Source organism: Zingiber officinale, chromosome 6B (assembly GCF_018446385.1).
Source record: "Zingiber officinale cultivar Zhangliang chromosome 6B, Zo_v1.1, whole genome shotgun sequence".
NCBI lineage: Eukaryota > Viridiplantae > Streptophyta > Magnoliopsida > Zingiberales > Zingiberaceae > Zingiber > Zingiber officinale.
Window position 1 is genome coordinate 4,139,752 of NC_055996.1, and position 72,089 is coordinate 4,211,840.

The following is a 72,089-nucleotide window of genomic DNA, read 5'->3' on the forward strand; positions in this document are numbered from 1 at the left end:
AAAACTTATTTAAAAATCTTTTAAAAAAAACTTATTTGAAAATCTTTTTAAAACTTATTTTAAAAATCTTTAAAAAAACTTATTTAAAAATCTTTAAAAAAACTTATTTGAAAAATCTTTTAAAAACTTATTTTAAAAACTTATAAAAATTTTATTTAAAAATCTTTTAAAAAAAACTTATTTAAAAATATTTTTAAAAAAACTTATTTGAAAATCTTTTAAAAACTTATTTAAAAACCTTTAAAAAAAACTTATTTAAAAATCTTTTTAAAAAAAACTTATTTGAAAATATTTTAAAAACTTATTTTAAAAATCTTTTAAAAACTTATTTTAAAAATCTTTTAAAAACTTATTTGAAAATATTTTAAAAACTTATTTAAAAACCTTTTAAAAATCTTTTAAAAACTTATTTAAAATCCTTTTAAAAACCTTATTTAAATATCTTTTAAAAACTTACTTAAAAACCTGATTAAATCAATAAACCCTCTCACAATCACTCAGTAGGGAGCTAACTTCAATCAAACTATCATTTCATCAAAATGATTCCAATTCAGATACTTTATGTGTAGGAATTAGATCAATGGATATTGGATAGTGGATGCTCCAGACATATGACTGGAGATAGATTGAAGTTCACAAAGCTCAGGTTAAAGAATATAGGCTCAGTTGCATTCGGCAATGATGGTAAACTTAAGGTAATTGGAAGAGATAACATCGAACTCAATTCAGATTTTATTATTCAAAAAACATTATTAGTTGAAAATTTCAACTTTAATTTACTCAGTATCAGCCAATTATGTGATAGTGGTTACTTAGTTAACTTTACCAAATCTGGGTGTACAATTAAAAATGCTTATAATCCTGAAATTATACTTAAGGGGATTAGGAGAAATAATGTATACACAATTAACTTACCGACATCCTCAACAGAGTGTCTTTTGACACAACATGAGAAAACTGAGCTATGGCACAGGAGACTGGGTCACACTCATACAAGACTCATCTCGAAAATGAGTCAAAATGGCCTAGTTAGAGGTCTACCCAAATTAAAATTCATTAATTCAACATGTGATGTCTGTCAACAAGGTAAACAAACCAAGTCAAACCACAAGTTAACCAACCTAAATAGAACAACTTCAATACTTGAGCTCCTTCACCTAGACTTGTTTGATTCGCATGGAGCCAAGTCACTAAGCAAAAACCAATATTGCTTAGTAATAATCGATGACTACTCAAGATTTACTTGGGTAAAATTTCTAAAAACTAAAGATAAAACTCTTGAAATATTTAAAATCTTTTTTAAATTGATAGAAAATGATAAAGACACTCAAATAAAAAGAATCAGAAGCGACCATAGGAGAGAATTTGAAAATCGTAACTTTACTGAATTTTGTGAAATTAATGGGTATAAACATGAATACTCTTGCCCTAGGACCCCCAACAAAATGGTCTAGTAGAACGTAAAAACAGAACACTACAAGAAGCCACTAGGACCATGTTAAACGAATACAAATTATCTAATCAATTCTAGGCTGAAGCTGTTAATACAGCCTGCTATATATAAAATAGAATTTTAATTAACAAATTTTAAAATAAAACACTCTATGAAATATACTATAATAAAATCCCTAATTTAAACTATCTAAAAGTGTTTGGATGTAAAGTGTTCATTTTGAACACTAAAGACTACTTAGGAAAATTTTCATTAAAAATAACCCCAGGAATATTCTTAGGATACTCAACAACCAGTAGAGCATATAGAGTATATAACAAAAATACCCTAAAAGTTAAAGAAATAATAAACGTAATATTTGATGAAGAAAATAATCTACCCAATATAATAAATGAAAATAACAATCCAGAACATGTTAACTCAACAAATACAGAAGATGATAATGAAATTCAATCTAAACCCAATGAATCTGAAGAACCAATTGCAAACTCAAATATAAGACCAACTAGAACCAACACAAATCACCCATCTGACCAAATTTTGGGTGATCCAACTCTAGAAGTTAGAACTAGGTCATCCTACAGAAACCTTAGCCAAATAGCCCTAATCTCCAAAATTAAACCCAAAACTGTAGACGAAGCCCTACCCGATCCAGACTGGATCTTAACAATGCAAGAAGAATTAGCCCAATTTGAAAGAAACCAGGTCTGAGAACTAGTACCTAAACCCATTGATAAAACTATAATTGACACTAAATGGGTTTTTAGAAACAAATTAAATTATCAAGGTGAAATAGTTAGAAACAAAGCTAGGCTAGTAGTCAAAGGGTTCAATCAAGTAGAAGGGTTAGACTATAATGAGACCTATGCCCCTGTAGCTAGACTTGAATCTATTAGGATACTGCAGGCCTATGCAGCACATAAAGGATTCAAGCTCTACCAAATGGATGTAAAATCTGCTTTTCTGAATGGATTTATTAAAGAAGAAGTATATGTTAGCCAACTACCAGGATTTGAAGATTTAAAACATCCTAACCACGTCCTTAAACTAAAAAAAGCCCTATATGGACTAAAACAAGCACCTAGGGCTTGGTATGAACGGTTATCTAACCATCTAATATCAAAAGGATTCAACCAAGGACAGATAGATCCAACCATGTTTGTAAAAACTCTAGAAAATGATATTTTTATTGCTCAGATTTATATAGACGACATAATCTTTGGATCAACCAACTCAAGATTTTTAAAGGAATTTACCAAATTAATGGAAAATAAATTTGAAATGAGTCTGGTAGGTGAACTAACCTTTTTTCTAGGCCTACAAATTAAACAAACAAAAGATGGGATATATATTTTTCAAACTAAATATGCTAAGGAGTTAATTAAAAAATTTAGAATGGAAAATTCGAAGAATATTAATACACCAATGGCCACCAATATTAAAATTGACTCAGATTTAGAAGGAAAATCAGTAGACTTGAAATACTATCGAAGTGCGATAGGAAGTCTACTGTACCTAATTGCAAGTCGACCAGACATTCTTTTTGCAGTAGGTATGTGCGCAAGATATCAATCTTGCGCAAAAGAGTCACACTTAACTCATGTTAAAAGAATACTTAGATATATTAAAGGAACACTAAATGTAGGACTTTAGTACCCCAGGACTTGCACCCTAGATCTAACTGACTATTCTGACTCAAACTATGCCGGGTGCAAACTAGATAGAAAAAATACAAGTGGTAGTTGCCAACTTCTAGGTCAGTGCCTAGTAAGTTGGTCAAGCAGAAAGCAACATTGTGTTGCTCTATCCACCACTGAAGCTGAATACATAGCCCTAGGAGAATGTGCATCTCAATTATTATGGATGATGCATACCCTAAAAGATTACCAACTAGAATATCATAACACTAAAATTTCAATTGATAACATAAGTTCAATTAATCTAACCAAGAACTCAATTCACCACTCAAGAACGAAACACATAGACGTAAAACACCATTTTGTAAGGGATCATGTAGCTAGGGGTGATATTGTACTTAACTATGTTGAGTCCAAATCAAACCTAGCTGACATATTCACAAAACCATTACCTGAACTTGAGTTCAGTGTACTTAGAAAACAAATAGGAATGTGCTTGGTAGAATGGAACTTATTGTTAAATCAATTTTTTGGTTTTCAAATTATAGGGAAAATTATTTTCAAAATCCCAATTTTATTAGACTTTCAAAAGTTGGACTTAGCCTAGGCACTAACCCTAGAAATCATGTTCCCCTAGATCTCAGCCAGAGCATCTAACAAGCACACTAGGCTTACCTTGCTTATGTTTGAAAGAAACTTAGAACGGCGTGAGATGCATAGAGTATAACCTAGACTTCAGAATGCTTAACTCTGTGCATCGCAGTAAGTCTGGGCGTTAAAATATCAAAAATACAGTAATCAAGTTAAGTGATCCTGACTTAGTCAAATCTAACTGGATTATCAACTTAACCTGACTAGCCAAGTGAAAGTCGTTACCTTCTAGGTAAGCAGTTAGTAGCTAATGGTTAGACACTTGACCCAGGAGATTAAATGATTAATTTTAACCTTCAAAATTACTCGTGCTTAGACTTTAGGATTACTCAAGAACGACCTTAGTTAGAATTTTTATGAGTTAAGCTCCTCCCTCTTAGCAGCTAAAAATTAACTAAGTCTTTCAAACTAAATATCTTTCAAAAAAATATTTTTTTAAATTTTTTTCAATCCAAAATCAAGCTAAGTACTGTTCAACTTTAGCTATATTTTCTAAAAACATTTTTCAAAGCTATTTTTCAAAAGGCTAATGAAAAATTTTAGCTAAGTAACTTCGATAGCCGTTTTCAAATATTTTTACAAATGCCCTCAAACTTAACCAATTTTTGAGAAAAATTCTATAAAGTCTTTCGAATCTAACTAACTTTTCTCAAAAAGCTTTTCTTTTCAAAAGTTAGGTTTTGCTTTTCAAACTATCTTAAAAAGGATCATCTCTAAATCCTTAACATTTACTTAGTTAAATATTTTACAAAAATAATTTCTTAGTTAACTTAGCTAAATGTTTTACAAAAATAATTTCTTAGTTAAGTACTTCTAAATTTAACTAAGTATTTTTTAAAAAATAATTTGATTAGCTAAGTCATTTCTCAATAGTTGAAATAATTCATAACTTAGCTTAGGTACTATGATTTTCTTTATATTTTGATATATGACAAAGGGGGAGAGTAGCATAAAACTAATTAGCATAAAATTCAAAAGGAAAGCTCTAATTAAGGGGGAGCCTTAATCTAATTAAGGGGGAGCCTTACACTTTAGAGTAGCATAAAATTAATTAGCATAAAATTCAAAAAGAAAGCTCTAATTAAGGGGGAGCCTTAATCTAATTAAGGGGGAGCCTTACACTTTAAAGTTTTAGCTTAAGCTTAAGCTTTGTTTAAAATTGTTTACTTATGCTTGCTTACACTAAAAATTTTAAAAATTGTTACTTATGCATATGTTTACTTATACCTGCTTTTACTTAACTTTGAATTTGAGTTGTCATAATCAAAAAGGGGGAGATTGTTGGTGCGGGAAGCATCCGACGATTGAACCCGTGTTTTGATAATGGCAAAGGGTTCAAAGTTAAGTTGATTGTGATCTAACAGTTTGAATGAGATTGCAGGAAAGTCCTAAGTGTACTTAGGCAAAAGTCCTAGTTGCGATTAGGCAGGTGAAAAACCTAGGGGTGGTAACCCTAGGTCATAGGGGGCGGTAACCCTATGCGGAAAGTTTTGGCGGGTCGAGGACCTCAAGGAAAAAGTCCTAGGGGGTGGTAACCCTAGGTGGAAAGTCCTGGTGTCGCGAACCAGGTGGAAGATTAGATGGATCAGGAATCGAGCGCCCAGCAGAAAGTCCGAAAGCATCGAGCGCCAAGCAAAAGCCCAGTCGATCTGGAGGATCGTGTCGGCATCAGGTAAATCTCCTGAGTAGAGTAGGTGAGGGCGCGTTCCCCGGAAGAGGGAACAGTAGGCGTCGGTTCGACCTAGGGTTTCCGGTCAGAAATCTGAAGTCAGAACCGGATAGTTCGATGACTGTCAAACTTAAGCTTCTTATATATATTCTTTGTTGTTCCAACTCTGTTTTACAGGAAACTAATAGTTTTGTGTAGGGGTAGAACTGACCGGGATCGGTCGATCGAACCTTGGGATCGGTCAACCGAACCCCCAAGCCAGCAGATCAGATTTCCAGAGATTGAACCAGGCTCGACCAGAGGATCGGTCGACCGAACCTTGGGTTCGGTCGACCGAACCAAGGATCAGCGACGACTGGATCAGGCCAGGTTGATCAGGTCAGAGAAGTGGATCGATCGACCGAACGGCGGGATCAGTCGACCGAACCCAGGATGAGACTTGACTAGATCGAAGCGAAGCGAGCAGATCGGGCGGATCGGATAAGAGAATATCGCTTGATCGGTCGACCGAACGCAGGGATCGGTTGACCGATCCGCCTCAGGTCAAGCCTGATCCCGAAACTTGGGGATTTGGATCAGCTTCACAGAGCCTATAAAAAGGAGCCTTGGGAAGCAGCTGATACATCAACTCAAACAGAAGAACTTGTGATCTTGTACGCTACTCCTAGACACTTCAACTAGACTCTGCTACTTCGACAATCGACGGCCACTTCGTTCATCTTTGTAATTTGTCAGTATACTCTTTTGAAGTTCAATACTTGTACTTATTTGCTTGTAAAAGATTGGCGATATTATAGTTGTTGCCCACCGAAAGCGATCAACGATCGCGGACCTTGGAGTAGGAGTCGCCCTAGGCTCCGAACCAAGTAAATCTTAGAGTCTTTTGTGTGTTTGTTCTTTTATCTATTTCCGCTGCTCTAACTCGAACAATTTCCAAATACGAAACGTGACAAATAGCCATGAGCGCTATTCACCCCCGCCCCTCTAGTGCTTTCGATCCAACAACTTTGATAACGAGGGGTGAAGTAGTAGTGGAATAGACGGGGAGACCAGGAGATTTCACATACTTCGCACAAGATGACAAATCCACACATAAGCCTTATGGAGTTGGGAGTTAGTTGGCTTAGAGGTGATGGTTGGTCCTAGGAAGATCGTACCGGTTCCACTGTATAAAAATTTTATACAAGTGTCGAACCTTTCCTAAACAACCTATTGTGCTCTTTAGAAGTTAAATTAGGAATCGCAAATGGAACTTAACATTATTGATTCCAAATTAACTTATTTGTTCTTCATGGTTTAGATTTGGATCGCAAGCAGAACTTAACACTATTGATCCAAAACCACCTATGTTATAAATTCAATTAAATATTAATTTCTAAAATTGGCTTCCAGGTTAAACATGGCAAGGCACTAGGCCTTCTTGGATATGGGAGCATCCACCACTTCCTAGACAAAGCCTTTTAAGGAAAGCTAATATTTAATTTTCTTATATAACTCTAGGTTTAACCAAAAAGAACAATCGAATCACAAATTCGAAAAATAAAAAAAAACACAAACTCGAATTACAATTCGAAAAACTAGAATCTAATGCCTCTTGTGTTTGGAATTCATACAAAGAAAAATAACTAGCATGATGCGGAAAACAATTACTAGTTATACCTTTTCTTCGTATGCTAATAACCTCGAGATCTTCTGCCATATTCCTCGCCTCGCCTTGGACGTCGTGTGGGCAACAATCCTCCAAGATGAACACCACCCAAAGAGCTTCTCCTCCTTCTCTAAGTTTCGGCCACCACCACCACCAAGGAGCAAAAGAGAGCAAAGGGAAAAGAGAGGGAGAGAGGGTCGGCTACAATGAGGAGCTCCAGCAAGAGAATAAGAATTGATGTGTCATGAGGCCTCCCCTCCCCTTCTTTTATATTACTTGCCCAAGGCAAATAAGGAAAGACTTTTTATAAAAATTAAAATCTTCCTCTTGTTTTTCCTTTTCCCTTTTTATTTTTCCTTTTCTTTCCTCTTGATTGATTCAATCATCAATCAATGATGGGTTTTAATATATTGGTTGGCCCCTTGCTTGGGCACCATGCAAGGGTGGCTGACCCCCTTAAAAGGAAGGAAATAACTTTGTAAAAATTTTATAAGCAAAGAAGGAAACCTCTTATAAAATTTTACAAGCTCTCTTTTTAATTTCCTAATGTGGATATTAAAAAAAGAAAGTTTTAAAAATTAAAACCATGTTTTAAAATTTAAAACTTCTCTTCTAAAATTTCCTTTTTTAACATGGTTACAAAAAAAAGGAAAGTTTTAAATTTAAAACTCTCTTTAAAAAACCATGAGGATGGTTAAATAAGGAAAGTTTTAAAACTTTTAAAACTCTCTTTTAAACCATGTGGCCTAATTCAAATAAGGAAAGTTTTATAAATTTAAAATCCTTCTTTTAAACTTGTAGTTTTCTACAAAGAGAAGATTTTAAAAATTCAAAACACCCCTCCTATTTGAATTTATTATGCCTGACCCCTACTTGCTTGGTCACCAAGCAAAAGGGCCGGCCCTCTTAAGGAGATGGTGTCCAGCCCTTGGCTTGGTCACCAAGCCTTGGACCGGCCCCCTTCTTGGACACCAAGATGGGCTTTTATTTGAATGGACTTGAGGCTTTAATGAGGCTACGACAGGGACCTAGAGGAGAAATTGGTTTTGGCCTCCCGACGAGTTTGAGTATCCCGTGTTCACCCCGAACACACAACTCAAGTTCATCAATAATAACTCATTCCACTAAAGAGTTATTATTGCACTACCACACCAATCCCAAATTAAATTATGGGCTCCTTCTTATCACGAGTGTGTTAGTCTCCCTGTGTTTAAGATATCGAATGTCCATTAATTTAATGAGTTACTGACAACTCATTTAATTAACATCTATCTCCGAGAGTAGTACCACTCAACTTTATTGTCATGTCAGACTAAGTCCACCTGCAGGATTTAACATGACAATCCTTATGAGCTCCTCTTAGGGACATTCTCAACCTAGATTACTAGGACACAGTTTCTTCTATAATCAACAGCACATACTATAAGTAATATCATTTCCAACTTATCGGGCCTATTGATTTATCAAGCTAAATCTCACCCATTGATAAGTTAAAGAAATAAATACTAAATATATGTACTTGTTATTATATTAGGATTAAGAGCACACACTTCCATAATAACTTAAGGTGTTATTCTTTTATTAAGTCAGTATAAAAAGAACTTACCTTAAATGGTCCTACTCAATACACTCAGAGTGTACTAGTGTAATTTATTAGTCAAGATAAACTAATACTTAATTATACTACGACTATTCCAATGGTTTGTTCCTTTCCATCTTAGTCGTGAGCAACTATTTATAATTTATAAAGTACTGATAACATGATCTTCTGTGTGTGACACCACACACATGTTATCTACAATATAAATTAATTGAACAAATACACTTAACAAATAAATGTAGACATTTGACCCATGTGATTCTTTTATTTCAAAATAAATATTTACAAAAGCTAGGCTTTTAGTATACACTCTAACAATCTCCCACTTATACTAAAAGACTAAGCTGTCATATCTGCTGCCATACATCTGATTCTCATCCCCTCCACATACTGATCAAAAGCTTTCACCGGAAGGGCCTTAGTGAAAGGATCTGCCAGGTTATCTGCTGATGCTATTTTGGCAACGACAACTTCTCCTCGCTTGATGATGTCTCGAATCAAGTGGTACTTGCGCTTTATATGTTTACTTGCCTTATGGGCTCATGGTTTCTTTGAGTTTGCAACTGCACCGCTATTATCACAATAAATTGTGATGATTTTGGGCAAACCATGAATCACATCTAAGTGCATTAGGAAGTTCCTGAGCCATACAACTTCTTTGGCTGCCTCAGAGGTTGCCACATACTCAGCTTCCATGGTTGAGTCTGAAACACATTTCTGCTTAACACTCCTCCATCCAATGGCTCCACCTCCGAGAGTAAACACATACCCTGATGTAGACTTACTATTATCCCTATCTGATTGGAAGTCTGAATCCGTGTAACCCACCGGGAGTAAATCATCTGCTTGGTAAACTAGCATATAATCTCTAGTCCTTCTCAGGTACTTCAATATATGCTTTACCGTAGTCCAATGTCCTTGTCCAGGGTTACTTTGATATCTGCTAACCATGCCCACGGTAAAACAGATATCAGGTCTCGTACACAGCATTGCATACATTAGGCTTCCCACAGCCGAAGCATAAGGAACTGCTTTCATGTCCTCTATCTCCTTTGATGTCTTCGGAGACATCTCTTTAGATAAAGCTACTCCATGCCTAAAAGGTAAGAAAACTTTCTTGGAGTTCTGCATGCTAAAATGAGCAAGGATTGTATCTATATATGAAGCTTGAGATAGGCACAACATCCTTTTCTTGCGATCCCTTATAACTTTGATCCCAAGAATGTGTGCACATTCTCCTAAGTCCTTCATATCAAATTGTTTGGACAACCATACCCTTACGTCCGATAACACTTTGACATTGTTGCCAATTAACAAAATGTCATCTACATATAATACAAGAAATACCACCACGTTTCCGTTACACTTATTGTATACACAAGACTCATTCGGACACTGAATATATCCATATAACTAGATTACTTCATTAAACTGGATGTTCCAAGTTCTTGAAGCTTGCTTCAGTCCATAAATGGATCGATTCAGCTTGCACACTAGATGCTCTTTGCCCTTTTCAATGAACCCCTCTAGTTGCTTCATATGGATGTTTTCTTCAAGACTTCCGTTAAGGAAAGATGTCTTGATATCCATTTGCCAAATCTCATAATCCATATGAGCAGCAATGGATAAGAGTATCTGGATAGACTTAAGCATGGCTACCGGTGAAAAAGTTTCCTCATAATCGATTCTCTCTTTCTGAGTGTACCCTTTCGCAACAAGCCTTGCTTTGAAGGTTTCTACCTTCCCGTCTGCCCCTCTTTTCCTTTTGTAGATCCACTTGCACCCAACGGCTTGTACACTATCTGGTGGTTCTATAAGCTCCCAAACCTTATTAGAATACATGGATTTTCAGAGTTCATCGCCTTTTGCCAAGATACTGCATCATTATCTTGGAGTGCTTCGTCATATATCCGGGGATCAGGTTCATGTTTACCTGGGATCAAGTATGAAGACTCTCCCAAAAACATGAATCTCTCAGGTTGCCTCACAACCCTCCCACTACAACGAGGCACTGTCTGTGGTTATGTATCATGTGTGACATGTGTTGTAGTTTCTTGTAGTACTTCATCTTGTACTGTTGGTACTAAAGTAGACGTGTCCTCTCTAAGTTCTTCTAGAACAATTTTGCTACTGGGCTTGTGATCCATTATATAGTCTTCTTCTAAAAACTGGCATTGGTGCTAACAATGACCTTCTGGTCTTTAGGACTATAAAATAAATCATCTTTTGTTCCTCTAGGATAACCCACAAACACGCGAACTTCTGTACAAGATTCTAACTTATCAGCATCTGGTTTCAGCACATGTGTTGGACTACCCCAAATCTAAATATGTCTTAGACTGGGCTTTCACCCATTCCACAATTCTATGGGAGTAGAGGATACTGATTTAGAAGGTACCAAGTTCAGAATGTGCATTGCCGTTTCTAAAGCATATCCCCAAAACGAATTTGGCAATTCTGAATAACTCATCATCGATCTAACCATCTCCATAAGAGTCCTATGCCTTCATTCTGCCACACCATTTTGTTGGGGTGTACCAGATGTGAATAATTGGGATTGAATCTCAGCTTCTGATAAGTAATTTCTAAAGTCTCCTAAGAGGTATTCGCCACCACGATTAGACCGTAGTGTCTTGATACTTTTACCAAGATGTTTCTCCACATCAGCCTTGTACTCTTTGAACTTATCAAAGCATTCAGACTTACGGCGCATCAGGTAAATGTATTCGTATCTTAAATAATCGTCTATAAAAGAGACAAAATATTCAAAACCACCTCTTGCCTGGATAGACATAGGACCACACAAATCAGAATAAACCAGTTCTAACACATCTTTGGCTCTATACCCCTTGGCCTTAAAAGGTCTCTTGGTCATTTTACCTTCCAAGCAAGATTCACAGGCTGGAAAATTTTCCAACTCTAATGAACCCAAGAGTCCATTGGCTATAAGCCTTTGAATCCTACTTAAGTTAATATGACCAAGCCTTAGATGCCAAAGATATGTTTGGTTTATTTCTGAAGATTCTTTTCTCTTATTAGAGTTAGAAGATGTGTTATTAATTTCCATTTGTTGCCTTGAGGGAGAAATTGGATTTAAAGTATATAAATTGCCAACCAATGCACCAGAACAGATAATAACCCTATTTCTCTTTATAACCACATTGTTATTGAAAGAAACAGAATATCCATCCAAATACAGTTTAGAAACTGAAATTAAATTCTTTCTAAAACTGGGTATATAAAGATAATTTCTTAAAATTAAACTTCTATTCCTATCAAAAGATAAGTAGACGTCTCCCACTGCAACAACCGCCACCTTAGTAGCATTTCCCATGTAGACGATTATCTCTCCTTCAAATAGTCGTCGGGTTTCCTGGAACTCTTGCAAAGAATTGCAGACATGATCAGTGGCTCCCGTATCTACACACCAGGTACTGGTAGATAACACCGCTAAACATGTTTCAACTACTAGAGTATGAGATATACCTTTATTGTTCTCTTTCCTATGAGGACAGTCCACCTTCCAATGTCCTGACTGCTTGCAGATGAAACACTTGCCCTTCGGCTTCATCATTCCAGCTTTTTGTCCTGTACCCTGAGGTTTATTCACCTTCTTTGCTGAGACATCTTGTTTCTTCTTCTTCTTGCCTTTCAACTTAGAAGTAGAACCATTTTCAGCATAGTGAATCTGAGAATTCTGATGAAATAACCCTTCTGCTGCCTGAAGTTCTGTCAGCAGCTCCTCCAATGAATACATCCTCTTATTCATATTATAGTTCAGGCGAAAATGCTCAAAACTTCTGGGTAGCGTTTGGAGAATGATATCGACCTGGGTTTCCCCATCGATTTCAGCTCCAAGTACTTGTATCTCGTTTAAGTAAGCCATCATTTTGAGGATATGATCCCTTACGGGTGTCTCTGACATGGTGGCAGTCATTAATTTTCTCTTTGCCTCTTGCCTAGCAGCCCGACTCTGGTGTCCGAAGAGTTCCTTGAGATTGTTCATAATATCATAAGCAGTTGGTAAATCTTGATGCTGATGTTGCAGCACATTTGACATTGAAGCCAAAATATAACACCGCGCCATCTCATCTGTTTTTACTCATTTCCCATGATACTCAATCTCCTCTTGGGTAGATTCACCATTAGGCGCATTAGGGCAAACCTCTGACAGTACAAACTTATAGCCCTCAGCAGTAAGAACAATGTCCAGGTTTCTTTTCCAATCTATATAGTTATGACCAGTAAGTTTGTTCTCTTTCAGTATAATGGCCAGTGGGTTGAAAGTCATCCTAAGAATCACAAAATAAACTTTGTTCAAGACTCTAAATTTAGAATAATATTGATTCCTCAAACAATACTATTTTAAATTAACCAACGCCTCAAATCACCGTGAATTTTGCATGCCACGATAGTGTGGACGTATACAAAATCAAACATTTGTAAGAGGAGGTTTTACCCATTAATTTTATTCTTGTCAACCTAACTTTATGACAAATAAAATTAATAGTTGGTTTTCCTTCGGTCACACAAATAATAGCAGTGACTCCGATGGGGAGGATACTATTAGATGTGCCTAAGTGTACACCATTACTTGATACTTAGTCCATTAAATAAGATTGTGTCCCTTCCGATGGGGAAGATCACACACTCTTAGTTAATTTCTTATAACCATCCGAATGGAAGTTTGATCTAGTGATCCACAAACAAACTCATCTGATATGGAGGAAGGCACTCAGAGCCAACGCGCAAGTTTGTTTGCATCACTTATAAACCAGTAATGGAGACCGTGGAATTTACTAAAAATTCCTCTCCCACTTAGTTATTTAGGGTAAGGAATTTTAACCTATGCTAGCATATATCACATGCACACACACACACATCACAGTAAATAAAAATAATAAATTTGGAAATTAATTTTCCAACTATTTTGGCCTTTTCCATCACTGTCCTCTGTGTGCTCCAACCCTAGCTGCTGCCATCTTTAGCCACCGCCATCGGATCCAGTTGTCACATCTATCTTGCTTCTTTTTTCGCTGCGCCTCTGGTACTCCAAAAGTACCACGCCTCGCAAGCATACGATCCGCGACAAAAATAGAATTTTACATATATCGATCCTATATTCCACGAAGGAATGTACATGTAATCTAGATCGAAAATAAAATTCTAAAATCCTAGGGCTAATACAGCTCCTACTGTATTAGTTATATACAATCATGCATACACAATAAAATGCCCTTGACATGTCCAAGGATCCAATCACACACAATATCTATATGCCATAATAGTTGGAGCTTGTAACCACAAAGTTAGCACATCCTATTATTATCCTACCTAAATTTTGTATGACATGTGCATAATTAATCTGAAAACCAAAACACACAGAGGCAAACCCTAGCTCTGATATCAATTGATGGTAGGTCCTAAGAAGATCGTACCGGTTCCACTATACAAAACTTTTGTACAAGTGTCGAACCTTTCCTAAACAACCTATTGTATTCTTTAGAAGTTAAATTAGGAATCGCAAATGGAACATAACATTATTGATTCCAAATTTAACTTATCTATTCTTAATGGTTTAGATTTGGATTGCAAGTAGAACATAACACTATTGATCCAAAACCACCTATGTTATAAATTTAATTAAATATTAATTTCTAAAATTGGCTTCCAGGTTAAACATGATGAGGCACTAGGCCTTCTTGGATATGGGAGCAACCACCACTTCCTAGACAAAGCTTTTTAAGGAAAGTTAATATTTAATTTCCTTATATAACTCTAGGTTTTACCAAAAAGAACAATCGAATCACAAATTCGAAAAATAAAAAAATAACACAAACTCGAATTACAATTCGAAAAACTAGAATCTAATACCTCTTGTGTTTGGAATTCATACAAAGAAAAATAACTAGCATGATGCGGAAAACAATTACTAGTTATACCTTTTCTTCGTAAGCTAATAACCTCGAGATCTTCTGTCGTATTCCTCGCCTCGCCTTGGACGTCGTGTGGGCGACGATCCTCCAAGATGAACACCACCCAAAGAGCTTCTCCTCCTTCTCTAAGTTTCGGCCACCACCACCACCAAGGAGCAAAAGAGAGCAAAGGGAAAAGAGAGGGAGAAAGGGTCGGTCACAATGAGGAGCTCCACCAAGAGAATAAGAATTGATGTGTCATGAGGCCTCCCCTCCCCTTCTTTTATATTACTTGCCCAAGGCAAATAAGGAAAGACTTTTTATAAAAATTAAAATCTTCCTCTTGTTTTTCCATTTTCCTTTTTATTTTTCCTTTTCTTTCCTCTTGATTGATTCAATCATCAATCAATGATGGGTTTTAATATATTGGTCGGCCCCTTGCTTGGGCACTAAGCAAGGGTGGCTGACCCCCTTAAAAGGAAGGAAATAACTTTGTAAAAATTTTATAAGCAAAGAAGGAAACCTCTTATAAAATTTTACAAGCTCTCTTTTTAATTTCCTAATGTGGATGTTAAAAAAGAAAAATTTTAAAAATTAAAACCATGTTTTAAAATTTAAAACTTCTCTTCTAAAATTTCCTTTTTTAACATGGTTACAAAAAACAGGAAAGTTTTAAATTTAAAACTCTCTTTAAAAAACCATGAGGATGGTTAAATAAGGAAAGTTTTAAAACTTTTAAAACTCTCTTTTAAACCATGTGCCTAATTCAAATAAGGAAAGTTTTATAAATTTAAAATCCTTCTTTTAAACTTGTAGTTTTCTACAAAGAGAAGATTTTAAAAATTCAAAACACCCCTTCTATTTGAATTTATTATTCCCGACCCCTACTTGCTTGGTCACCAAGCAAAAGGGTCGGCCCTCTTAAGGAGATGGTGGCCAACCCTTGGCTTGGTCACCAAGCCTTGGACCGGCCCCCTTCTTGGACACCAAGATGGGTTTTTATTTGGATGGACTTGAGGCTTTAATGAGGCTACGACAAGGACCTAGAGGAGAAATTGGTTTTAGCTTTCCGACGAGCTTGAGTATCCCGTGTTCGCCACGAACACACAACTCAAGTTCATCAATAATAACTCATTCCACTAGAGAGTTATATTGCACTACCGCACCAATCCCAAATTACATTATGCGCTCCTTCTTATCATGAGTGTGTTAATCTCCCTGTGTTTAAGATATCGAATGTCCATTAATTTAATGAGTTACTGACAACTCATTTAATTAACATCTATCTCCGAGAGTAGTACCACTCAACTTTATTGTCATGTTGGACTAAGTCCACTTGCAGGGTTTAACATGACAATCCTTATGAGCTCCTCTTGGAGACATTCTCAACCTACATTACTAGGACATAGTTTCCTTCTATAATCAACAATACACACTCTAAGTAATATAATTTTCCAACTTATCGGGTCTATTGATTTATCAAGTTAAATCTCACCCATTGATAAGTTAAAGAAATAAATACTAAATATATGTGCTTGTTATTATATTAGGATTAAAAGCACACACTTCCATAATAACTTAAGGTGTTATTCTTTTATTAAGTCAGTATAAAAAGAACTTACCTTAAATGGTCCTACTCAATACACTCAGAGTGTACTAATATAATTTATTAGTCAAGATAAACTAATACTTAATTACACTACGACTATTCCAACGGTTTGTTCCTTTCCATCTTAGTCGTGAGTAACTGTTTATAATTTATAAAGAACTGATAACATGATCTTCTGTATGTGACACCACACACCATGTTATCTACAATATAAATTAATTGAACAACTACACTTAACAAATAAATATAGACATTTAACCAATGTGATTCTTTTATTTCAAAATAAATGTTTACAAAAGCTAGGCTTTTAGTATACACTCTAACAAGAGGTATTCGGAAATATCGGCTCACCCCGGCGAAGAGGGGGTGAACAGGGAAGCAAAGCCCGGCGGTAAGCTACTCTGTGTAGAAGGTGACGTATCCTGCTGGAGGAGAAGAGGCCCGGTGAAGCGAGGTCGGGATGATGACATGCATGGTCTCGGGAATTTCGTAGTAGTTACGAAGATAATCCAAATCTAAACCGGTGAAAGTGGAAACTCCGGGGGCATAAGTCAGCGTGGGAAAAGCCATTGGGAAGATTCAGGCAAGCAGAAGGGAGAGCCGGAGCACAACATCGAACAGAGGCAAGAGGAGAACGTGGGTTGCCAGAAGTTCAGAGAAGTGAAGGAGAAGATGTATTTATAGCCGCTAGGCAGAAGGGCATTATGGTCAGCTATCATCCAACGGCCCACAATAAAAGTGGCTCAGGGCATTTAGACAAGGAGGGTCGTCGGATCGTCATCAAAAACGGAGCCAATAGGGTATGTCAGGAAAAGTTATGGCGGGAAAAGTGAGGATCATCATAAGGCATGGTAGCCTCGGGAAAGAGCGTAACTATGGGGTGAATCCTTTGAGATCTGTTCAAATGCTCTCGTCGTTTCTCATTAAGATGCGAGAATCAGGTCAGGATAGCAAGCCAGGCCAGGGTAGGACGCCAAGGGCCAGGCCAGGATAAGAGGTTCGACCAGGACAATAGTACGCCAGACCGGGATAGCAAGACCGGTTGGGACAGTAAGCCAGGTCGAGGACACTGATGTAGATGTTAGCGGAATCACAGTGACGCCCTGGTCGGGAAACACGTAAGACTTGGGAGAGTTGTAAGGTAGAAAGCGCTTAAGGCGGAGGTGATCGCTTGATAAATTTTTGAGAAATCTGCTAAGTTGGCCAGGATGAAAAGAAGCGAGAGATAAAGGAAATATAACAGCAAATATAAATTACATATAAAAATGTTTGGCCTCAGGATCCATCAGCAGAGGGAGGTACAGCAGAAAGAAAGAGATCATCATCATCTTTGAAGGAAGGAAAGGCTTCCACTGGCAGCTCATTCATAAGGCGAGCCCTGTCCAAGAAATTGTCCGGGGGGCGGAACAAAGAAGGCCCTGCTTGAACAACTGGCGCACAGCACCCACGCCTCCGTAACATAACATGGTGTCCATCAGCTAGCCGATTTTCTTCATAAAGAATGGAAATTAGACGTAGGTGAGCTTGTATGCTCTAAGGCGACCAGCCTCGCCCGCCCGGTAGTCCACCAGCTCAACCTTTATCTTATCTGCATCCCCCCGCACCAGAGCCAGCTCCCATCTATCTTGGGAGGCGGCCTCCTGGGCTTTAAGGAGATCTGCTTGAAGAGACTTAATGGTGGCCTGCCCCTCCTCCCACTGACTCTGAAGGGTTTTCTCCCGGTCGGCACTGGTGGTCAGCTGGGCTTGGACATTTTCTAGATCTTTCTAAAGGGCTTCATGAGCCCCCTGCAGCGTCTCCAGTTTTTCATAGAGGGTGGCCAGTTCTGATTCTTTCTCCTCCAGGCTAGCCATGATCTTAAGGCGATGCTTTCCCTCTGACCGCAATTTAGACCCGCTTGTCTGCAGGGCAACTTCCAGAGTTTTTACCTTTTCAAAGGCGTCATGAGCCATGCTCTGAGCAGACTGAGTGGACTCCCCGACCGCATGAAGACAGGAATTCAGAGGATCGTTGGAGGCCTGAGGGTTGAGTGGGTTGCGATGGGGCTGTGGCAGTTCTAACTCCCGCTGCTCTAACTCCCAAACACGAGCCTTCAGTGACTCATTTTCCCGCAGCAGATCAGTGGCAACTTGGGCCAAGCTCAAGCCCATGGAGTAGGCCTGTATGGGATAAGAAGAGAGATTAGAATTAATTTCAGATAGCCAGACCAGGAAAATAAAGACTTACAGATAGTATGTTCTGAGAAGCCAGGTCTACTGCTTCCTGCGCAGAGCCTCCCCAAAATCGATCATTGGTCGACTGCCAGGAGGTGGCCAAGGTCCCGTGCAGTTGGACCATGCCGCGGATAGGAGGAGAATCACTAACATCTACTGGATCCATTCCAGACAGGGAGGGCAGGTACCAAGAAACTGAGAAACTGTGTTTACTCCTGGACCGCTCCCTGGTATGAGCAAAGGATGAGGTAGTGGCGAGAGCCGAAGGGCTCTCAGAACTCCCGGACTGGCCTCCAGCAGGAGGGTCGAACTACTCGGGGGCTAACATCCAGATGAGAGTGGGTGCTGGGACCTTAGCAATAGGGGTAGACTCCCGGGCGGGGGTTTTAGCCTTCACCTTGGGAGCTTTTGAGGAAGTCCGCCCGGGAGGAGGAAGTGGAGGAGAGGATTGGAGCGCGGGCGTGACTCTTTTCCTTTTGTGTTGAAGGCACAAGCGTTTGTCTGGAGGAGGGGATGGAGCTTGCTCCTCCTCAATCGGTTCTATGGGGTCAGGCCAGCTACTGGAAGGGCGGCTTCTAGAAGAAGTGGAGTGGACGTTTTCGCAGGCTCCTCCATTGACTCAGAAGGAGCAGTCGACGAAGTGGCAGGAGCAGTCGAGGAAGTGGCAAGACCTTTCTTAATTTCCTCGCTCAAGACCTTCAAAACCCTGCTGGACAGTTTGGTCGAGTCGACCAAGTAAGCCCGAAACATAGCAGCCTCTGTAAAGCAAGAAGAAGATACCTCAGTTAGCGAAGACTAGCAAAAGAAGAGGAAAAGTCTTACCAAAAGGAGCTCCTATGTCCGAGAAAATCAGGCTAAGCCCAAAAAAGTGCAGAAAGCCTTCCCGCAATATCATGGATAAAAGAAGGCGCACTCCATGCAGCTTTTCTGAGGCTACGCTGCAAATAGGTTGGTGTTTATGCTCAGGCAGCTCGGAAGGGGGAGGGAGATTGGAACGCCATTGGGTCGGCCCCATCATTGGCCCGGGCAACCTAATAAAGAAAAAATGGAATTTCCAACCCTTGTTGGAAGAAGGCATATCAGAAAAGAATTTATAGCCTACCTTAGATTACACCATGAACACACCGGGCTCAGAGTGTTTGAAAGAATAGAAGTGATGAAAAAGTTGGATGGTTAAAGGGATTTGATAGACACGGCAGAGGATGATCGTTCTGCAAACCACACGGAAGGCGTTAAGGGCGAACTGAGAAAGTGGAATACCAAAATACTGACTCAGTGTGGAAAAGAACGGGTGGATGGAAAAATGGAGACCCCCAAGAGCTGGTCCTTAAAAAAGGTTGCAAATCCTTCGGGGGGAGAAGAAATTCATTGGGTCTGGGAGGTCGGAGTTGATAATCATCAGTCAGTTGCAAGCTAGCCTGGATCAGAGACAGGTCGCTACTATCTAGATCCGAAATGTAATAAGAATACCAAGGCATCTCCTTACCGTCCACCATGATAAACTGGAGAGGAAGAAGAAGAAAAGAAGCACCCACACAAGAAGCAAAAGCAAAGAGGAAGACCTGAAACGCGAGAGCAAGAGGAAGGGAAAAAGTTGAAGGCAGTTGAAACGATGAGAAGGTGATGGCGGACAGCCTTTAGGGTTTATAAATCAAAAGTCCTAGGAAGCATCAAAAAAAGGAGGCAGGTATTTTAATGGGTAAGGCGCACGATCTCCGTCAGATCAGAAAAGGTAAAAGATATCGGGAGTTGTGCACACAAGAGGGGTATCATGTGCAGTATGAGATAAATGCAAGGGGGCACGTGTCATCCCCCTATGAAGAGTATTAATGATAGACGTGACAAGAAAATCATGAAAAGGGATATGCGTACGGAAGCGCCTTTAGAAGACCACACCTTGCAGACTGAGAAGGCCATGTAGTTGCCTTGGGAAATGAAGAAAAGGACGGTGGGAAACACTGATTCAAATTCTGCACTGCCATTCCTCATCTTTGCCTTGAGCCCAAGTGAGCTTTAATTATTTTTTATCTCTTCAATCTTATACAATGCATTTCATGATTACAGAGGGGCTTCGAGATACGCCGAGCAACTCATCCTCGGTCGGGAGGCCAATTCAGGCTCCCCAGGATCCCTACCCAATCGGGATTTCTAAAGAATTTCCGATCGGTGTCTTAAACTCTCGCCCAGTGCGAGTTATAAGTGAGCATGCTCTCATGCCCAACAACCTTCCCGGTAGGTGTCCTAGACTCTCATCCTAGTGCGAGTTATAAGTGAGTATGTTCTCACGCCCAACGACCTTCCCAGTCGGTGACCCAGACTCTCACCCCAGTGCGAATTATAAGTGAGCATGCTCTCACGTCCAACGACCTTCCCAGTCGTTGTCCCAGGCTCTCGCCCCAGTGCGAGTTATAAGTGAGCATGCTCACATGCCCAACGACCTTCCCGGTCTGTGTCCCAAACTCTCGCCCTAGTGCAAGTTATAAGTGAGCATGCTCTCATGCCCAACGACCTTCCTGGTCAGTGTCCTAGACTCTCGCCCCAATACGAGTTATAAGTGAGCATGCTCTCACGCCCAATGACCTTCCTGGTCGGTGTCCCAGACTCTCACCCCAGTGTGAGTTATAAGTGAGCATGTTCTCACGCCCAACGACCTTCCTAGTCGGTGTCCCAGACTCTCGCCCCAGTACGAGTTATAAGTGAGCATGCTCTCATGCCCAACGATCTTCCCGGTCGGTGTCCCAGACTCTCGCCCTAGTGTGAGTTATAAGTGAGCACGCTCTCACGCCCAACAACTTTCCTAATTGGTGTCCCAGACTCTCGCCCCAGTGCGAGTTATAAGTGAGCATGCTCTCACGCCCAACGACCTTCTCGGTCGATGTCCCAGACTCTCACCCCAGTGTGAGTTATAAGTGAGCATGCTCTCATGCCTAACGACCTTCCCGGTCGGTGTCCCAGACTCTCGCCCCAGTGCGAGTTATAAGTGAGCATGCTCTCACGCCCAACGACCTTCCTGGTCGGTGTCCCAGACTCTCGCCCCAGTGTGAGTTATAAGTGAGCATGCTCTCACGCCCAACGACCTTCCTGGTCGGTGTCCCAGACTCTCGCCCCAGTGCGAGTTATAAGTGAGCATGCTCTCACACCCAACGACCTTCCCGGTCGGTGTCCAAGACTCTCGCCCAGTGCAAGTTATAAGTGAGCATGCTCTCACGCCCAACGACCTTCGGTCGGCACTCACCGCTCCACTCGTAGCTATGAGCGACACTCATCACACGCGCTTCACTAGCCGGTCTGCTCGGCACTCATCATTCGTGTTTCGCTCACCGCTGTCACTCGGTCAACATGCTCTCGACCTTCCCAGTCGGTGTCCCAGACTCTCGCCCCAGTGCGAGTTATAAGTGAGCATGCTCTCACACCCAACGACCTTCCCAGTCGGTGTCACAGACTCTCGCCCCAGTGCGAGTTATAAGTGAGCATGCTCTCACGCCCAACGACCTTCCCGGTTGGTGTCCCAGACTCTCGCCCAATGCGAGTTATAAGTGAGCATGCTCTCACGCCCAACGACCTTCCCAGTCGGTGTCTCAGACTCTCACCCCAGTGTGAGTTATAAGTGAGTATGCTCTCACGCCCAACGACCTTCCCAGTTGGTGTCCCAGACTCTCGCCCCAGTGCGAGTTATAAGTGAGCATGCTCTCACGCCCAACGATCTTCCCGGTCGGTGTCCTAGACTCTCGCCCCAATGCGAGTTATAAGTGAGCCTGCTCTCACAACCCACCACTTCTCAACTCCCGTGATTCGCAAAATTATCGGTAAGTCATCATTTTAAAAGCATTTGTTAATTATGCGTTAGAAGAGCATATGCAGAAAAACAAGGGCACGCCGAGAAGCAAGGAAACATAGACAAGGGACGAAAAAGCTTACGCCACACAGCAAAAGTTCATCAGAATGTTCATTACACGCTCAGTTCTTTGGCATTACTTGGTAAAGGATCCGATGAGGTAAGCTCACATACACCAGAGTTGCCCCTATCCGGAAGGGGGTCTGGTCTTGGCCAACTCAGCCTTCATAAGATTAATCAATGTCTGTTGATGAGCTATGGTCTCGTCTTTGATACGGGCCTCTTCTTGGAGGAGAGATAGGGCATCTTCGTGTTTGTTTTTCAGATAAATCTGTAAATGAGCCTGGCTCTCCAAGTCTGAGTAGGCTTTTTGCTTCAGCGCCATTTCAGCCCTGATCCAGGATTTCACCGATAACCAAAGAGCTTCAATGTCTAGGTGCAGCGAAATTTGAAGGTCCCGGTCTTGTGTCATCGCAGCCAGCTCTGCCTCCTTTTGAGTTAGTCGTTGAGTAAGCTGATCTAGCTGAAGTTGAAGAGATTGTCGATCGGCCCCATCAGGAGAATACGAACTTATAATGTCGGCAGAAGATGGATATGACTGGGGAATACCAATCGGGTGCTTTTTAAAGGAAATGGATAATGAGAAGTAATGATGCAGGAGTTAATGGAAGGTAGTTCCCCAGACTAGTGGAGCCATTAAGTAGGTTGAGTATCCGAGGAGTGGAAGCATGGAAAAATGATCAGCATTCAATATGGGGTGGATGAGGAACAAGGAACAAGGATTGGGTCTAGTCAGTCGGACTTGGGCCTCCTTCGACTAGACTTGAAGGGAAGACTTGTGATACGACGTATAGGGGTGGGCCCAGAGAAGCTGGCCAGGTGGAAGTCAAGGGAACGTGGTGGTCAGAAGTCAAGGGGATGTGACGGTCAGAAGTCAAGGGAACATGACGGTCAGAAGTCAAGGGGACATGACGGTCAGAGGTTAAGGGGACGTGGCGGTTAAAAGTCAAAAGGTGTGGCAGTCAAAAGTCAAGAGACGTGGCAGTCCAAAGTGAGGAGGGCGTGGCAGTTAGAAGTTAGAAGAAGGGGTATACCGTCGAAGGTCGTTCGTCAAAGGACGCCAGGTCAGGATATGCTGGTCAGGAAACACAGGTCAAGATGTACCAGATACGACATAGGATGAACAAGGTACGACATACAAGGTAAGGTACACGCGAGTTAGTACAGGTTAGTAAGACCCGCGGGTCGGGATATACAGGTTAGGAAATACAGGGCAGGACGTACAAGGTTCGACATACAGGGTAAGGTACGCATGGGTCAGTACAGGTTGATAAGATCCGTCTGATCAGGATATACAAAACAGGATATACCGGTCGAGGCGTAGTTTCGGACAAGACTTACAGGTAAGGCATGCAGGTCAAGATTTACAGGACAGGGAAATATTGGTCAAAACGTACAGGGTATAGGGCAAGACTTGCAGACCAAGACTTCAAGATCAACTTGTACAGATTAAGATGTATGTACCAGGAGACTCGGATCAGTGATAACGGGGCAGGATATACGGGTCGGGACATACCAAGGTACACCATTCAGGGTAAGATAAGCGCAGAGGCGTGTAGGTTGGTAAGATATAGTCAGGTCAGGAAATACGAATTAAAACATACAAAAGCTGGGTACGCAAGGCGGGACACACAAGGTAAAGGACTACTCATATCTAGATCGTGACTCACAGGACTGGATTTATTGAGCAGGGGTTACGGATGGGGGATTGTGGATCAAGGAATACAGGTAAGTAGTTACGGATGCACAGGTCAAGAGTTACAAGGCTATGTATGCAGGTAAGGATACAAAGGTCAGGAGTCACAGGGCGGAACAATCAGGTCAGGATTTACAGAGCTGGACAACCAGGTCAAGAGTCATAGGGCTGGATGCACAGGTCAAGAGTTATAAGGCTATGTACGCAGGTACGGATACACAGGTCAAGATTTATAGGGCGGGATAAACACAAACAGGTCAGGATTTTAGGGTTGGACAAACAGGTGAGTTATTACGGACGTACAGGTTAGAACTTACAGGGTTGGATAAACATAGCAGGATATATAGGCGAAGTCTCAAACTACCGGCCATCAGAAGCTTTTCCCTCTACCCCCGATCAGCGTGGTACTACACGACAACCAAGCTAAAGGATCGTAACAACCTGTAAGGGAATCACTGGTGCATGTCAGGGAATATTCCAACGGTTTATAGCTCAATGGTCGGGGAACCTTCCTTAAGCCTATCATAGGACAACACGTGTCATTCCACGCCAGACAAACTCTAATGCCCGACATTCTCTGACACCTGTCAGATTCCAGAAGTACGCAGTGTCATATAAAAAGGGATGTCCTCTTCCTTACGCAGGTATGCTCACTCACCTTTTTGCATCAGTCTTTTACTTTTGTCCTTTCACTTTTACTATTCTTCTGGGAAAAAAGTACCTGACTTAAGCGTCGGAGAGTCTGCTCCGGGGACTTTTCCTTGGTTTCTGGCCTCTAACGTTAGGTGGGCTCGTCTGAGTGTGCACAGCGCCTTCATTTTGTCATCCCAATCATCATCCCTCGTCATCTGCTTGTGGGAACCTTTCTGCAAGTTGTCGGGTCATTCAGGCATCTCAACGACTTTCCGTTGACACCAAGGACAGTGCAGCCGACCTCCGTCTGACTCAGCTTCCAGACGGGATCAATCAAAAATACCTAAAATACCATAAATCGGTCTCCCTAGATTAAAAAAAAAATTCATCATTGAGTTTAGAGTTTCAAGTAGTAGCCCAAGAGGAAAATCATCTAGCTCCAAATTCGTAAAATCTACTAATAGTTGTTGGACTTTGAAAATCCTCTTTGATCCGCTGATGAGCACGACATCGTGCATGTTGTTCTTGTCCATCTTCACATCCCTCAAGCACTTGTCGTATTCTCTCACAACTACAGCATAATCTTTGACGATGATGAGAATTCTAGGTTTTTCTCGGCTAGGTCTTCGATGTTTGAAGTGGTGTCCCTCTCTAGGGAGAAGGTTTCTCTTAGGAACTTGGCGAAGTCAACCATGGAGTAGCTGTTGAGGGTGAGTACAGGGTCAATTCTGAGCTCCTTGTGTGGGCGGAGGTTGACTACGACCTTGCTGAAGGAGTGCACCTCCTTGTCCCTCTCATAATTGGTCACCGAAAACTTGGAGAGCCTCTGGAAACTAGGAGGTATCAATAGACTAGCGCACCATCATCCTCGGAAGACAGGTTCACCCAATGAAGAGGGACAATGAGGATGATCATCTCTTCAATGACTTCGACGGTCTTCACACCATCATCCTCATAAATTAAACACACCAAATATTTTGATTTCATCATCATCTCTCTCATCATCGTCGACTTCATCCACCTCCTCGTCATGAACTTCAAGTGCATTTGGATGGAATAAATAATTATCATAAGAAGCATTCCGAGATGGAGCTTTCTTTACTATGTTATGGTCAAGGATGCCTTCGATGCAGTACAAGAGCAATCCTGCTCAGAAAATACAAGAATACTCTCAATTTCATAGGTATTCAAAAATTCCTGAGTTCTCTTTACTAGATATGAAATTCAGTCATCAGAGAAAGCACTCCTTGATTTTAGAATGTTGCACCCACATCCTCCCATAGATTGTGGAGGATATGGATCTCACTCTCATATTTTGATTTGGAGACATCCTCCAAGTTGATAGATGCATTAGCATCCAAATCTAACTTATGCTGAGAATATTCAACACAAGGATGTCCATACAAGCTTAGGAGGGAGTGGTTTCTTCATAGATGCTCAATTATCTACCTTGTCAGCCTTCGATGAACTTCCATCACCAAAACCATATGTATCTCGGCAACCACCATAACTCCACAGAGGAACAAACATCTTCTTTCTAGCTCTCCAATTATCCACCTCGTCAGCTCTCAATTGCTGGTCCAAATCCTTATCCCTAGGGGTGCATTTGGTTCGGGGTTATTCTTGATAACCTTGGTTATTCATCCAAGGTTATCAATAAAAACCTTGTTTGGTTTAGGTGTTCGATGATTCCCGAGTAATGTTCCATGTCCGACACGTCAGCAAAAGGGTCATGCAGTCCGGAATCGGAAAACCTCAGAAAACTAAGGTTTTTCTTGATTCCGGAGTTAACGAATTTTTTTTATCAAAAATACCCTCCGATAAACAAAAACATGAAAAAAAAGAGAAAAAATGTAAAAAAATATTAAAAAATATAAAAAAAATATAAAAAAATGTTTAAAAATTTTAAAAAATTAAAAAATTTTAAAAATAAAAAATTTAAATTTTAAAAAATTAAAAAAAAATTTAAAAATTATAAAAATAAAAAAGAAAAAATTTATAAAAATTTAAAAATTTTAAAATAAAATAAATAAATAAAAATTAAAATTTTAAAAATGTAAAAAAAATCAAAAATATAAATATAAATAATATAAAAACATTAAAAAATAAATAATATAAATAATATAAAAAACATTAAAAAATAAAAAAAACACATAAAAAGTAAAAAAAATATACAAGAAAAAGAAAAGTAAAAAAAACATAAATAATAAATAATAATAATAATAATAATATTATGTATAGTTGATTTTGTAACTGAGGGTAATACGGTAAAATATTAAACTAAGGTATTCATTAAAACCTTCAAACAAACAAGTTTTTGTTGCATTACCTAAGTTGAACCAAACAACATTTGGTTATGTTTTATTCCCTATAACCTTGGTTATGCGATTATCTAGTAATCACATAACCAAGGTTATACATGATAACTTAAACCAAACGCACCCTAGGAGGTACCCCTCTGTTCCTCGTCAATGGCGAAACCTAATCGTTCTTGGAATGAAATTTGATTATACTCAAAAGGAAAAAGTGATCTTTCATCTTTTCCTAATCTTTAATATTGATTTTGTCTTATCTGTCTTGTGAGTTCTGCAAGTGTTCTCATCACACTGATTCTCGACCCTTGAGTTTGATAGCAATCAGCTCCACAACATTCTCTTTTGTGGCATACAAGAAAATTAGGATAGATCAGCTTGAAATCCGAGGTCTCCATGTCGATCCTTTCGACTACATACCTCATGATCTTCAAGATTTCACGTTGTCGCTGCTACATAGTAGTTTAATCTGCAACTTACCTATGTAAATACTTAATCTCCTTCTGGGTGCTATGACTACAGTCGAAGGCTTCCTAAGTCGAAACTTGCCTTGCACGACTACGATGATCTTCCATTGGATCTGATGCTTGGCTTCCTCAATCGAAATCTGTCAGCTTTGATACAAACTGACGCTAGACAGGATAGCGATTGTCCTATGGGCTGATGAGAAAGGGAAGCTTGAGGAGAAGGTAAGAAAAAAATTTTCCATATCTTTCATAAAAAAATTATTTAATATTCAAGGATTATTTCTCAAACAATTAAATAGATGTCTATATAAATTCTAATCCTAATATCTAAAAAAAGGAAATTCATACCTCAATTTCTATCTTATAAAAAAAATGAAAGAAATCCTAACAGAAAATAAAAAAGACTCCTAATATTAAAATTTTTAAACGGACTCAAAATTTAAAAATAAAAAATGATAGAAATTATAAAAAAAATACTAAATAAAAATTATCAAAAATAAAAATAAAAATCTTCAAATTCTCTACCTCAACAATTTCAATATCAGAAAAATCACCTCTCCAAGTAAAAAACATTAGACATTCCATCTTCTAAAAACTGACACCTTTGATGTTACTTGACGTACAATAATCTTTATATATTTATTATGGATCTGTACCCCTTAAGATCGATAAACCCTTAGGATTTTATTAACCAAAGAGATACGACTTTGGGCTATGATTAGCTCGGCTTGAATCAAGAATCCCCAGGGATTCAAAAAAATTTTGGTATACCTTTGTTCCAACACATTTTTCGCAAGCAATACACTTATCAAATTCAAAGTGAATTCGACCGCGAAAACGTTATGACGTAATTGATTTTTCATAAGGATATTGAATAGTTACAAGTAAACCATTTGTGTGAAATAAGGTAATTATGAAACTTTGACCAATGTATTTTATAAAAAAGGTAGATCCGCTACCTTAGTGACCCCCTAATGTCGGCCTTACATATATAAAGGGAGGTTCATGCAGGTATACAGGTCACAGGCGCATGGTGGGGTAAATCCTAGGTCGTCAGTTCCTGAGAATCGATCCTTGGCTATTATGCCAGAGATGTCATACGCCCATCGTCTGCACTACGCCCTAGGGGCGACCAATGTACTCTATAACCCATATTGTATGTTGATCATAATTCATGAATCCAATCACCATTGGAAACATATTAAGTAAAAATTAACAATGTAGACTTTTGAACCTCTCGGAGGCGTTCAGATTTTGTTTTTTGGCTGCTTGAACGTGACTGATAATAATAGTGAAAAAAAAACAATCAAAATTTCTAAAGACGATTCTGTATATTCACGGTCAAAAATGAAATCGTCATCTGGTGGTCTTTCAGGGTAGCTCCTCATCTGAAGTAAGATAAATCATGGAAGTTTTCATTTAGCATCAACCGCACATGTAAGGAATAGTTGAGGTTGAGACAACCAACAAGGTATTCCATGTCCATTAAAAATTGATCTCATATATATTAACAGTAATATTTTTGTATGAACCAACCATTTCAATCCGTGAAGGTAAAGACGATTCTTTATATGACTGGCTAGGGGTTGGCCGTGTGCGGCCGACATTGGAGAGAGTCGTAATGACACATCTTCTTCCTTTCATGCACGGGTTGACTTTGTATGAACAATACAAAAAAAAAAATTACGACCGACCTCAGTTCTTCCATACATGCTTTGCCGGTAGCAACAACGTTGACTATTTCCTCAACCACCCCTCAAATTTTAAATCCATTAGAACAAGAGCGCACGGTTTCTTTACAAAATGAAATTTGACTTGAGAACAAACAATTGGTTCTCTGACGTTAATTGCACCATTAAACAACGCACGCGTTGACCTTCAATCAGAGAAAACATGTAGCTAGCATGGTCCAAGCCTCTCGAAATCACTTTGTTTGTCGCCCTACGACCTTTTCATAAAAAACTATTTCATTCATCGCAACTGCATAAACTTATTCAATTCCCTTTCCGAATTCAAGGCTCTAATTAATCTTGATGAAGAAGGACAAACAAAAAAAAAATGAAAAGAGAGATATAGTAAGTACTGTAATATATCAAAAATCTATATCGCGTATTTATTAATCAATTAATTTTCCTTAATCATCATCATCTTCTCCGTGAAATTTCTCATTCGCCTCAGGGCAACTTCCAGTGTTCTCTGGCTCATATTAGCAAAGCATACCCTAAACCATCCTGCTTCCGAGCAGTGACATGAGGAGCCTGGAGTGATGTTGAGTTTCACCTCTTGCAGTATCAACTTCCACAGCTCTAGCTCTCCTTCTCTCGTGGTCTCTTTCAGCAACGGAGCCAGATTCATCCAACAAAAGAGCCCAGCATTCCCTCGCAAGCACTCAATGCCAGCATCCTTTAGCCCTTCGACAATGTAATCATGCCTCTCCTTAAGCCTCTTCCTGTTCGTTTCCAGGTAATTCTCAACGAAGACTCTATCGGAGAGCATGGAAGCCAGCATCTTCTGGGTCTGAGACGAGACCAGAGTGAAGCTGGACATCTTCCTGGCAGTTGTCACCACTCGATCATTGTAGGAATAAATGGCTCCGACCCTAAACCCTGGAAGGCCAAGATCCTTGGAGAGGCTGTACACTACGTGCACCCTCTCACAGTCCTTGTATCCGCGCTCTTCCACGATCTCTGCCATGCTAACAAATTCATCAGGGGAAAAAACAGAGCCAGAGTAGATCTCATCTGATATCAAATGTATGTCGTTGCGCGCCGCGAAGACGAGTATTTCCTCCAGAACAGGCCTGGAAATCGTCGTGCCTAACGGGTTCGATGGATTTGTGATGAGCACTCCTCTGACTCTGAATCCCATGGCCACTGCTTCAGCAAATGCTGCTTCTAAGTTTTGAGTAGTAATTTGGAATCCATTTGAGCTGTTGCAATGGACCGGAATGATATTAGCACCAGTTCTCCATCTTAGGTCCCTGTCAAACCTGAACATGCCGAAATCAATTCAAATTTAGGCATCAAAGTAATTAGAAAGATTGTCATTGATACTGGTTTTAAACTCTTAATTAATTACCCGGGATAATAAGGTGCGGGGATCAGTACACAGTCTCCGGGATCAGCTAAGATAAAGGTTAGTAGTTCATTTGCAGCAGTCGCGCCGGCGGTGAGGACGATGCGTTCAGGATCAAACTTTGCCCTTTCTCCTCTTATTTTCTCCATGAAAGTTGCCATTGCCTGTAGAAAGAGTTTGTTGTTGTTGTTGTTGTTTCAATTAAACTACAATTGACTAGCAGTTACCTGTCTAAAAGCTCTCAGTCCATGGTAATCTTGAAACAAAGCGTTTTCTCTGAAGCCAGAAATGCCACATCCCCAGCCAGTTGCCTCTGGATGCTGTTCTAAATACTCCTCCAATAGATCAAATGATACCTGCTGAGAAACCAAGACAGCAATTAGAAACCCATCCACATGTTCATGTCGACTAATTGCATAGCCTTTTTATGATAGATTTCTAGTGTATGGAAGAGGACGGACTTGGTTTTCTGCCAAACCCATCTGGATGACCCCTGAAGGGTTCTCTGCAGCATCGTAAGGCTCCTCATCATAAGCTTTCCAGCCAGCAAAGTAGGGGGAGTCTTCTCCATGGGTGTTCGAAGTTGCAAGCTCAGAGAGTGGCATGCAAGACTTAGCCATTGTTGTTAGTTTCAAGAAACAAGCAACAAACCATGTAAATGAGAAGTGAAAAGGCTTCCATAACCATTCTTATTTATAATTTCAGGATTACAAAATGCGTATCTTATAATTCTCTTTCCAAATACGTATGATACTCTTGCTATGCTGAACATATTTAAATCTGTCTTTCTCAATAACTTTGACGTAAACTTACTCGTTCTGGGAGAGAAAAATATGCCAGTGCATTCGTGAGCATGAGAGACAAGTTTACAAATTTTTAAAGTTGAAATGGTTATTCAAATGTTTTGACCAAACTCTTCCACAGCCAAAAGTCGTCGTATCGTTTTTGAGACTCTCAAAATATACGATGTATTTAGATATTTCTTTAGTTAAAATGGATCGACGAGTTGTTGCCAAAAGTATACTTAAAAATGATTAGTCGCTCCATCTTAGACCTCAAACTAACAAAAACTCTTGTTGTACGACATAGTTTATATCTGTTTAGGAATAAGCATGCTTGAGCCATCAAAAGTATATAAACACTAGAATTAAGCATGCTTGAGCCATTAATTCATGAATCAGGCTGTTTAGGAAGGAAAACAAAACAGTATGCGTTTTTTTTTAAAGGAAAAACTCAAACTAGAGGCGTAATTTGTAAATATTTGCATATATAAAATTGTGGCTAAAGTGCTGAACTACACCCAACTTCCCTTAAAGATGTCTTATTTCAGCAAATTAAGCTCACTTTAATGTTGTCATGTGGTGTGAATCTACAGATTGCGGCCTTAAACTGCACAAATAAATATAATTAAAGACTAATTAACCTGCAGCTGCAATGCTCGAGCAGGGAAAGAATTAAGCTCTCACTGCAATCAATCGTCGGTGAGCATCATCACTTTATTATAAGCTTCGATATAGTAAGTCGATTGTTATGCAGCAAAAAGTAAACAATAATTTAAAGGGACTGCATGTTCCTCGCCAATCACTAGTTTATGCAGCTAGCTGTTGGAGGTATCTGAAAGTTTACTCATTTCTTTATCAAGACCGTATCGATTATTAGGTTTGCCATGTCTGAGTGTTTTGCATCTGCTCCACTAGATCATTGTTTAAGAGTGTTGTTTTGACATTGAGCTGTTCTAATTCAAAATCTTATATACCCTCGATAGATAGCGCAGATAGCACGTACAACTCAAATAGAATAATATTTCATAATATTACTAAAATAATAATCAAGTCTTATCCTATTAGATAAAGTTGATTATATGGATCATTTTATGCTACTGAACTCTATCTCTTATGATACGGAGATGGTTTGAGGGGTATAGGAGGAAATAGTGTGAGGAGGAAGGACAATTTTGTCAAATCACTGTTTAGGAATTTAGAGGAAAGGGAGGACACGATTCGAAAAGGGGCCTGGGCTCGTGCGTTTTCTCTCCGCCGCCAACAGGAGGAAGAAGAGAGCTTTCTTCCTCCCTCTAACGCTCAGCGCCGACGACGATGTCGGCCCTCGGCTACTCCCCTCTTCTTCTCCCTCTGGTCATCCCTTCTCCTCACCCACGCAACCCTCGTCTCGAATGCCGCCACTGTTTTCTCCAGCGATGTCGCAGCCCCTTTTCCCTCCTCCCTTTCCGACGCCTATGACGTCTGATGTCGGCAGCTCCATGCTCTCACGCACGAGGCCTCGCTGGCAGGGTTGGGTTTCTTCTCCGCCGCCTAATGTGCCAAGGCTGCCGGACTTGAGTCGCCGGACTCACCCAGCACGCGTGGGCCTTCTTCCTCCCCACGCAACCACCAGTAGCGCTGACCCCTCCTGCTCACGTCCTTGACAGCCTGCTTTGTTTCCAGCATGCCGACTTCTACCTCCTTCGCCGCCACCCTCGAACGTCGGCCAAAGCCCTCTCTCCCTCTCCTCTCTCCTTCTTCCCCTCGTGCTCACCTCCTCGTCGACGCTGACCCACCTTTCTTCCTCTTCCTCCTCGCAATGTCGGCGACAGCCCCTCTTTCCTCCTTCTCCTCTCGACGCCAACGACGACAACATCCTCCCCTTCCCTCACCGGAGCCGCCATCGGCCGCCACTCCTACTCCTCTCTATCTCCTCCTCGCGACCTCACCGCCGGGCGGACCGTCCGCTATTCCTCCTCCTTCATCTCTCTCAACGGCACCACTGACAGGAGATGCTCGGGAGGGAGGTCGATGCTGACGAAGCCATCGGCACTACAGCCCCCCACCACATCCCTCTCTCTCTGTCTCGCAGCCCTAGCCGCCTGAGCTCACCAGCCGACACCGGCAGCCTCCCTCTCCTCCTCCCCGCGTGTCACCGCTGCCGGACCGGCTACTGCCCCTCTCCTCTTCCACACGCTCCGCTCTTCGCCGGCGTTCGCCACTGCTCCTCCTTCTCCTCACGACATTCTCCTCATGACGACTGCCTCTCCGCATGATCCGACGCTGGTGACAAAGGCTACTGCCGAGCCACCATTGTATCCAGCAGCCACGCTCCGCTCCCTCTCCCTCCTTACCAGCGTCCGTCGCTCCGTCGACCATGGCAATGCAAAATCTGCTCCTAGCCGCAGTCGTCCCCCCCACCGTCGCGCCTTCGATCCTCACAGTCATACATTGCCTATGTTGATTTAGTATTCGATCCATGTTGATGTATGTTTTCAGCGCTGATCAGACCCTCGGCCCATCATTGTTCTGGCTCTGTGTCATGGTTGCGTTCCGACCCTCGAGTGGTTATGTTTTGATCTTTGCATCGTCTGACCTATGTGTTTTATCCCGGCCTGCGTGTCGATAGTTTATCCTGGCCTGCGTGCAGATATATTATGCCGGTCTGCGTGCCGCTAGTACCTCCCGGTCTGCGTGCCGGTGTTTTATCCCGACCTGCAGCTCGTCTTCCGATTCCGTGCCGTGTCCAGCTCCGCGTCGTCAGATCCAGCTCTTCATTCGGCTCAGAGTCCTCTACTCTTCAGGGTCACGACAACTCGAGTAGCGTCCCATCCGAGGACGCCCCCTTGGGCCAGGGTACGTTTTCTGTATTCACCCCTTATTTATTTTATTATTATATTATTTGCTTGTTACTCATATATTCGTTGGATCCATCTCGAGCATCGGGGTACCGGGGACCGGGTCAACCCGGTCTCAGGCTGCAGGTAGCGTTCACCAGAGGACTTCTAAAGACTTGGTCAACACAGAAGCCATCTCAGCACACCCCCCCTCCCGGAGGTCGTGATTCGGTCAACATTTTCGCCACCTCACCCGACGGTCTGTCTGACTCAGCTTCCGGACAGGATCATCCTACTATATCATCATCTATACTTAAATAAATTTTATCTTATTTTATTGTTACTAACAAAGTCTTTTTTAGTCATCCTTTTCCTCGTTTGATATGCATGTTTGTCATAATTTCACATTGCCTAACTGGAGTATTTATTGGGCGTCTAAGTACATGTCCATATCATCTTAAACGTGTCTCTTGAAGTTTTCCCTTAATAGATGCAACTCCAACTTTCTCTCTATTAATGCTCTCATTTCTTATTCTATTCATTCTCGTATGTCCACACATCCACCTTAACATCCTTATTTCTGCAACTCCCATCTTCTGCTCATGTACTCAAGTCATAGCCCAACATTCAACTTCATATAACATAGCAAGTCTAACTGTAATTTTGTAAAACTTTCCTTAAGTTTTAGAGGTATGTTACGTCACATAAAACATCTGACGCTCTATTCTATTTCAATCATCCTACCTATATTCTATGTAAGACATTTCTCTCAATCCCTCCATCGTTTTACAAAAATGATCCTAAATATTTAAACATTTCGGTTCCGAGCAACTTGTCATCTCCTATCCTAACAATTATCTCATTACGTCTAATATTACTAAACTTAAATTCTATATATTCTGTTTTTATTCTACTAAGCCTAAAATATTTTCCTTCTAGTGTTTCTTACCAAGATTTTAGTTTAACATTTACTATTTCACATATTTCATCTACCAAAATAATATCATCTACAAACAACATACATCATGATACTGTATCTTAAATGTGCACAGTGAGTTCGTACATAATTAGTGTAGAAAGATAAAAACTTAAGGTTGATCATTGATGTAATCCTATCTGATACGATGATGAAAAGGGGGCTCCTCCAAAAATGGGTCAAATCATGGAAGAACGACTGAGGTGGAAGTCAAAGTCAAAAAGATATGGTCCATACATCAGGCGAAGACGGCCAAACGGAGCTGCAAGGCTAGGCGAACAGCATACCTTGTCCAAGCGGACATGCAAGGATGGACAGTACGCCTAGTCTATAAAAACCTGCAGCGAAGAGATAGAGACAACAGCAAAATCCCTGGACCATCGGTCCGGTCAACCGGATGGCCCGTCTAATCGGATGAAAACCAGCCCTCCGATAATCAGGACATCCAAGTGAAGGGAGATTGCTCTGTTCAGCACGGCCAAACGAGAGCAGCCAATCCGAGTTGGGTCTGGTTGGCCAATAGTGGGGCCCACCTGCATATTCCCTCGAACTCTTTTGAATGCTTGTGCCACTGACAACAGAGTATGTCGAGCAGGCGAATCATACTTTAGAAGCTTCCAACCTATCACATTAAGGATCTGCATGCTCACTTAAGAAAATGTGTCAGAGACACTTTTTGACTTATCTTTTCCTAGGATGTTTTGGGAAAACGTGTGCATGCTTTGAGATATGTGCACAGACATTATGGTGACACTATAAAAGAGGGTTCCCATCTACAGGCGTAGGTATATGCACAACTTCGTTATTTCACATGCTCTTTGCTACAGCATTCTCACTATTCTCTACTACACCAGAAACTGACTTGAACGTTGGAGGGCTAACATCAGGAACCCCTTCCTAGCTCGGTACTAACGTCTTTTGTGTTATAGGGTTACGAGGAGTCTTCGCCCCGTTAACCTTCCAGCCACATCCTCACCATGTCATCTTCTCCACTTTCAGACAGGAACACTATCTTTATTAGAAATACTTCAGTTACTCCGTATGAAGTCTTTACTCTGGTCATTATATTCTCGTACATATCCTTAATTAGTTAATATATGTTACGCTAACACCTCTCTTTTCTAAAATTCTCTATATAATTTCTCTTGGGACTCTCCCATAAGTTTTTTCTAAGTCAATAAATAACATGTGTAGATCTTGTTTTTACTATCGATATTTTTCAATTAGTTGTTTAAAAAGATGTATAGCTTCTATTATCAACCTTCCAGACATAAATCTAAATTGATTTTTAATCATCGTGGTCTCCTTCCTTAATCTCTTTTTTATTATTTTTTCCTAAAATTTTATGGTATAACTAATTAGTTTATTACCCTATAGTTTGCATAATTTTGTATGTCCCCCTTGTTCTTATATAAGGGAACTAAAGTAATTACCCTTCATTGATCAGACATTTTTTTAATTTTTAATATTATGCTAAATAATTTTATAAGTTATTCAATACCTTATTTTTGTTGGATCATATAGATGCTAGAGAGGGGGGAGGGGTGAATAGCGTTCATCAAAAATCGCGAGTTAAAACGAGTTACGCAACGGAATAAAGAAAACAATGACAATGCTAACAAAGCTAAGTTTTACTTGGTTCGGAGCCTATGACGACTCCTACTCCAAGGCCCGCGATCGTCGAACGCTTTCGTTGGGCAATCACTATCAGCTCGAATAATGTGTTACAAGTATTGAGTACAAGAACTGAAATAATTATCATCGATAAATAGAAAGGAATTTAAAATCTTTCATTCTTCGAACTTCGGAGCAGCCTTTCCTTGTCATCGGAGCCTTTTCAGAGCAGCATGCAAGAATAAAGTTTATAGTAGATGATCTTTTGAAGCTGCTAGTCGAAGACCTTTGTATAGACTCATTCCAAGCGCCTAGAACCCCTTTGGGCGCCTGGACCACTATAGATGTGGTGATCTCTCGTCAAAACTTGACCCCTCCGGGCGCCTGAACCTTTGTTGTGGGTTCGGCCAGTCGTCGCGCTCCAACTCAACTTCTGGATAACTTTTATGGTTCGGGTTCTTGGACCAACTCCAGGCGCTGGACCACTCAGGTGCCTAGCCAAGCACCCAGCCGGGCGAGCTAGTCTGGGTGCCCGGACTCCCCTTTTTTGCACTTCTCCTTCTTACAAAAAAGAATTAGTCAAGGCAAATAAAAATACGTTTATCCTATAAAATAAAGTTAGCACAACATAATAAGATATAATTAGTAATTAGATCATATCTCCTCGAGACCAAGATCTAGTGAAGGTCTCAGCTTAGATTTCCCAAATAGACCTAAGCTGGACCGACGCCTATAGTTCCCTCAACCGAGAACGCGTTCACACTGGATCTCTCCTCCAGTTACTTACCTCTTACTTACCAACTATCGTTGCTTGACTTGCCTTTGACCTACCAGGTCTTCCAACCAGTAGTCCTGCAGACCCAACTGGTCTTCGACCGTTGTCAGATCCCATGGGCCCAACCGAACTTCTCGCCAGATATCGGGTCTCGCATAAAGGATCGAAGAATGAGATAAAGGGGGGGTGAATATCACATGTTAAAAACTTTTCTTTTGCTTGTAAAATAAATCAGAATAAGCAATGGAAATCAAAACAAAAGTAATACAGATAACAAAAGTTGGTTGCTTGGTTCGGAGCCTAAGTCGACTCCTACTCCAAGACCCGTGATCCTTGACTGCACCATTGGACAAACTATTATGCTTCTTCTTTCCAAAATCTTCAGAAAGAAGTAATGCGTACAAATGCAAGTAGAAGACAGTAACAACCTACTGTCTTCTTTTCAATTTAAGTACAAAGCAAACTTAAATAAATATAATGACAAAAGTGAAAGATGAAGCTCGGTCAGCACTTGAACGATGTAGTAGCTTGCTTGAAGACGAGTAGCAGAGTAGTAGCACGAGTAGCTTTGCACAGAGATGAACTGGTGAATTGATTCGTTGCCTCAGCCTCGGACCTCAAGCTCCTTTTTATAAGAATGAACTGGTGAATTGATTCGTTGCCTCAGCCTCGGACCTCAAGCTCCTTTTTATAAGAATGTTAATGATCGGTCGACTGAACCTGCTCCCTTCTTTCTTCGCTGAGATCCGATCTTCGGGCATTGATGACATTTAATGGTTTGGTCGATCGAATAGTGAATTTCCCTGTTCGTCGAGATTCACACTTAATGCTTTATTAATGTAGCGATCGTTCGGTCAACCGATCTCCATGTTCAATCGACCTATCAGTCTAACTTCCTTATTTGCTTTGGGTCGAGTCTGCTATCTGCCATGTCATCATTGTTCGATCGACCGATCTGCTGATTCGGTCGACCGATCAGGCTTTGACTGAACTTTGCCATGTTTTGCTCTAGTCTGATTTTTTATCTGAATCAACTTGGTTCGGTCAACTGATCCCTGGGTTTGGTTGATCGATCAGGCCAAACCTGTAAAATAGAGTTAACCAAAATATATTCCTTCGTACAATAATATAGTAAGATGCATGAGTAGTAACTGACAATAACACTATCTTGATCTCAACTTGGAAACCTTTCCGGTTTCTTTAGTTGGATCAGTGACCTAAAGTTGTTCCCTTCTGGAACATGACCTCACTGTCGCTCCTCCAGTTGTTTATCTCAACCTACCTGCCAAACCTTGGTCCTCCAGACCTGTTTGGACTTTGCCGCTTAGCATTGGATCATCCACCCAGGACTTTTCCTCAATCTTCGATCCTCCAAACCTATCAAGCTTCCTTTCTAAGTGTTGAATCCTCTCGACCCACTTGGTCTTTTTGCCTGGCTTCCACGATCTACTAAAATTCTCCAGATTGAGTAAATAGCCTACACACTCAGTCAACTTGTTAGATCACAATAAGACCTAACTTGAATCTTTGACAATATCAAAACTCAAGTTCGATTCTGGTGCACCCTGCACCAACATCGCAGACATATCTGAACTTTGAACCAGTTATTGGGTCCCACAAATCTAGTTAGATTTCAGTCTAGTGTCAGGTCCTTCAGACCAGTCAACTCCTGCACACTTGGTAGAAATGTTAGAAAAACAATACATCTAACTTTAATCTATTTATCATATATTAAAACTTGATTATCAGTGCAACTTGCACCAATAGTTTTCCTAGGCACTTCCATACCTCTATTAAAATATCATCTGGTCCAATGATTTTTCTATTATGGATCTCATTTAAAGCTTGTTTTACTTTTGAAGTTTAAATTCTATGATAAAAATTTAAATTTCTATACTCATTTGACCAACTTAAATTACCTAAATCAAGTTGGGCACCTAAACATTCATTAAAAAGTTGATGAAAATATCTCTTCCATCACTCTTTTATTTTTCTATCATTTACGAGTACCCTATTACATTCATCTTTAATATATTTTATTTGGATAAGATCTCTTATCTTTCTTTCTCTCACTTTAGCTATTCTATAAATATCGCTTTCCCTTTCTTTTTTATCTAATTTTTATATAATTGTTCAAAAGTTTCATTCTTTGTTTTATTCACTACTTTCTTTACCTTTTTCTTGGTTATCATATATTTTTTTTTTAGTTTTTCTCGCTATTATAAATATATAGTTCCTTACAAGCTGTTCATTTTTTTCTTGTACTTTCTCATTCCACCACCAAGATTCCTTACTTAGTAAGTCAAGTGCATGACCCTTTGACTTACTAAGTACACTCTCAGTTACTATTTTTATTTTTAATTTTATCTTATTGTTAGTATCTCGTGGTCGTTTTGATGTGGTCAACTAAGTTCAATTAGGTCGTGTTGTATTTTATCCTTGTGTCTAAGTGTGCAGGAGCTTAGGAACACAAGAAGTCGAGTGGAAGACGCAGCTAGCGAAAAGGATGACACGGGAGAGAGCCAACGGGCTGGTGCATCCGAGGGACGAGATGCTGTGGAAGAGTACATCGGAGGACGAGAAGGACGTATACGACGTTCGAGGGACGAGAAGTCAGGGAGGAAGCATGCTCGAGGAGAAGGCCGAAAGATGGGTCCGGTGAACCCAATTCCGGATGGACGAAATCACCCATGCGATCAGAGTAGCAGAAAAGCCAACGGGGAGCTGCAGAGCTGCTAGAGTCACCCTCAATGTGGTTGGAGGTGCCTCTGTGCTTTTCTATGAGAAGACGCCTTCAACCACCTATGGAAGATGCCTTCAACCCTTTGAAGATGCCTTAGACTGGACAAGATGTAACCGTTAGTGAAGATAAAACCTTATCTTCGTTTGCCTCGCTGGAGACACCTTCCACCTTGTTGGAGGCACCTTCCAGCCTCAGATAAGAGTTTCCTGGGGTTATAAAAAGACCCTTGAACCTAGAAAATATTTAACAACTCAAGTATTCATTTTCTAGCTTATTCCTGAACATTCAAAGAGTGTAAGAGTCTTCTTCGCCTTCAACGAAGTAGATTTTAGTGTTTTCTTTTGCCTTAGATTAACAACCATTTAGGTTGTAACCAAGTAACTCTTTTGCCTCTTTCTTTTTAAAGTTGTTCATTTAATTTATTGTTATAACTATGCTACTAATTAGAGTTGGAAGTCGAGAAAGGTTTATAATTATTATACAGGAAATTCACCCCCCCCCCCTCTTGCTACCCTCCAAGGGACCAACACTTATCCCATGTCATATTAGAGTCACCGTATATTTCACCTAATGCTTGTACTTCTACTTTCTCCTTAAATATATTTTGTTTCTTATCTTTTAACTTCCACCACTTAATTTTAAGAGTCGTATATATTTTCTTTCTATTGATATTATGTTTAAGGTGTATATCCAATACTATTAACCTATACTGGGTAGTTAAGCTTTCTCCAGGGATGATCTTGCAATCTTTACAAATCTTTCTATCCTTCTTCCTAACCATAAAAAGTCAATTTGTGATTTATTATTCCCACTTTTGAATGTGACTAAGTGTTTTTCTCTTTTCTTAAAAATATATTAGCTAATATAATGTTATATGTTATCGTAAAATCTAATATAGTTTTCCCTTTTTCATTTCTCGTTCCAAACCCATAACCCCATGTACCCTCTCATATTCCTTATTTTTCACTTCAACATGTCCATTTAGATTACTTCATATTAAAATTATTTTATTTGGTTGAATGTTTTGTAATGATTCATCTAAGTCATCCCAAAACCTTTATTTAGTTGTTTCATCTAATCCTACCTGTAGTGTATATACGCTAATTATCTTTGTAGTTTCTTTCATCACTGATCCTATCTGAAATCTTAGTCAGATGAAGGTCGAATGAGCTATTACTGGGGTTGACAGAGAGACGACTAGGACACCCTTATCGCACGTGCCCAAGAGAATGGACCCTCACACGACACTGACGAACAACGGTCATTGAGGTGGCAATACTTCGATACTTGAAGCTCTGTGCATACTCAGACAAGCACACGGAACGTTAGAGACCATACACAAGGGGAAAAGCCCCCAGCGCAAGCCCTCCGATGCTCAAGTCAGGTACTTTCCCCCCAGAAGAACAGTGTACGAAGGATAAAGAAAAGTAGAGGACAAGTGCAAATGTGCGAGAGAGCGTACCTGCTCAAGGGAGAGGACCTCCATTTTTATATGACAGTGCGTACCTCTGGAGCTTGACCGATGTCAGAGAATGTCAAATGTCAGGATCTGTCTGGTGATGGAGGACGTGTGGCACCCTCTCATGGACTGGAAGAAGGTTCCATTCGCGGATGACTGTAGACCATTGGAATATTCCCTAGCATACAGTAGTTATTCTCTGATAGACGGTTACGATTCTCTGACTTTGTTGTCGCATAGCGCCTTCTGTCCCACCTGGGTATGACTAGGGGCAGCTCGGGATGATCGGGAGTTGGCCTACAGAGAGAATCAGGCCTGGATATAACCGAGCTGTGAAAACCTGACCAGTCGAAGCAGGTCAGACATCACCTCGATTGCACATCCTGATTCAGATCTAGGATCCTGATCTATAAGCACTCGATCGGGCCTCATGCGGCTGATGACACCAGGTGATCCTACCTCTTATTTTCCTAATTGCTGACTGTCATATCCTCCTAACTGTTGACTGTTACGCCCCCCTTGACTTCTGACTCTCAGGTCCCCTTGACTTCTGACTGCCTCGCGCCTTGACTTCTGACTGCCTAGCCTTATCGGCCCCCACCCTAATGCATTGTATCAATCACTATTATCTTAAGGGCTATAATTCTATCCCCTTTTCTAGCTACTCCTATAACTTCATCATTTAACGAATTATTTACAACAATACTCACTCCATTTCTTGCTTTACTCTTTCCTATGTACTAAAACTTAAAACCCGAGTTTTCTATCATCTTTTCCTTCTCGTCTACTACCTCCATTGATTTACCAGTGAGGGTTCCTATGTATTGGAATCTCAATGTTGTTTTGGTGTGATCAACAAGTTAAGTTAGGTCCAGTGTGTTTTTAACCTTGTGTCTAAGTGTGCAGGAGATTAGGAGCACAGGTAGTCGAGCGGAAGATGCAGCTAGCGAGAAGGATGACACGCGGTGCGTCCGAGGGACGATGCGCTACAGAAGAGTACACCGGCGGACGAGAAGGAGGCGTGTGATGGTTCTGAGGGATGAGAAGCCGGAGCGGAAGACTGCTTGGGGAGCAAGAGACCCAGCTAGCGAGAAGATTTGCACGGGGTGCGACTGAGGGATGAAGACTGCGGATGAGTACGCTGGCGGACGAGAAGGAAGCACGCGACGATTTCGAGGGACGAGAAGCCGGAGCGGAAGTCTGCTCGAGAAGACGGGAAGTTGGGTTCAGGTGAGCCCTATTCCGGATGTCAGAGATCACCCAAACGAACGGAACTGGAGTGGAAGACCCAGACCGAGGCGAGCAGACCCGGAGCAGAGGGCCCAGACCGAAAAAGTTAACTCCTGTTAACTTTGGGCTTCCAGGCGCCCGGAACAGTCCGAGCGCCCGGAACCCTTCCGGGCGCTCGGATCGAAATTATATCTAGATCTCAGTCAAACCGAGATCTATATGTTGGGGATAAAGTTTTATCCCCCCCAAGGGCGCCCGGAACACTTCGGGGTGCCCCGTCCAAAGCTATAAATACAGCCTTGGTCCAGAAGCTTTACAATCAACTCAAGCAATTCATTTCCAACACTTGTACGCTTCATTTCTTGATTAGCTTCGTTGTTTTTGCGCTTCACTGCTGTAAGAGGCTTCTCCGCCTGAAGGAGAGTATTTAGTGCTACACTTTCCTTGGATTAACAACCTCCCCGGTTGTAACCAAGTAAAAATTCTCTTGCCTCTTCTTTCTGTTCTGTTTAGTTAATTTATTTTGCAAGTGTTAGTTTAAGAAAAGTCGAGAAGGGTTGTGTTTTTTACTTTTGCAGGCTATTCAACCCCCCTTCTAGCCAATAAGTGGTATCAGAGCCAAAGCGTTTCAAGAAGACTAACCGCCGAACGAAGTAACGAAATAATGGTCCGACCAAGCATCTACCTGTCGAAGTTCGAAGGGGAATTCGCTAGCTGGAAAAAGCGAATGCAGGTATTTTTTTAAAACTGATTTTGATTTATTGTTAATTGTGGAATTCAATTTTACAGCACCGGAAGGTAAGAAGAAATACCACTGGACGAAAAAGGAGCAGGTCGACTACGTGGCAAACGGCAAAGCAGAGTACCATCTACTAACCATTTTTCCACCACAAGAAGTCAACCGGATCGGCAACTACGACTCCGCGAAGGAACTTTGGAAGAAGTTCCTTGAGCTGCACGAAGGAATGACCGAAGCCAGCTCGTAAAACGAGATTTACTCCGCAACCAGCTCACCAGCCTGCGACTTGGGGAAGACGAGACAGTTGCGCATCAACACTCAAGAATTAAAGAAATCATCACCGGACTCTTGAATCTCGGAGAAAAGTTAAGCAACCGAGATTCGCTAAGGTACGCCCTCAATTCATTTCCTAGAAATACAAAATGGGCATCACTAGTAGATATATTTTAAGTTTCTAATGATTTAGAAAAAATTACATTAGAAGAATTTTTTTTCCACATTTGAAGTGCATGAATCAAGATGTGCAGGTACGAAGGAGCCCAAGCACAACATCGTCCTCAAAGTATCGAGAGACGAACCTGAGTCAGAGTCCTCTCTTGACGACGAGGAAATGGTAATGATGATAAGGCGATTTAAGAAGTTATGTAACTCTAGAAAGAGTAACCATCTGCGGGGTAGAAAGAAAAGGATGATCCGCTGCTACCACTGCAACGAAGAAGGGCACGTCAAGGACAACTGCCCCAAGCTGAGGAATAAGGACACGGATAAAGGTAAGAAGCCTGTTCAAAAACGCAAGGTATTAAAAGCGACGTGGGATGATACGTCGTCCGAATCGGAAGTCGAAGCCTTCTCCAGACTTGCACAATGGCAAGTCATGAAAACGACGACTGCGAGTCAAGTTCTTCCGAAATGAGCATCGAGAGCATTGATGAAGGGGGAGCCACGTCGGAAGATATCAGCAGTTCAGGGGGAGAAACGGACAACTAGATCGACAAGGTAAGTCAGATACGATCTCTTCCTCCTGATAAACTATTTAAGTTTATTAAATTATTAACTAAGGATTGCTGTAAATTAGAAAAAGAAATTAAGAATTTAAAAATAATATTAACTAAATCTTGTCCAATAAAAGAATTCGACATAATTAAATTAGAAAATGAAAAATTAAAAGTAGAAATGATAATTTAAAAGTGCAAGCAAATAACTTGAAAAACCATGCATGCTCATCTAATACCAATGTTAGAAAATTTAACAATTTAAATTAGTATTTTAGATATCATAAGGGACAAATTATGAACATTTCAAAAAGATATATTCCTAAGAAATTTTTAGTTAATCTAGTAGGCTGGAACCTTTATTGGGTTCCAAAGTCATGTTTAAATTGAACTTTTAATCGGATTTAGCGCTTTCAGTGAGGAAATTAAACAAGCAGTTTCTTTATGAGGCTTTGTCTAAGGAAGTGGTTGTTGCTCCAATAACCAAGAAGTCCTAATACCTCGCCACGACCTAGACGTCAAAATATTGAAATAAAATATTTAATTAACTTTCTGATAAAGCATTAAGGTTGAAATTTAATAATGCTTTAAAAAGTCTTTTTAACATTTTTTTTAAGTTTGTCAAACATTTTTTTAAAAAAAAAATTAAATTATTTTTGCATAAGTTAAAATTTCTTCTGAAATTAGAAATTTCTGCTTAATTTTTTTTACTTAGGAAAATTTGCAAAAATGTTGTTGCAAAGTTGCCTAAGTCAGAATTTTTTTAAAAACTCTCTTACTTAAAGTCTCACTTAGAAAATTTTCTTACTTAGAGTTTTCTTAGAAAAATTTGCTTACCTAAAATTTACTTAGAAATTTTTTTACTTAGAGACTCTTTATGTGAAAATTATTACAAAATTTTTCAAAGTTTTCAAAAATTTTAACCCTTAAATTTTTTCCGGAACCCCAAATTTTATGTGATCAAATGGGGGGAGGAAAAGTATAAGTCTAGGGGGAGGTAGATCAAAATTTAAATTTTCTATATTTTTTCACTTTATTTGCAAAATTAGTTAGTTTACTTTTTATGCCTATTTACCCTAACTTAACTTGGGTTGCTCACATCAAAAAGGGAGAGATTGTTGGAACCCCAAGTTTGTTTTAGTGTGATCAACACAGTTAAGTTAGGTCCTGTGTATTTTTGACCTTGTGTCTAAGTGTGCAGGAGCCTAGGAGCACAGGTAGTCGAGCGGAAGACGCAGCTAGCGAGAAGGACGGCACGCGGTGCGTCCGAGGGACGAGGTGCTGCGGAAAAGTACACCGGCGGATGAGAAGAAAGCGTGCGATAGTTTCGAGGGACGAGAAGCCGAGGCGGAAGACTGCTCGGGGAGCAAGAGATGCAGCTAGCGAGAAGGTCGGCACGGGGTGCGACTGAGGGACGAAGACGGCGAATGAGTACGCTGGCGGATGAGAAGGAAGCACGCGACGATTCCGAGGGACGAGAAGCCGGAGCGGAAGCCTACTCGAGAAGATTGGAAGTTGAGTTCGGGTGAGCTCTATTCCGGATGGTAGAGATCACCCAAGCGAATGGAACCAGAGTGGAAGACCCGGACCAAGGCGAGCGGACCCGGACCGAAAAAGTCAACTCCTGTTGACTTTGGGCTTCCAGGCGCCCGGAACCCTTCCGGGCGCCCGGACCGAAATTATATCCAGATCTCAGTCGAACCAAGATCTGTGCATTGGGAATAAAGTTTTATCCCCCAGGGCGCCCGGAACACTTCGGGGCACCCCGACCAAGGCTATAAATACAGACTTGGTCCAGAAGCTTTACAATCAACTCAAACAATTCATTTCCAACACTTGTACACTTCATTTCTAGATTAACTTAATTGTTTTTGCGTTTCACTACTGTAAGAGTCTTCTTCGCTTAAAGGAGCATTTATTGTTATGCTTTCCTTGGATTAACTACCTCCCTGGTTGTAACCAAGTAAAAATTCTCTTGTCTCTTCTTTCTGTTCTGTTTAGTTAATTTATTTTGCAAGTGTTAGTTTAAGAAAAGTCGAGAAGGGCTGTGTTTTTACTTTTGCAGGCTATTCAACCCCCCTTCTAGCCGGCTGCCACGATCCAACACTATGTTCCATGTTCCAAATCTTAGAGTATTAGTTTTACTATCATATTTATTCTTATCCAACCTATGGTGTGAGAACTCTTGTCTATTTAACACTACACCCAAGTTCTCATGGAGATGTAGTGGTCCTTGCCGATACATTAAAGTCGGATCCTACAACATGAACTTTTATATATTTAGCATTATGCCTGAGTTTTAAAGATGTAATAATTCTTACTGAGCGACGTTACAGTCAGACCCTGCAACGCGTTCCTTCCGACAAATAACCTAACATTAACATAATAATTTAATAGATCTATTTATCGAATATTTATCATTATTTTAATGTTAATTGCCAACCTAATATAACCCTCTTTTTTTTTTATTAAGGTTTCAGATCAGTCATGACTGATTTAACAGCAGAATTAAATATAGAATAATGTTTCTCAATAAAAAGAGAAAATACAGCTAACACTTTGTTCAGAGACTTCATCTCTTTTTTTTTTCAGAGCAATTAATCATTAATTCTCTGAAACATCACTTGAAACAGCCTAAACAATAGGTAAAAAGGTTCTGCTACTTTTAACATCCATAATAGCAATTAAAACATAAGCAAACAACTTTGTATAGGTAGCATAACTATATCTAGTTTGTTGGTGCACTCATTTCTTTATTCCTTGAAATGAAATATGGTTAAAATTTCATGCACTCTAAATTTTAAGTTCTAATGAACTTATAAAATTTCACAACTCTTAAAAAGAGAGAGGAGTGAAGAGCTCAGGCAAAAACATTTTATAGATCAACTCTGAATTCCTTTTATAGATCTTCTTTTAAAGGGGTGAAAAGTCACCTCAAGAATGAAAAACCATTTTTAAATTTTTTTTAAAAAAATCTAATAACTTAACTAATTTAAATTAATCAAATTCATTGGCTACATAGTATCTTGCTTTTCATGAGACAATTTAATTAATTAATTAACTTTTAATAACTAGTTGAAAATAATTTATTCTTTTCATTCTTTTTTAGTTAAATCTAGAAAATTGAGTTTGATTTCTCAATTAAATTTTCTTAACATTTGTGTATTCGCAAATGATTCGGTACTATTTAGATTTCCACAAATAATGACACCAAGTTGTCATGTTAATTTAGCATTTTAATCTAACTACATGCTTTTAATTTAAGATCAATTCCATGATTTTGGAGTTACATTTCTTTTATGATCATCAAAGAATCTTATAAAAAAAATAATGATTATAGTGAGGAGAGAGGACCAAACCTTTTGAGTTAAATTAATAATAATTTAGCACTAAGAAAAATGTAATGTCTATTTTATTTACAAAACATCAAAAATTTATGCATATATATTATTTATATTGCAAGGGGCAAGTTAATTAGGCGGGTTGAGGCTAAATGGATAGTTAGGCTAAGTAGTAAAATACTTATTGTCTTCTAGGCGGTAAACAAATCGAACCGAGCTCAAGTCTAGACTCAATTTGATTTATGCTAGTTCAACTCAAGCTCGAATTTGTTTAAGCATGTAGAGTTAAGCTCTGAGTTTGAGTTGATATTTAATTATGGGCTCCAACTCAAGTTAGAAATTTTTTTTATTATTATTTTTATAAATAAATTAATATATTATCTATTATAAAAATTTGTATTATTAGTGACTCGTTTGGTTTAACGAGTCACCGAGCTAATAATACTTAGACTCGAACTTCGTTCAATTTTTAATCAAGCTGGCTCAAACTCAGTTAATTTTAAAATCGAGTTGAGTTTTGATGGAGTTATTCAACATATTATAGCAGTTATGAAATTTAATTGTTATCGTTATAATATGAATCTTAAAATGATAAATAAATAAAACAGTTATAAAATTATAACTATATAATATGAATATTTTTTAATCCATCTTATGGTCAGTTTAATGGGAGAGCGGAAATATTTTTTAATCCGTCTTATGGTTAGTTTAATGGGAGAGCGGAAATTAAAACTAAGGAAAAAATTTTGTAATGGAAAAGTTTTCGTCGTTTACTTCATTAAATTTTTCAGATGGAAGAGAAACACAATCTATTAACGGATAATTTTGTAGTCAAAATCGATCACCTTAAAATCAGACGAAAAACAACGGATGAAAAAAAAATAACGTATGTACCCATTTTCATTCATAAAATTATATCATATACCAAAAAAATGATGTATGTACTCTTTTTAACTCATAAAATTATGTCATATACGTAAATAAATGATGCATGTACCTTTTTATTTATAAAATTACATTGCATGTATCCACCTTCCTTTGTTAAGATAAATAAACATGAAAGGAAGAATCTTTTTATCCTTTTTCTTCTCTTTCTCTAAGATAATTTTCTCTAAGAAAATTCATTCCCAACATTTGGTTGATGGGAATGGAATCAAGATTTTGAAATGAAATCCAAAAACTTGGGTATGGATGAAACTCACCCCCTCCCTTGGGGTTTGATGGAATAGAAATATGAATTAAGTTTTGGACAAAAATATTTTTAGTATATTTGTTCAAATTTTCTTTCATTTCACTCTCTCTCCTTGTTCTCTCTCACCATATTTTCTCTCTCCTCATTCTATCATCACACTTTCTCTCTCAACATACTTTCTTTTCTCATTCTCTCTCATCACATATTTTCTATCATTTTCTCTCTATATTTTCTCCCATCACATACTCTCTTTCCTTATTTTCTCTCTCTTCATTCTTTTCCATTACACTTTCTCTCCCATTACACACTTTCTTCTCATTTTTTTCATCATAATTTCTCTCTCCTCCATCTCTCTTACCATTCTCTCCTCATTTTTTTTTTTTTTTTTTGCCCCCAGGGGCTGGATCAGTTGGTAGGTTGGCGGGACGTTGCTCCAATTGGTCGAAGGTTCGAGTGTCACCAGTTGCAATGAGGGATAATATCCCCGTCTGCTGGTCTAAATGCCTCGAACCCCCGTCAACCTCCAACCCAGCATTCACCCTGATTTACCTCCTCCTGCACACCTGTGGGGCCGGGCGCAGGGGGCCGCTGGGGTGGGCGGTTCCCACCTTTGCTCCAATTCTCTCCTCATTTTTGCCCCCACGGGCTGGATCAGCTGGTAAGTTGCCTGGTTGTTTGCTCAAATGGCCAAAGGTTGAGGGTCGCCAGTTGCACACGGGAATAATATTCCTGGTCTGCTGGTCAAAAACTCCTAAGACCCCAGTCAACTTTCCAGCCCAGCACTCACCGTGATTTACTCCCTCTGAAATCCTGGGGGGGGCAGGCTCAGGGGGCCGCTAGGGTGGCGGTTCCACCTTTTGCTCAAATTCTCTCCTCATTTTCTCTCATCACACTTTCTCTCTTCATTCTCTCTAATCATAATTTTTCTCTCAGCACACTTTCTCTCTCCTTAATCTCATTTTCTTTTATCACACTTTCTCTTTCTTCATTTTTCTCATCACTCTTTCTCTCTTAACTCACTTTCTCTCTCATCATACTTTCTCTTTCCTCAATCTTTCATTTTCTCTTATCATACTTTCTTTCTTTTAATTTTTTTCCCATCAATTTTTTTCTCTCATCATACTTTTTCTTTTCTCAATCTTTCTTATCATGCACTATCTTCTTAATTTTTTCTCATCATACTTTCCCTCTTTTCATTTTTTTTCCATCATAATTTCTCTCTCATCACACATTCTCTCTCATCATTTTCTCTAATCATATGTTTCTCTCACATTCAACTTTCCCTCTCATCTAATTTTTTTTTTATTTTCCTCTAAGGGTAAAAAAGGAAATTTAGGTTCATTCCTATTGAAAATATTCAACTAATCAAATATTATTTTTAAGAATGATACCTAAATTCATACCTATTCCTATTTATAATACTATGATACCTATTTTCATTCCGACTTCGGGAAAAGAACAAAACATCACCTTAATGTAAAAGGTTATTTAGACTTTTATCCTATTTCTTTTCTACTGGTTCCCAACTCAACTGGAGTGTGCCTGTACATATAGTAAAAAAGATTTGGCTAATAAATGGCATTGATAGATCAGACCCCCAAACAAGTTCAGCAATCCTCCTTCCATTGTGGTGAATGGAACACAAACCAAAGCACAGATTCACATTGACGAGCCCAAGGAAGGTCTAGCCCTTAGGTTGGGCTACTTCCTTCCCTAACTGTAACCGTAATCTACGTACTCATCTCTATCATCGAACTGTGTGCCATTTTTGCCCATATCTCAAACTTCTTCTTCCTCCTTAATTCTCATCTTAATTAACTCCCTGTATGAAATTAACCTTTACCTATAGCAACAGATCGTAGGGTCATAACCTTGTCAAATTCGATGTCTTCTCATGACTTATTATTCTCGCTGCTCTTTCCTGATAAGAATCAGTTCTTTGAACAGTTGACAGCCCAAAAGTATCAGAGAATTGATTCCCTGTTCATGGAAACACTACACGGAATAGTCTCGGGAACAGGTTGTTATCGAGATATCGATTCATTCATTCATTCATTCGTGCCGATCGATTTCCATGTGAGTTTGTTTTCTCACACATCGGTGGTTGGCAAGGCAAATTGATTTGATTGGTGATGGAAATCTCTTCTCCAATCGAAACGCTAGCTTCATTGGAGATCTCGATTATTCTTATCTCAAATTCTTAGATACAGAGAATTAGTTCTGTGTTATCATGTGGTAAAAGAATCAATAATAATAATAATATAAGTTCCACTTCGTGCTTCATGTAGAAGCTGCTACAGCACCTACAACTGATGGAGTAGACTGGCGGCCAAGCACAAAGCTACCCTGTCTCATTTGTCGCCATTGATGGCAGAGTGAGGGGGCGTACAAGCTCACACCTACTACTGGTTCACTGAAGCCCTGCCGTTTGCCGTGCAGCAGCAGAAGCACTGTTAATTTTGACTAAAGGACACAACCACTCTACCGGTCCCTTTGCCCTTGAGCAAGCAAAATTGGTGAATATACAGGAACAAGGAAAATCGAATATCTTTTGCGCATTGCATGAAAATTTGCAAATTTGCAGGGGAATCCTCTGGAGTCACACCTGAGCCAAGCTGCGTTATATATTCCATACTATCAAATCAAAATGCAGGGAAGGGAAAGAGAGAGAGGGGGAGGGAGGGAGAGAGAGTTTGGGTGGTTGGCTACTGCGCAGTTGGAATATGTTCTTCATCGACGACTCTGAATTCTCTGATCTCTGAAGTCTGAACATGTCCTATCTTTCTCTACGCACACAGAGCTCTTGTCCTTTGCGTTCGAGATGTCTACATAAGTTGTGTGTGTCTTTCACAATTTTGTTCGAGCATTAATTATGAATTCAGTGTTCCTTCTCTTTCTTTTTTGCTTCTTTTGTTGCGGGTGAAGTTCAAACCATTTCATCGTGTTGTGTGTTTGGAGCAAGCATCGCTTTGTTTTTGTTCTGCTAAAGGTTCACAGCTCTCTTTGAATGTTCTCACCGAGAATCTTGAAAGAGTTCTTTCTCAGGGGAAGAAGAAGTTCCGATTTTAGTTTCTGCAGCGCTCAAAATCGCTTTTATCGGCACTGGTTTTGTTTGACAGATTGCAGAACTGAGTAATCGAGTCCTCTGCATCGGAATTCTCCACCCAGTTCGAGAAAAACAAAGGAGAAGCGACTTGGTAAAAATCCCAACTTTTCCTCAGAGACAATGCAGGGTTCGCCGGCGCCGGCACCATATCCGGCGGCGAAGCCACCGTTTTCCGAGCAAGAGCAGAACCTGCGGTGCCCCCGGTGCGACTCCACCGACACCAAGTTCTGCTACTACAACAATTACAACCTCTCGCAGCCGCGCCATTTCTGCAAGAGCTGCCGGCGCTACTGGACCAAAGGCGGCGCCCTCCGCAACGTCCCCGTCGGCGGCGGCACTCGCAAGAGCTCCAAGCGCTCCGGCTTCTCCTCCTCTTCCTCGGCCGCTTCCAACCCGAAACGCTCCAATCCGCCCAAATCCTCTTCTGAGCTCTGCGGCGTGCCTAAGGCGGAGCTCATCTCGACGATCTATCCGCCGCTCGACCCCGACCGCCACTTGCTCGACATGCCCGGAAGCTTCAGCTCGCTGCTGGCGTCGGAGGGGGCCTTCGACGGCTTCCTGGGCAGCTTGTCTCCGCTGGGCCCCGCAGTGTTGCCGATCTCGAGTGACGCCATCTCTTCCTCGATCGAGTTTCACGGGATAGAATTGCCCAACTTGTTTTCCGGAAATAGCAACAATGACGACGCGGAAACGCCGGCGGCGGAGGTCTTCGATAGATTGGACGGCGATTCGGGATGCTGGGCGTCAGGATGGACTGATCTCGCCATTAACAATCCTGGTTCTAGCTTGAACTGAAGAAAACCACCTTGAATCCGGAAACAAAAATGAAAAAGATCATTTTTTTTTTTTTCTTCTTATTTTGTTTCACTGCTACAACAGTGTTTTGGTGCAGCTGTATGGTACAATTCCTAAGAGAACGATCGATATATGGTAGGATTTGTGGTTACAGATGCAGATAAATGCATAATTTTGGGCAGTGGAGATGAAGAGATGCATTTTTGTTTTTGTTTTTGTTTTAAAAAAAAAAAACTCGAATCTATTGTGGTTTTCTAGTCGATCTCTCACGACAGAATTATAAGTTTTTTTTTTCTTTTGATTGAACGGATTTACTGTTATTCAACTCAGTTGTTAATCGTTTTGTCAGGAAAAAAGAAGGCAGTTTGCGAAATTTGTGGTGCGTTTGCGTATCGAAATGAATTAAAGAACAACTTTTATGGGTTTGTAATCATGATCAAGTCTTTTTCATGTTTCCTGCCATCAACTTCTGAGGTGCGCGCCAGCTTACCTGCCAGCAGCTCTTCATTGTGTGTCCCTTGACTTCGAAGCATGATCCCCACTCCATTTCACCATTCCGTAAACAACAATCCTGTGGTGGTCTGCCTACTGGGCATCATGAAGCAGCACCATATCTGGCTGTTCCCGGGCCAACATCATGAGCAGAGGCTTCGGATTGCTCCCGTGATCCTTGAACTTGAAGGTCACTTATGATGAACTGACAGAAGTAACTTCATTTGACTTTTTTTTTTTTGTTTCTGTTTCATTATTAATCTTTCAAGTAAACAAGGAAGATTTACAGGTTAGGAACTGAATTAATGAAACAAAAGCTCATCCTATAAAATTCTTGCCCTTATTTGTTTCCGTATAGAATCTAGAATTTTCATACAAGACTGATGATGCAGGTTTGAGTAAGCCTTCACCTGGCCAAAGACCATGCATCGACTCTGAGTTGACAGTTCAAACTTCAAGTGAGATGCGAGTCTTGATTGGCTTCAGCTTCACTCCCATGCTCTCGGGTGAGAGCAGCTCAGGCGAGATGTGTGAGGGACTGAGAGGGCTGCGAGGACTGCAATTTAGTTGGCTCGGCTTGTGCAAACCATAGCCTGCAAGGAAGTGCTCCATGGTTATCAGCATTGCAAGAGGCTGCTCTTCAGTCACAAGTGATCCACATGCCTGAACCTGGAAACCAATTTTCAAGAAATTTTCAAACAAGATAAAAAAGGGAATCATGAATCATTGTTGTTAATCCAAACTAAGCACCTCGACTAATGCAATGTATTTCCCATCCATTTTGGCGGCCATGTAGAGGGCATCTGAATGAAAAGGAGAATGCTCACCAACGAAGATGAGTGTCCTACACTGAAGCTTTTTTAGTGCATCTGTTAAGTCACACCGGCTGCTATCATAAGAGAGGTGTTAGGAATCACCCATTTTGCTTTCTTAACAAGAGAAAGATAGTAAAACTAACATACTCATTCATCGACTGAAGAAATCGCCAAATGTTGGAACTTTGCCTGCCATCCAGCACCTGCATAATTCATCAAGAAAACAAATCTGTCTCAAGAGAGATTTGCATAAGACACAAAAATTTTCCAAGGATCCAGAGCATGAAAGAATACTAACACATCTACAGGCTTGGACAATTTCTGATTCAGGAGCCTGCCAACTTCCACAAATTTCCTGTGAAAAATTAGAAGAATATATAATATAAAACAGATTATATTGACGACACAAGTTAGAAAGGAACCAGAAACGCTCCCAGAATACCTTGCTGAAGTATCGTTGAATCAGCCATTCCTTGATTAGGCCACACATTCCATAAAAGTACAGAATATTTGACATCACCTAAAAAAGTGTCAACTTGCTTGCTACAGTTCGAACCCCACTCCACAAGAAAACATCAATTGAAAGAAATGATACCTAACCTTGTTAGACAACCATTCTTTCCATGAGGGTGTTTTGCATAAAGGTGAAACAAGTATCAAACCACAAACACGTTCCCTGTATTTTGACTTAACGAGCACATAAAAATCTCTATATAATACAGAAACAAAATAGAATAATATACGAAACAGCATTGGCTGCATGGTCACTTACTGAAAAAAGAGTAAGGACATAGGCTCCTGCAGTGACCCCCAAACACATGACAGAGTATAACCTGCAAAGAGAAAGCCAATGAGGATTTTCAAGAAAGATGTCAAGATAATGGATAGCGTGCCCATTTAGAAAGAGAGAAGTAAAGAAATAAGTACCCAAAGAAATCAAGCACATCGGCAATCTGGTCAGCTAACTGATCACCTGAGAGTAATGGATCACAAGAAGAAATAGCAACCGCACCTAACTGCAGAATTCTTAAGGAAAATGACTCTAACTGTTATGTCAATTTTACTTTGAAGCCTCAACTGTATAAACTAGTTGTTTTCACAAAGAGGAAATTTGACTGCTAGCTGTAATATTATCGAATAGTGACCTCATGTCCTGGAGGATTGACATGATATATGCAGAAATTATGAAGCAGCAAAGAAACACCTTCAGGGCAAAAGAATAATCCTTGAAAGCAAGCCATATCTGAACAAATGAGTAAAAGGGGACCATTAGCAACTAAAAGAATCAATCTCCAATAAGAAAGGTTCTCACAATTTTACCTAGCTGTTGACAATCTTAGTTATGTACATAAAAACATGTGTCAGTGAACTTTGGAGCAAAGGAAATCTAAGTTGTCCGAATCAATTTAGCAGACAGATAGAAGTATAGAACTATTGTTTGATGAACATACATAAATAGAGTTTGATTAATAGGATCATTCAGTTGTTTCAAAAATAAAAAATAAAAAAAAACATTTCTGCAGCAATATAAAGATCAACAACAATCATCACAAAATTGCAGGGATATAATCCTGAAAATTCACAAAGTATAATAGAGACGGATAAAGACTTTCAGAAATGGATAAATTTGCCTGGATCCAACTTACAGTCCAAGGCAACATCTGGGTAAGTAACAAGCGCAGGCTTTTCCAGGTCTCCATAAACACAAACTGACAGGGGACCATGACGAGTTAGCACATGATGTTCCTGGGAATAAGTTCAATGGATATTTTTATCTTAATTAAGGAAAAAACCTTAAATTCAGGTAGACACTCAAATATATATATATATATATATATATATATATATATATATGAAAAATACAAAAACACTAGATGAATCATCACTATGTCAGTATGTTTACTTCACCAAACCTAGCCAACTGGAAAAAAAGAAATTAGCGAGCACACAATTCCATTTTTGTTGTCAAGTCCAGACAAGCATTGCGTAGTGGAAACTATTTTAATAGTGAAACCAGAGACTAGGTATACATAGAGGAATAAATTGTAGATAAATGATTCTTTTGGAAATTTTATAGGTTCACAAAAGATAAATTCATATACCAATATAATTAAAGCTTATAGATTTATAGACCAAGAATGTTAGGATCTCTGGGCCTTTTAACAGTTCAGGTGCAAACCTCAACTCCTCATAGAGGAGTCATAAGCTCAGTTGTCAGAGAAGGTATTCACATGTACTAGGTTGTTTGTTTAAAAGCCTTAAAAACCAACAACATATAAGCAAGATTCAATATTCTAGTTTCCTATGATCTAAATTACCCACTTTAACCTTCCTAGAAGAAAAATCAACGTCTAAAATATGAACAAAATAACAGTATTTCTTTTCTATGTCACTATACGAGAAAGTAATTGACAAATGTTGATAAGGCAAAAAGAGAATAGCAACATTACTCAAAAGAATTATGAAGGATTCTGCTCCCTTCCTTTTCAGCAAAAACCATAAAGCTATTAATATCATTGAAACACAACTTTGATGAACGAACAATTAATTAATCTCAGATACTTAAAAATGTTACAACCTGCATTCTGTAGTAAGACACATGAAGCTATTCATGAAACTCAAATACAACTTCATTGAATAACAAAGCTACTGATATAACTTAAACTGAAAAACGACAGTGCTAACAACAAGACACAAAAGAAGGAAAGTCAACGTAAACAACAAATTACGTGCCATACATCACTAAACTACTCAAAATATCATTTTTTTAAGTTGTGGGAAAAAGATGAGACAGGGTCGACAGGCTACCATCAGTATATGAAATTAGACTGCCCTCGAGAAAATATATCTGAAATTAGATGGACAGGAACCAACACTCAATTTATACCACAACCGCCGACACACTATAGTCCAAGTTGAGACACTCAAATGCGCATCACGAAATCACCATGAAGATCATTTAAAAGCAACCGCATCACCGTTGCACTCACGCATTACAATAAATAAATAAATAAACCTCGAAGGAAGAAGATTAACAAACTAAACAAGAGCATTGGCGCACTCAAACGCCGAACACAAGATCCAAGATTTCGCCGAAAGCGAAGTCAAGGAAGAGAGGAAATAGAAGAGGAAGAACTCGTTGGACACAGGGCACGCTAACCTTTCCGCCGAAGGAGATCCTCTCCACATCCACCGAGACCGAGTCGCTGGATTCTCCCATCGTTTGGGCTCCCCCAAGGAGCCGAGGAAGAAAGGAAGGAAGCCTCTATTCACGGCCCCCTTTTCTCCGCTTATATATCTGTCGGGCGGATTCGATTTTCTCAGCTTCTAATCGCCATTAGAGCACCGACGCTTGCTATGGCTGCGGTGAGAATAACTGATCGGTGACTGCACTCCACTCGAAGGATAAAATTGTAGAAGAAAACTATAAAATGACAAACACACCCCTCCGTGGACAGAGTTTTATTTTGTAAAGAGGTACAAATGAGTCGTTTGACTTATTCACGTTCGTGCAAGTTTATTAAAATTATTAATCTTTATAATTTATATTATATACTATACAAATATCACTATTATTTTTCTACTGTATTGCTAATTTTAAAATTCTATCCAATCTTGCACAACAACAATAAAATGCAAGAATACATTAGGTACAAATAATATTTAAACGATATAAATTCTATAAAAAAAATCAATTCTACATTAAGTTTTAAGTTTTATCTTTTCTATTTCTTCAATATTTTGTAATGTTTTCTTAGTTTTATTTTGAGCTCCTCAAATGTCGACCAATTAAATATTAAGAGAGTTGCCTTGGAGACCATCGTCAAAATATTAATCATACTGTTAATTTGTGTATAAAGTTTTGATCTAAGAGATAAGTGTCAGTAATACAATCTAAGAGTTTTAATAAAAACATCATCAAATCAAATGATGTAAAGAAACACAGATTTAATTATGTGCTAGAATTTAAAGAACTCGTATTGGTTATTGCAGATTTGGTAGAAGTTATATTGATTATGTTATATTTCATAGAATTTATATTAGTTGTGTATATTTAACAAAAATTACAAAGTCATATATTAGTATATATATTCAGTAAAATTCTATATAATTGTCAAATCAGCATTTTAAGAGAAAGTGCATGAAATAACAACAAATGCTAGATTACAGCATAAAGTTTAAATTTTGTGCTAGATTAGAAAATTATTAGGCAAATGGAAGAGAGTTTGGGTAAATGCTTAGCTGCTTACCATGAACACTTCAGTAAGAAAGTTCTCCACGCATGGTTGAAGAAAAATGCAGGTGGAAAAAGACTTTGATTGTCAATTTGAAGTAGGTAATTAAAGAACGAGTACAGTTAATACGGGCACTTAATTCCCTGTATATGGTGCAAAATGAAATACCGATATTTATTGGAGTTAGCTCTTTGCCTACTTTTGCCTGCGTCGCGTACTCGCGTTCAAGATAAATGGGGTCAAGCCTTTAATTGAAGGCGTGATTTATGGCAGGGAGACATGAATGTGGCATGGAAGAGGCGAGCTGGTCCGTGGCTTAATTTAATTTGACGTCCAGTTTCAACTTTTGATGGCTTCATGTATACGTATGGGGATGAGTCTCTGATTCACTTTCTACTTGATAATTGCATTGGATGCTCAGTGAAACTGATACACCAACTGACTAACCTCACTTTGCAGCTTTACCAGCCTCTTTGACTTTGACACCTTCTTATGGTGTCTCTCCAGGAAAACAATGTTGGATACAAACAATTTTTCAACATAACAATTTGTTATCAAAAATTTATGAGATATTAGTAGAATTTAAATTATACTGAATTAAATTTAACTTATAGTTGAAATGACTTGAGCGGATAATCTGAAGTTACCAGTAGAAATTGATTTCTATTACGTGCCGAAGAGCGGACTGAATCACCGAGTGGGCTGATCAGTCGAGTAGCAGGTCTGTGTTGCAGAGTGACAGGTCTGCATTGCAGAGCGACATGCGGGTAGATCTGTGTTGCAGAGCGACAGGTCTGTGTTGCAGAGCGACAGAGCGGCAGGTCTGCGTTGTAGAACGACAGGGCGAACAGATCTGCGTTGCAGAGGGACAGATCTGCGTTGCAGAGAGACAGGTCTGGCAGATCTACGTTGTAGAGTGGTAGGTCTGGCAGATTTGTGTTGCAGAGCGGCTGATTGGCTGAGCAACAAGTTTAGGAGCAGACCGAGCGAGGCAGGTCGGACGAGCAAACAAGCAGGTCGGGTTTTAAGCTGCGAACCGAGGCCTACGATTGATGCAGTTTCCTTGAAACAAACTCACCCACCTCCAGCTGTACTTTGAAGCTTACTATGATCGTCTGTTTCCCAAGATACAACGGTTGATCGTGATCCCCACCAAACACTGGTGGTCACGACGAACTGAGTGACACCCGATTTCTATCACGGGCACTCTACCAAGCAGGAGTTGCACGACAGAGGAGGAAATGAAGATGGAGAAATGTTATTTGTGTTGTTGTATATGCTCTGCCTGTGATCGCTTAATGGTTGATTAATGACCATTACTTGCCGAGCAGTGAAACGCTCGCTATTTCACTCATTATCACTCGCCTGTTTTGATTTTACATTAATCTCGACTTTAATACATCCGTTATACAGCAACAAAAAGGTTTACATGGCAAAATGTTGGTTGTTCCACTTAGGCAAATTTTGCCCCTACCGATCCGACATTCGACGCGCGCAAGTCGTGTTCACACACGAGTCAATATAGTTCAGTGCAATTTGAGCCCTGGATTTGCATCCCTTACACACCCACGCGTGAGAGAGTTTTTCCCCCATGCATTTATTCACAGTCTCAATGCACGTGAATCAATATAAACCAACTAACAAACCATGAAACTCCTAATATGGAACTAAAGTCTCATTCATAATGAAACTTCTATCATCTTTCACCTCTTCTCCATTCACACATATTCAACAAGCAATAGGGAAGTTCCACGTTACTTGGGCATCTTTTCAGCCTGATGGCTAAGTCCTAACAGATCTTGACAAGTCCATGCTTTGCTTTTCCTGCACAGAGAAAAGCAAAGTAGTAACTAGTACTCTCCAACCATAACATGCATTTTAGTTTATCAAAAACCAACATTGGCTAGCTAAAGCTTTGTCTTTTCTTTCTTTGGTTGGCAAAAGTTAGTCAGAAGTAGTAGCAACTCTTTTCTTTGTACAGCAGTTTGATACATACAACTGCAAATATTTGTCACAAAGCTGATTCTTCTAACTACTCTATAGCATGATATGTAGATTCTTAGTGTGTTTTGGGATACTAAACTGACAAGGATTAGTTAAGGGGTTTTGCTTGTCCATGCCAACTCGATATGATCGGCTCATACATTTTCTTCCCTTTTTGCATTATTAGGGCCTTGTCATGTCCACCCTGAGTTCAGTGCACCAAACCACAGACTTCATTGAGTGTTCAAGATCTAACATAATGGTAGAGCAAAAAGCTAAACTAACATACCTCAAATAATTAGCCTGTAACTGGAAGCTGAAAAAAACAACAACAATAGATAAGCATGAATTAGAATTAACAAGCTTAAAAGTTTTACCATTTCAATTTAAGTTGATAGCTTGTGCTCTGATTCATGTTTTGCTTTCTATTATCAGGTTATATTATTATCAAATGTTGGATGGTATGGGCGTCTAAGAAATTGTTAAAATGAAGAAGTGGATGTCTAAGAAATTCTCTTTGACCTTTGAGGCACGACCTGGTTCTAATAAGACCCTATTTATGCAGACCTGCAAGGATTACTAAGGAAACATATTTTAGAGTGCCAACTAGCTCGATTGGTAAAGCTTTTAAAAATTATTACTAAGATTTTTTGTTCAAACCTTCAAACTCCCCTTCAGTAGCTTCATTCTCATGTAAGTATTTAAGAACTCTTGTAGAAATCTTTTCTGAAAAAGAAAACCTTAGAATGTGTTTCTGTTTGGCTTATTTGGCAATGTTGGCGGGTAAAATGGTTTATGAAGCAATTAAAAATTGCAAGTAAGCACGATCAAACAACGTATAAAAGTTCAGGACAAACGCAGAGCATAACCCAATCTATATCCTCTTCAAACTTGACAATTTTCTTCAAACCTAGTGTCTGTGCCTCTACCTATTTTTGGTGCCCATCCTCACCCCTTCCTTTAAGTCCTCTGATCCTCTCCTTGTTTGCTCCTCCGTCCGGAACAAACCTTTAGAATTATTTAGAAATTCCCTCTAGCATGCGCGCCCTTCTGATGTTTTAAAATTGACTAAATGGATTTATGGAAGACAGAAGGAGTACAGAAAAGTGAATATATATCAAACAAAACTTTGAATATATTTGTGTTTTCCCTTATGTATGCATGCTTCGAGATCAAGTTTATATCAACTCAACATGACAACTAACCTGAAGCGCAATGATGTTCCCTTCCTCCCAAAAGAAAGAATGAAGATGTTGAAAATTGGATGTGTTGATCATCCACCCCGCTTTACCTGACAAGAGAACATGCGAGTCACTTACAAAATATGCATACATCATTCTAAGCTTCACAGACAAGCTCCATTTAGAATAATTGATAAGCAGACTACCTTGGCTACGCAGTGGAGCAGTTCACAATTCTCATGCTCCATTGATACCACCTTTCCTGGGACCTTTGTCTCCTCATTCAATCCAGCGAGCCCTCACACTTGTCATTAATTATGAGACCTTGCATACCTTTAATTATCCCTCTCTGCATATTTAAAGATCCAAATCTCTGTACTCCAGTTCTTCACTGTCCTCACTCTTAAACATGAAAGCTAATGCCCTGTTTGCTCTGCTGCTCCTCCTCCTCCAGCTGCTATCTTGCCATGCAGAGGAGCTCCAAATCCTGTTGTCCGTCCGATCATCCATCAACGATCCTCTCCACTCTCTGGCCACCTGGAACAACACCTCCGCCTTCTGCAATTGGGAAGGTCTCACATGCTCTTCCTCGTCCCAACACGTATCCGCCGTCCAACTCGCCGGGAGAAACCTCTCCGGCGATCTCCCGTCCGCCCTCCTCTCCCTCTCCTTCGTCACTGCGATCGACCTCTCATCCAACAGTTTCTCCGGTGCCATCCCTCCGGACGCCTTCGCTGGGCTCAGCCCCTCCCTCCTCTCCCTCAACCTCAGCAACAATAACCTCTCTGGCGCCCTTCATTTTCCCTCCGGTGAGGACGGTGGAGGTGGAAGAACCTTATTCAGCTTGCAAGTCCTCGACCTCTCCAACAACTTCCTCGCCGGACCAATACCCGACGAAATCTCCCGTTTCGCCAGCCTCAAGGACCTCGACCTCGGAGGGAACTACTTTCAGGGTCGGATCCCCCTGTCTATCGCCGAGCTCAAGGGCTTGCAGTTTCTGACCTTGGCCTCAAACGAGCTGATCGGGCCGATTCCGACCCAGCTCGGCGATCTCACGGAGCTCCAATGGGTCTACCTCGGCTACAACAATTTATCCGGCGAGATACCGGCGGCGATTGGTAATCTGACCGCTCTCGGCCACCTCGACCTCGTCTACAACCATCTCGCCGGCGGAATCCCGAGCTCGATTGGGAATCTGCCGTTTTTGCAGTATCTCTTTCTGTACAAGAATCAACTGTCGGGCTCGATCCCTCCGTCCGTTTACAATCTGACGGCTTTGATCTCGCTCGACCTGAGCGAGAACCAGCTCGAGGGTAAGGTCTCGGAGAACGTGATGCGGCTCGAAAACCTGGAGGTGTTGAACCTGTTCTCGAACCGGTTAAGCGGTCCGATACCCGGTTCTCTCGGGGCCACTCCGCGGCTCCGGGTCCTGCAACTCTGGTCGAACCGGTTCGAGGGGACGATTCCCGGCTCGCTCGGGCTCGGAAACGATGAGCTCGCCGTCGTCGACCTTTCCTCCAATAACCTCACCGGTCGGATTCCGGAGCACCTCTGCTACGCCCTTAGCCTTGTCAAGCTCATCCTCTTCTCCAACGCCTTCACCGGCGGCATCCCTCGCGGGTTGACCCGGTGTCGAACCCTAGAGAGGGTCCGCATCGAGGACAACCGGCTCTCCGGTGAGATCCCGCTGGAGTTTACCAGGCTACCCGCTGTCAACTATCTTGACGTCTCTGGAAACCAGTTCTCCGGCGAGATCGGACGCCGCCGATGGGAGATGATGTCACTTCGGATGCTGAGTCTCTCAGGGAACAGATTCTCCGGGCCCCTGCCGAATTTCTACGGCGGCTACGGCATCGAGCATCTTGATCTTTCGGAGAATCAATTCTCCGGCAGCATTCCGACAAGGTACGGGCGGTTCGCCGAGCTATCGGAATTCAATCTCAGCGGGAATCGACTCTCCGGTTCTGTCCCGGGCTCTATCGTGGAGTTGAAAAGGTTGGTCAGGCTCGACCTCAGCAAGAACCACCTTTCCGGCGAGATTCCGAGTGGGGCTGCTGATCTACCGGTCCTCAGCGCGTTGGACCTCTCGGTGAACGATTTCTCCGGTGCAATCCCGCCGGGATTAGGCAAGAGTGGTTTGCTAGTGTCGATCAACGTCTCCTACAATAGCTTCCAAGGCAGCGTCCCGCAAACCGAAGCGTTTCTTTCCGTCGGTTCCACTGCCCTGGCCGGTAACCCTGGCCTATGCGGTGGCGGGCCGAAGAGCGGTCTACCGGCATGCGAGGAGGCTGCAGGGAGGCCGCCGTGGTGGTTTCCGGTTTCGGTTCTCGCAGCAGCGCTTCTCGTCATCTTCCTCTCCGTTGTCTTGGCTTTCTTATTGCGACGTTGGTGGCGGAGCCGAGAGTTCGAACTAAAGAAGGTGGAGACCGTCGGCGACTGCACTTGGGAGGTGAGGAAATTCCGGAAAACTTCACTGACGACGGAAGACATCCTGGCGTCCGTCAAGAATTCCAAGAGCGAGACCTGCGACGGGAAGCTGGTGACGGTGAAAGCGGCCGGGGAGGTTCCCTGGTTGGGGTGGGCGGAGGTGACTGAGTCGGGGAGACTACGGCATTGCAATGTGGTGGGTTTGATCGCCGCGTGCAGGTCAGACACGACGTGGGTATTCTTGTACGAGCCATTGACAGGCGTCAAGAGTTTGGGCGACGCGAAGACAGCTTTGAGCTGGGAGAAGCGTCGGAGAGTTGCCTTTGGCGTCGCCAAGGGCCTCTGCTACGTTCACCACCGCGGTCGGAGCGGAATGCTGACCGCGACGGACGTCGTTTTGGACGGCAACGGAGAGCCTCGCCTCGTACTCAACGTAGCCAATCTCAGTCCTGGTAAATCATAGAACAATCACAAGATTGTCCATGGCTGCTCTGTTTCTAATGCGAGGTGCAATGGCAGGGGAATTCAAGGAGAGAGAGGCGAGCGACGTGTACTTCTACGGCATGCTCCTCGTGGAGCTACTGACCGGGAGGCGCGACGTCGACGGCGACGAGCAAGGGGTGCTGCAGTGGGCTCGTTACTGCTACCGTGAACGCCACTTGGACGAATGGGTTGACCCTGCAATGAGAGGGCAGGTGGAGTGTCACCGGGACGAGATGATCGGAGTCATGGACTTGGCCATCCGGTGCGTTGCTGCGGAGGCGGCGGAGAGGCCGCCAATGACAAAAGTGGTGAAAATTTTGTTGGAATTACAGAGGAAGACGTTTCCATGGCTTTCCAAGGTGAAAAGCGCAGTGAAGATGTTCTAGCGAGTTGCTCAAAATCCCAACAGAATCATATCAAATGTGCAAAATATATATAAATTTTTGATCTTTTGTTTGGGCATCCCTCATCTATCGATCTTTATCCTCGCAATCAAATACACAGATCGCTCCCTGGTTTTGAGGTAGTACTGTTCTATCATTATTCAATAAAGCAGTTCGTTAAACTTTATGAAGCTTGCCTTGCCTTGGTGAGGCTTAATTTCTTTTCCTTTCATATTATACTTTTGTTTTTCTTTAATGATGGATGATGATGGAGAGTAAATAATTAAAAATATTCTTTCAATAATTAATCATCATTGATTTGATCCGTTCTCTCTGTAAAGAAGATCATTTTTTTTTGTTTCTTCAAGTGTTTTTTGCTTTCAGAGCCTGCGACTAGTTTACTCGTACGTGTTTGCTCCTCTGTCTCAAGACAGGCTCACAGGCTTCCTGTGAGATAATGTTTCTATTTGCTACCTAAACCAACTTAAACCTACTGGAAAGGAAGAGTGGTTCTTTTCTTCAATCTAGTTATAGTTTTTAGCCCAAAATAAAAAATGCGTGTGATAGATGATCAGTACACGCATGCATGCTTTAATATCTCGTAACAAGGATTCAAACACTAGGAATAATTAGAATTAATTTTACATTTATAAGTCATATAACATGCTATCATGCATTTTAACCAACCACTTGTTCTATGGAGTTGCTCATTATTAAATTATCAATATTACTATAGGTTTTCACTTACACAAATTAAACGCTTATTAATTGATGGTGTCTCTTTTTTTGCTGGCTCAGACACCTCCTCTCTCAAATGTCTGTGAGTCGAGGTTACGGTGATCTCCTGCCGGAGGTCCGAAGGCTTGCGAAGTAAAGAGCATCAGCTAAGGATAGATCTAGAAACTAGAGAAACTAGAGGTGGGCTGGTCTGATCTGGATTTGGTTGAGTCCATTAAGGATGTTGTAGAATAGGTCCGAGTTCACTTTGAGCGAACATGTTACCATCTAGCCTTTTCTTATATTTTACGAAATTTTAAATTTTTATTAAATAGAGTTTTTTTCATTATTTATAAAATTGTTGGGTTAATTTATCGATAATGATATTTAATTTATAGACATTGAAAATTTGGGGGTAAGGATAGAAGGACTGGCTGTTAACACCGATGTTAGAGAGTATGTCGCCGACGGTAAGGTAGAGGTACTCGGTGCACAAGCACGGCATGAGGTCATACTTGAATATCTCGCACAGGACCTCAATCCACAGTTGCTTGCTTCCGGCGTTAACGTTGTTGGTGTAGTATGAGGCTAGTGCTCAAGAATAAGACCAATCTGGAAAGCTTTCCAAAGGAAAGAACAAATGTATTAAACTCCAAATTGTGTTTCAAATACCGTCATTAAGATTTTATTTAGTCTATAAATTGTGCAACACAAAGACCAAATATCTTTTAGCTAGGATTAAATGAACCTAATTGCCTAAACTTTGCACTGAGTAATACAATTCTAAAAACAAGGGAAAAGAGAGCAAGAATATGCGTTTATTTTCCATCCAACTTAGCCTCTTTTATAGACAACCAAACACATTGAAAATGGTCAAAAGTCGTAACTTTTTCTAAAAGTTGTGACTTTTTCTAAAACTTGTGACTTTTCTTTCAAGCATTTTTCATTTATTTAAAATATCCAACAATCCTCCGCCATTTTCAATAATTAAAAAAAATACTTTATTCATAGATTACAAAAACACATTTTGATAGTTTGTACACATTTTGATAGTCGGTGTTGACAGAAATGCAACTTGGACACACTTAGCTTAGGTGCCCAGGAAAACAGACCCTCACGTCAAACTGAAGGACAGTAGTGATGAAATTGGTGGTGCATAGACTTTGTGCACACTCAGACAAGCACACGGAACGTTAGAGACCAAAAACTATGAAAAAAGTATCCTGCGCTGGCCCTCCGATGCTCAAGTCAGATACTTTTTCCATAGAAGAACAGTGTACGAAGGGAAAAAAAACTATAGAAGACAAGTGCAAATATGCGTGTACCTGCTTAAGAGAGAGGACCTCCCTTTTATATGACAATGCATACCTCTAGAGCCCGATCGTTGTTAACAGAGAATATCGGGTGTCAGAACCTGTCGGGTGATGGATGACACGTGGTGTCCTCTTATTGGTTGAAAGAATGTTCCATTCGCAGATGATAACAAACAATTGGAATATTTTCTGACGTATGCCAGTTATTCCCTGACAGGAGATTATGATTCTATGACATCATTGTCGCCTAGTGCTTTTTGCCTCGCCCGGGTTTGGCTACGGGCAGCTCGGGGTGACCGTTCGGGTGTAACACCTAACTCGAGTATAGATGAGGGAGATGAGCTGTGGCGAGAGTCCCACCTTTCATGCTTGGATCACCGGAAGGCCGACCAGGAGTTGTCTCACTGAAAGTATCAGGCCTGGCTATACGACCATGGCTGAGAAAACCTGACCAGCTAGGGCAGGTCAGGCATTACTCTAGGCTACATATTGTGTCTCATATCTGGGACGATCCTAATCTGTCGGTACCCGACCGGGAATTATGCGGTTAATGACATCATGCGACATAACTCCTTCTTTCCCCTTCTATCTGTTGACCACCACATCCTCTTGATTTCTGATTGCCCTTGTCTGCCACGCCCCCTTGACTTCTGACTGCCACATCTCCCTAACTACTGATTGTCACATCCTTTTGACTTCTGACTGTCTGGCCTCACCAGGCCCCACCTTTATGCATCGTATCACCTATAAAGATGCACTCTACATCTCTTTCTCTCAATTTTCTCTTTTTGGGTTTAGGAAGCCTCACAATGGCTTTACAATCTCATACTCTTAAGCATTTGATGTTAGACTTCTTTTTATGCCAAAGTTTATAAAGGGTTATTGAACTTCTTTTATTTGGTACTCTATTGAGTATATAACAAATTGTTAGTACAACTTCACTCCAAAATCCTTGACTAAGAATTGCATTAGTCATCATGAAATTAATCACTTCCATTAACACCCTATTTTTTCTTTCAGCCACACCATTTTGTTGTGGTGTATAAGGTGCAGTCACCTCATGTTTGATACAGGTTGACTCAAATAAATCTTTATCATAATATTCTCTACCTCTATCAATCCTTAGATATTTTATAAAGATATTACTTGCAAGTTCAACTTCTTGTTTATAAGACTTGAACATTTACAAGGCTTGGTGTTTAAAGTGTAATAAATGAACATAACAAAATCTTGTGCAATCATATATAAATGTCACAAAATATTTGTTTCCTCCTAAACTTAGAGTTACATGCAAATCACATAAATTACTATGCACTAATTCCAACTTATTGATTTTCCTTTCAATTTGTAAAAAAGGCTTTCTAGTTATTTTATTAATCATATAAGTGTTGCATTTTCCATCATCATTTTGTGCACATTATGCAACAGATATAATTTAATCATGTCATAGATTCTTTTGTAATGAACATGACCTAATCTAGAATGTCATAAAACAGTTGAAGACACAGTCAAGTAAATAAAGGATGCATTCTTATTGATAGACATAATTTTTTATAGCTTAAACATATCATTACACAGATAACCCTTCCCAACAAACATCTCACCCTTGTAAAGCACAAACTTATCAACCTCAAAAATTAGTTTGAACCCAAACTTATTCAAAAGACTATCCGATATAAGATTTTTCCTAACTTCATGAAAAAATGACACATTGGTTAAAGTTACAACTTTTTATGAAGTAAATTTTAGATCCATCCCCCCTGTGCCCTTGATGGGTACTGTTGAGGAGTTCCCCTTATAGACAATGAAGTTTGGATCTTCAATTTTCTTCAAGGACTTGAAAAAGTCCTTATTCTTGCATATGTGTCGGGTGACTCCTGAGTCAACCCACCAGGTGCATACTTTATCAACCATGTTGATTTTAGTAATCATCGCTACAAGTGCCTTCTCATCATTGCATTTGTTGTGAAAGTTTGGAGCATTTCTATTCTTTTTGAGAAGACAACAATCATCCTTATAGTGTCCCTTCTTCTTACAATGATAGCACTTGTCTTTCTTTTTCTTGATTTTTCCATTGTCCTTGCCATAAAAAGTCTTCTTCTTGAATTTGCTGTTTTGGCTTTCTTCTATGACATTCACTTTAGTGGTTGACTCCTTGCCTTTATCATCCTCCTTTGATTGAGGGGTTTCCTATGTTCTCAATTTCTTCTTCAATACGAAGAGAATTAGCTAAACTTTCAAATGAGATCTCTTCCTTTTTATGTTTGAGATCTCTCTTGAAGTCTTTCCAAGAGCGGGGAAGTTTATCAATCAAAGCACTAACAATTAGTGTCTCATCTATAACCAAATTGTGTTCAGAAAAATAGTTTAATATTTTTTCTAATTTAGTGAATTGTTACATGGTGGGTCCATTGTCCATCATTTTATAATTGAAGAATGTTGAGACAAGAAAGGTCTTACTTGTGGAGTCTTCTCTCATGTACCTTGCTTCAAATTTTTTCCATAGTTCCTTGCCAGTTCCTACCATATGGTAGATGTCAAACAAGTTATCCCCCATGGCATTGAGGATGTAACCTCTATAGATTTTGTCATCCGTCTCTCACTTTTGTTTTGCATGGAGCTCGTCTAATGTCTCGTCCTCCTCTCCTTCATGCATTGTCTTTGGAGTGTTAAGCACATAAACCAAATGTAGGGCCATCAAGAGGAAATGAACCCTCTTCTTCCAACAGATGAAGTTGCTGCCATCAAATCTGTCAAGCTTTACTATACTGGATGTTACGTCTTTTGCAACACTAGTCATTTTGGGTGGTAGCATAAAGCCTTAAGATTGTTGGTGTAGTACGAGGCTAGTGCTCAAGAACAAGACCAATCTTGAAAGCTTTCCAAAGGAAAGAACAAATGTATTGAACTCCAAATTGTGTTTCAAATATCGTCCTTAAGACTTTATTTGGTCTATAAATTGTGTAACACAAAGACTAAATATTCTTTAGGATTAGATGAAGTTAATTGTCAAAGTAAGACAATTCAGAAAATAAGGGAAAGGAGAACAAGAATGTGTGCTTATTTTTCATCCAACTTAGCCTCTTTTATAGACAACCAAGCACATTGAAAATGACCAAAAGTTGTGACTTTTCTCAAAAGTTGTAACTTTTCTTTCAAGCCTTTTTCATTTATTTAAAATATCCAACAGATGTAAGGGTACGCCAGCTTGGAGGATATGTTGATTCGGTCATGACAGTCGCGACCGAGGACAGTCATATCAAGACTACGACTTTAGGGGCAAGGGCCTAGCCACAAAAGAAGTGGTCGTGGTCGCAAGCGATGGTAGGAAAAGGGCATGAGGATGAGTAAGCAAGGCAAAGGAGGAAGACGATATCGAGGGAGGGCAGGCAAAGGATGACAAGCATAGTTAATTAATTAGTTTGCTCATTTTTTAGATGTCGATTTATAAAATAAATTCATACATTTATGTTTTTTTATTTATATAATAAAATTATTATACGATTTGACTGTTTAAATGATAGATAGATTTTGTTATTTTTTAATTGATTCAGTGAAGAAAAATAGGAAAAGTGACTTTATGATTTTCTTGCATAATTTATTCCATGATTGGCATGCCTTTATTTGATTTCATATTATTTAATCAATCAACTACCACATAAGAAAATGAATCATGGGTCATTTCACATGTATGGACCTTTATGAGAATTGTACCATTTGGGTTGGGCTATAACCCAAGACTACCCATACATAAATCCCCATTAGTGATTGACTTGTTAGGATCGTTTGTACTCGGCTAGAGAAGGGGGTGTGAATAGCCGCCCCAAATTCTCGCGTTCTTCCTACAGTTAGGGTTAGTCGCAGCGGAAATACAAGGAAGAAACTAAGGAGAAGAAAAACAAACCGATGTAACGAGGTTCGGAGATGAACTCCTACTCCTCGGCGTGTCCGTAAGGTGGACGAAGCCTACCAATCCGTCGGTGGATGAGTCCCCGGAGAACCGGCTAAATATGAGCTCCTTATGGGTGGAGAAACCTCGCTACAACTACTTCTTGCAACAGTAAGATAAGGAGTACAAATACAAGAAAAGCAAGAAGTAAATACACAGCAAATGTAAGCAACCCTTGCCTTCTTGTCGACTGTTGAAGAAGCAACAGCTTCTCAGACGCCAACCACAGCAGCAGCTCAGTCGGAGTCCCAGCCGAAGGAAGAAGCTCACGCGAAGCTTGCGAAGAAGAGCTCAACAAAGCTCAAGCACCAGAACAGCAGCTCTGTAGCAGAAGAGAAGAGGAAGAAGCTATATCACAGAAGATGCCCTTGTCTCCTTTATACCTGCGAAGAAGAAACAGCGAAAAAACTAGCCGTTGCGTTGCAACGGCTAGAACCCTGATCGGTCCCCAGACCGATCGATCGATCGAAAACTTACGTGTGACCGATCGAATCACCCACAGCTGGATCGGTCCACGGACCGATCCCAACTCTCGTCTTTGAAGCTCTTCCTTCCGCGACATCGTCTCGATCGGTCGCCACGGCCGATCGGAAGCTCTGATCGGTCCACGACCGATCAGGCGCCTTCTGAGTGTCATTCGATCGGTCTGCAGACCGATCAGATACCGATCAGTAGCACACTGATCGGTTACTGATCGGTCACCAGACCGATCAGATAACTAGTGACTTGGTTTTTGCCCAAACCAAGTCCCAAGCCTTCCAAACCAACATTTGGTCAACCTCGACCTGTTGGTACTTCATTCCTAGCATCTGGTCACTCCCTTGACCTGCTAGAATTCCCCGCCAAGTGTCCGGTCAATCCCTTTGACCTACTTGGACTTTCCTCAACACCAGATGTCCGATCATCCCTGATCTATCTGGATTTTCCCTTGCCTGGCTTCACTCACCCGGACTTTCACCTGGCTTCACTCACCAGGATTTCCACACTGCCTAACATCCCAGTTAGGACTTTCTCACTGCCTGGCTTCACTCACCAGGACTTTCCAACTGCCTAACATCCCAGTTAGGACTTTCCCACT

At 40.5% G+C, this 72,089-nt stretch overlaps 4 protein-coding genes across 6 annotated transcripts; 2 read left to right on the plus strand and 2 right to left on the minus strand.

Moving 5' to 3' along the window:
• Positions 1–29,543: 29,543 nt before the first annotated feature.
• LOC121990046 (1-aminocyclopropane-1-carboxylate synthase 7-like) lies at positions 29,544–33,138 on the minus strand (the record flags this gene model as incomplete). Its single annotated transcript, XM_042544302.1, has 5 exons — positions 33,031–33,138; positions 30,935–31,162; positions 30,701–30,829; positions 30,477–30,637; positions 29,544–30,387 (listed from the first exon to the last, which is right to left on the minus strand). Coding segments are annotated over exons 1-5 (1,470 nt in total), but the record flags the coding sequence as incomplete, so codon positions are not given.
• An 18,380-nt stretch (positions 33,139–51,518) lies between these two features.
• On the plus strand, positions 51,519–53,217 carry LOC121991743 (dof zinc finger protein DOF1.7-like). Its single transcript, XM_042545770.1, has one exon. The coding sequence runs from the start codon at positions 52,359–52,361 to the stop codon at positions 53,031–53,033; it is 675 nt and encodes a 224-aa protein (XP_042401704.1). The 5' UTR covers positions 51,519–52,358; the 3' UTR covers positions 53,034–53,217.
• Positions 53,218–53,846: 629 nt separating this feature from the next.
• Positions 53,847–62,087, minus strand: LOC121991745 (protein NDL2-like). Of its 3 annotated transcripts, none has more exons than XM_042545773.1 (13): positions 61,946–61,985; positions 61,764–61,849; positions 57,501–57,701; positions 55,987–56,086; positions 55,486–55,583; positions 55,268–55,356; positions 55,113–55,173; positions 54,941–55,027; positions 54,783–54,860; positions 54,639–54,695; positions 54,488–54,543; positions 54,276–54,411; positions 53,847–54,194 (listed from the first exon to the last, which is right to left on the minus strand). In XM_042545773.1, the coding sequence occupies exons 3-13, from the start codon at positions 57,558–57,560 to the stop codon at positions 53,973–53,975; spliced, it is 1,044 nt and encodes a 347-aa protein (XP_042401707.1). In that variant the 5' UTR covers positions 57,561–57,701; positions 61,764–61,849; positions 61,946–61,985; the 3' UTR covers positions 53,847–53,972. The 3 variants fall into 3 exon arrangements, with proteins under 3 accessions (XP_042401707.1, XP_042401708.1, XP_042401706.1); XM_042545774.1 differs by having other exon boundaries at positions 55,268–55,366; XM_042545772.1 differs by lacking the exon at positions 57,501–57,701 and having other exon boundaries at positions 61,946–62,087.
• A 61-nt stretch (positions 62,088–62,148) lies between these two features.
• Positions 62,149–65,229, plus strand: LOC121991744 (leucine-rich repeat receptor-like serine/threonine-protein kinase SKM1). The gene is made up of 2 exons (XM_042545771.1): positions 62,149–64,618; positions 64,686–65,229. Exons 1-2 carry the CDS (start codon positions 62,149–62,151, stop codon positions 65,033–65,035), a joined length of 2,820 nt encoding a protein of 939 aa, XP_042401705.1. The 3' UTR covers positions 65,036–65,229.
• Positions 65,230–72,089: the final 6,860 nt, after the last annotated feature.

What these genes read in the sequence shown, in the direction of transcription:
- LOC121991743 (XM_042545770.1), top strand. Translation starts at nt 52,359, where the DNA reads ATGCAGGGTTCGCCGGCGCCGGCACCATATCCGGCGGCGAAGCCACCG.
- LOC121991744 (XM_042545771.1), top strand. Translation starts at nt 62,149, where the DNA reads ATGAAAGCTAATGCCCTGTTTGCTCTGCTGCTCCTCCTCCTCCAGCTG. An exon ending in CGTAGCCAATCTCAGTCCTG is followed by an intron (nt 64,619 to 64,685) that starts GTAAATCATAGA and finishes GTGCAATGGCAG; the next exon opens with GGGAATTCAAGGAGAGAGAG.
- LOC121991745 (XM_042545772.1), bottom strand. Translation starts at nt 61,835, where the DNA reads ATGATCAACACATCCAATTTTCAACATCTTCATTCTTTCTTTTGGGAG. An exon ending in TTCAACGATACTTCAGCAAG is followed by an intron (nt 54,696 to 54,782) that starts GTATTCTGGGAG and finishes AATTTTTCACAG; the next exon opens with GAAATTTGTGGAAGTTGGCA. An exon ending in TTGTCCAAGCCTGTAGATGT is followed by an intron (nt 54,544 to 54,638) that starts GTTAGTATTCTT and finishes TGAATTATGCAG; the next exon opens with GTGCTGGATGGCAGGCAAAG.